This window comes from Symphalangus syndactylus, chromosome 19, assembly GCF_028878055.3.
Source record: "Symphalangus syndactylus isolate Jambi chromosome 19, NHGRI_mSymSyn1-v2.1_pri, whole genome shotgun sequence".
Lineage (NCBI taxonomy): Eukaryota > Metazoa > Chordata > Mammalia > Primates > Hylobatidae > Symphalangus > Symphalangus syndactylus.
In genome coordinates, this window is record NC_072434.2 from 54,519,727 (window position 1) to 54,591,815 (window position 72,089).

At 41.0% G+C, this 72,089-nt stretch overlaps 1 long non-coding RNA gene across 1 annotated transcript; it reads right to left on the reverse strand.

Annotated features, from left to right (window-relative positions):
* Positions 1-5,636: 5,636 nt before the first annotated feature.
* LOC134731992 (uncharacterized) lies at positions 5,637-49,211 on the reverse strand. The gene is made up of 3 exons (XR_010114773.1): positions 49,044-49,211; positions 33,246-33,350; positions 5,637-6,826 (listed from the first exon to the last, which is right to left on the reverse strand). It is a non-coding gene; the product is annotated as an uncharacterized lncRNA (long non-coding RNA).
* Positions 49,212-72,089: the final 22,878 nt, after the last annotated feature.

The window sequence follows — 72,089 nt, forward strand, 5'->3', positions numbered from 1 at the left end:
AGATTAATAAACAATTGTTGTTTACTATAAAAGGTGGCTTTGAGTTCCTCAAGGGATATGCTGCTATGATGCTGGGACAGCTCGCTGTACTCTGACTTTCTCTCCCCTGGATGCAGCTGTCATGACTTCTTGATGAACTCGATCAGCAATAATAAGGGATTCAGTGAAATGGTGGCATTTCTGCTTAGTCCTGTCTACCATGATATGATGCTGACAGATCCTTCTTTGAAGAGTCACTTCATGGCTGGTACTATTGGAACTGTCAACTACTGTACTTGGGAATCTCAATCAAACTTGTGATGATGGGAATAGATTTACATTTACAGCTTTCAAGTACAAAGCAATATTAATGCATTCATGTTGAACTAACATTATGCCTGGGGCTCAATTTCCAAGTGAGATTTTGCTTGACAATTATTTTCTCAGAAGCTGGTGAGTAGAAATTAAGGAATAGGTACAGCTGAAATGTAGTTTTGAATTTTGCTAGGGTCTTGATCATGCTTTTCTTGTATGTTCTATCTCTGTCCTCAAAAAAAAAAAAAAAAAAAAAGTATAACTCTCGCTGGGCATGGTGGCCCATGCCTGTAATCCCAGAAGTTTGGGAGGCTGAGGTGGGCAGATCATGAGGTCAAGAGATCGAGACCATCCTGGCCAACATGGTGAAACCTCATCTCTATTAAAAAGTACAAAAAAATTAGCTGGGTGTGGTGGCGCGCACCTGTAGCCCCAGCCACTCGGGAGGCTGAGGCAGGAGAATCGCTTGAGGTGGAGGTTGCAGTGAGCCGAGATGGCGCCACTGGACTCCAGTCTGGTGACAGAGCAAGACTCTGTCTTAAAAAAAAAAAAAAAGTGTAACTCTCCTACTAAATGTTTGTTTCTTCTAATACCATAAAGAGAAAATGGATATCTCAGATCCAGTCTATGACCAGGTCTTGTCTATTTTACCTTCTGCATATCTGCTATATCCATCTTCTATTCTATTTAATTCTCACTGTTCTGGTCCAGGCTTTCAATAGATCTTGTCAGGGTTTATTGTGGTTTAATATAATAAAACCTCACTTTTCGTTCATGTTGTAGGCCACTGAAGCTTTCAGGGGGTTTCTGCTCCACATTATAATTCAGGGACCCAGGTTCCTCCTATTGTATGACTCCACCATCTAGCAGCATCTCCTCTGCATATAGCTAGAAGATAAGAAATGGAGACTGTAAGAATCTCAAGGGAGGTTATCAGAATATGAACCTGGAAGTAATTTGCATGATTCCCATCCTCATTTTATTAAGACTAAGTCACATGGGCGTCACCTAAAGGGAAGCTGAAACATGTAGTTTAGCTGTGTGCACAGGAGGAAAAGGAATCTTCTTTGCCATATCTGATGATATGGTTTGGCTCCTTGTCCCCACCCAAATCTCATCTCAAATTGTAATCCCCATGTGTCAGGGAGGAATCTGGTGGGAGATGATTGGATCATGGGGGTGGTTTCCCCCATGCTGTTCTCATGGTAGTAAAGGAGTTCTCATGAGATCTGATGGTTTATAAGTGGCAGTTTTCCCTGTGCTCTCTCCTCTCTCCTGCTGCCTAATGAATAAAGCACTTGCTTCTCCTTCACCTTCTGCTATGATTGTAAGTTTCCTGAGGCCTCCTATCCAGCCATGTGGGACTGTGAGTCAATTAAATCTCTTTCCTTTGTAAATTACCTGGTCTCTGGAAGTTCTTTATAGCAGTGTGAAAATGGATTAATATACCTGGAATACTGTAGTAGTCTCCAAGGTAACTGGTCCCCTAGCTTACAGTCTTGCCATACTGTCACCAGAAGTATAGGAAGTGTATTTGTCATCTTGCTGTTTTCCAAGTATTTCAGCAGCTGCTTAACTTATAAGAAAAAACTCAAGTTATATAGTATGACATGCAGAAGCCTTCTTGATCTTGCCCTGCTTCTCCAGCCTGTTTCCTCCTGGGACCCTTCCTCATACTTGGTGCTCCAACTTTTCTAAATTTCTTATGGCTCCAGAACACACAAGGCTGCTTTTTCACCTCCTGCATTTGCACATGCTACTTCCTATGCTTGTAATACCTTTCTCAGCTTGCATTTCCATCTGCTGGTTGAATAGCTATCTATATCTTTTGAGATTCAACTCAGTTCCTCTGTGAAGACTTTTACAATACTCCCTGACCCTAGGTAGAAGTAACCACTCATGCCTTTGCTTTTTCTCTGAGCCCAGACCTCTGTGAAGAGCATACTACAGTTTAGGGGCTGGAGAGAATAATTCTTAAGGGTAAAGGAGTCAGATAGTTTCTGAGTTTGATTAAAATCTCAACTTCACTGCATGCTAGCTTTATGAGCTTGGAAAAGTCACTAAACACTTATAAGCTTTAGTGTGTTCATGTCAATAGATATAGCAGTACTATTTCCTGTTAGGGCTATTGTAAAATTTGAGTAAAATAGTATGGTTTAGAGCTTGGCACATAACATATATTCAATAAATATTAGCTCTTAATATCGCTGTTATTCCATATGTGTTGCACTTTATAGACTCTAAGTAACTTGAACACAGGCACTGTATCTTCTGACTCATATTTGCTATATTCCAGTTCTGAATCATATACTTAGAATATATTGTTGAATAGATGAGTAAGTTAATGAATGAGTTATGCTAGTGTCCCACAAATTATCTCTATATTAGGGAAGATAAATCTCTCCAGAGAACTCTCAATGAATAACAGGTGTGTCCTTTGTCCTGTGTGTCTGTTCTTACATCTTTCCTTTTTTCTCTATCCCTTCTTCTTCCCATTTTTTTGCCAGACTTCTATTCCTTCAAAACATTGTCCTCTCTGTTTGTCTTTGTGCGTCTGTGTCTTTGCACTCATTGTGCCCATCTCTGCAATTCTATCATCTACTTCTGGTATCAAATTCTTGCTCATCCTTAAGTCAGTTATCTTTCTTCTGCAGCTGTCTTGATTTCCACCCCTTTTCCTCAAAGTATCTCTTGTTGCATTCATTCTTGGGATCAACAAATACAACAGCCATCTTACTTGCAACACTTGCCATATGCTAGACGGTGAGATAAGCAGTGCGTGATCTCTCTCTGTCTCTCTCTCTACTGGTGGCCCTTCTAAGTTTCCTCTTTATATTTTTGCCCTTTTCTTATCTCTCCCACTAGATAGTAGGATCCTTGAAAGAAGATTCAAGTGTGAATCAAAATTGTGTTCTTCCTGATGTCTTAGAGTTAGGCTATTCAATAGTTGAAGGAAAGACAAAGACATAGAAAGTACATCATTTCCTCTTGATCCTAGAAAAGGATCAAGAGACTAGTATGGCCACAGGTTGAACAGTATTCTAGGCTGTGCCTGGACAATAATCAGGATGTATTCCAATTTAATATTATCTTCTGATACTATTCAGTCCCAATCAGATTCTTGGGGCTCTGTCTGCAACAACACCATGACTAGCTAGAATGACACCATGGAAGGTTGAGAAAGATGAATGGAGTTGGAATTATCCAATTTGAAGAATGGAAGGTTGCAGGAAGCTGATACACAGAACCTATAAAAGGGCCATTTAGCACAGAAAAGGTTAGTCAGCAGTCAGCAGTAGAGTGGATTTAGGTTATAAATAAGAGAGTTTCTTTCATATGACTACCTTTCAACTTATTGAGAAATATTTTACCATGTATATCTTGAAAAGCAGTACAAATATTAATCTTTCCAGAAGTGTTAAAACATCCTCATACCCACAGGCTGACGAATGTGCTAGATGTTTTAAAAATTGAGGACAAGATATTTTTATGCCTTAACTTGTTTTTATGAGAATGAGAACTAACATTTATTGAGCCAGGTATGAAACTATTGATTTTACAGATTATCACATTTAATGTTCATAATAATTATGTTCATCATAATGTAAATATTTCTATTTTATAGACTCAGAGAGGCCAGCTGAAATATCAGATATCACATAGGTAAACAGTGCTGGAGTCAGAATTTGAACTCAGGTCCTATATGAATATGAAGCTACTGTTCTCTGAGTATATGTCTTCCCTTAACTGGAATGCTGTCTTTTAGTCTGAGAAGTAAATTAAAATAAAAACATTTCTTCAGATGCCCCAGTTGAATGACTGTGAGGCATTTAATACAGATACAGAATTGGACAGAGATATGTGCATATGACTAATCTCTAACTTCTGCTCCAGCAGCAAATTCTTTATCCAACGTCTTCTTCTTCCCTTTGTTCATTTATCGTAGTGGCTGGAGCAGACCCTTTGAATTTGGTTCTTGTGTTACTAGCTATGTAACTTTGGCTAAGTTACTTAGTTACTTTACCTTTTTGTAGCTCTGTTTTTTTTTTTTTCTTTTTTCTTTTTTTTTTAAACAGAGTTTCGCTCTTGTTGCCCAGGCTGGAGTGCAGTGGTGTGATCTTGGCTCACTGCAACCTCCGCCTCCCTGGTTCAAGCGATTTTCCTGCCTCAGCCTCCCCAGCAGCTGGCATTAAAGGCGTGCGCCATCACGCCTGGCTAATTTTTGTGTTATTAGTTGAGACGGGGTTTCACCATGTTGCCCAGAATGGTCTTGAACTCCTTACCTCAGGTGATCCACCCGCCTTGGCCTCCCAAAGTGCTGGGATTATAGGCGTGAGCTACTGCGCCTGGCTGTAACTTAGTTTTATCATTTGTAAATAGAGATAATAATAGTACTTATTTCATAGAATTGTTGTGAGGATAAAAAAAGATAAAGTGTAGTGCTGCATATAGTAGATGAATAATGTCTTAGTCTGTTTTGTGTTGCTACAAAGGACTACCAGAGGCTAGGTAATTTATAAAGAAAAGAGGTTTATTTGGCTCAGGGTGCTGCGGGCTGTACAATAAGCATGACACTGGCATCTGCTTCAGGTGAGGGCCACAGGCTGCTTCTTCATGGCAGAAGGCAAAGGGGAGCCAGAACGTGCTGAGATCACATGGTGAGAACAGAAGCAAAAGACAGTGAGAAAGGACCAGGTTCTTTTAAACAATCAGCTCTCAATGAAACAGTGATACTTACTCACTTCCCTCTTCCCAGGGAAGGCACTAATCTACTCATGAGGGATCTTCCCGCATGACCCAAACACTCTCCCATTAAACCCCACCTCCAATATTAGTGACTAAATTTCAACATGAGATTTGGTGGGGAAAACAAGCCATATTCAAACCGTAGCAAATAATAAATATTAAGATATTAATTTTTAAAAGAAATTTAATTGTGGTAGAATACAAATAACACAAAATTTACCATCCTAATGATTTCTAAGTGTACATTCACATTGTTTTGTTCATTACCACCCTCCATCCACAGAAGTCTTTTCATCTTGCAAAACAGAAACTCTGTACTTATTTAAAAATACCACTTAATCTAGCAATCCCACTACTGGGTATATACCCAAAGGGAAGGAAATCATTATATCAAAGAGATACCTACACTCATATATTTATTGCAGCACTATTCACAATAGCAAAAATATGGAATCAAACCAAATGTCCATCAATGAAGTATTGTATAAAGAAAATGTGAGACATACATATACACACACATATATACATATATAGACACACACATATATATATACATATATACACATACACGCACGCACACATGGAATACTATTCAGCCACAAAACAAATGAAATCACGTATTTTGCAGCAACATGGATAGAACTGGAGACCGTTATCCTAAGTGAAATAACTCAGGAACAGAAAATCAAATACTACATGTCTCACTTATAACTTGGAGGTAACAATGATACACATGGACACATAGAGTAGAATAATAGACATTGAAGACTATGAAAGATGGAAGGGTGGGGGAGAGGTGAGGGTTGAAAAATTAACTATTGTTTGCAGTGTTCACTATTCAAGTGATGGGTACATTAAAAGCCCAGACTTCACCACTAGGCAGTATATGCATATAAGGAATCTGCATTTGTACCCCCTAAATATATAAAATTAAAAATAATTTAAATCCATCTCCCCATTCCTAGCCCTGCCAGCCCCTGGCAACCACCATTCTATCTTCTTTCTGTTTCTATCTCTATGAGTTTGACTATTCTAGGTGCCTTCTATAACTGGAATCATGCAGTATTTTTCCTTAGCTATTGATTCTTACGAGTCAGAACATCTAAGTGCAGTCTTAGCTCCTTGGCTTCCTAGCTGTGTGCCTTTGAGAAAGAATCTTCGTTTTAAGTGCCTGAGGTCCTTCAGCTGTAAAATGGGAATAATAATACTCCCTTTCAGCTGGTTTTGCAAAGCAAAGGTGGTGTTAGACATGAAAATACTTTGTGTTCTCCACAGTGTTATTTTTATTGCAGGTGGTCACATATTTTTATGCATTAATTAATTTGTTCCTCCACCCATCACAACATTCATTCCTTTAATAAACTTTAATGAGGTCCTTCTGTGTACCAGCCTCTGTGCTAGGCACCTGGGAAGACACAAAGATACAGACTGTACTCTCAACACTTCACAGACAAGTTAGGAGGCAAAGGGGATACAGATCCACAGCAGCCAGTGGGTGTCGTAGGTGTTATATGCACAGAACTAAGGTCTCAGTTCAGTGGTGGTTCAAAGGGGAAACTTTTAAATGGAGTGGCCCCTTAATTGCACTCATCATTTTGGAAAGAGCCCTGGATGGGCTCCAGAAGACCTGTGTCCTCCAGCTTCACGGTTAGCCAGTCCAGTGACCTGAGACAGTCCTGTTCCCCTCTCTGGGCCTCAGCTTGCACTCAGGGAATGGTTTTCCAGTTGAGTTCTCTGGTGTGCTGGAATTCAGTGGTCCGGGATTCTTTCCTTCACTACTCTGTTTCTATTATTGGGATTCCAATTGAAAAAAAGGAAAAATGTTCCACTGCTTTAAAAAGTTTGCAACTAGAGATGTACCTTTGGGCAAGGTGCCTAATTTTTCTAAACCTCCATTTCCTCATCTATAAAATGGGGGTAATAACAGTACTTACCTTAAGAAAGTTATTGTAAGAACTAAATGTGTTTATAGTCATAGTAAGTGCTCAGTAAATATTAGTTAATATTATTGTCATTATTATTTGGAAAACTCTGGCTAAGAGGATCTCTCAGTCCCTTCCTGTGATGACCTGAGTCTTACACCATCCTCCATGTATCTTATATTTCTGTTTGCTTTCCAACCTCAAGCTCCTTGATTTCCCTCTCACATTTCACGTATACTCAGGCCTTGGACCCTTGGCTTCCCACGTTCTTCTGTGGGCTATTGTTGATAACCTGGGCTGGGGACTGTGAGAGCCCAGTGGGGCCTGGGTGTCACAGCATGCGTCCCCTTTCCTCCGCCCATGCAGGAAGTCGAGTTTTCCTCCCTCCCCAGTCCCACAGTCTCATCAGCTAGAACATGGTCCTCCGCCTTGGAATAGTCAACTTGCTCAGTAAGTGAACTAATTACACTGGCTGCGCTTGTCTTTTGTTCCCCAATCTTGCTGATTTGCTATTTATAGCAATTCCAAAGATGTTTCCTGGCAGTGTCCCTTTTCATTCTGCCTCAAAGACATGACATGGAGTGTAAAAGCAGCTATAACAAAGCCCCAGAGGCCCTGCCCCCTGAGAACTTTTGGGTACAGAGTGCTAGATCTTATTTATTTATTTTTTTAACCTGATATTTTCCCAGCAAAGAGACAATGGATAGTAATTAGGCTCTTTGGAGTTGGAGTGGTTTTTGTTTTTTTTTAATTTAAGTTTTAGGGTATATGTGCACAACGTGCAGGTTTGTTACATATGTATACATGTGCCATGTTGGTGTGCTGCACCCATTAACTCATCATTTAACATTAGGTATATCTCCTAATGCTATCCCTCCCCTCTCCCCCCCATCTCACAACAGGCCCCGGTGTGTGATGTTCCCCTTCCTGTGTCCATGTGTTCTCATTGTTCAATTCCCACCTATGAGTGAGAACATGCGGTGTTTGTTTTTTTGTCCTTGCGATAGTTTGCTGGGAATGATGGTTTCCAGCTTCATCCATGTCCCTACAAAGGACATGAACTCATCATTTTTTATGGCTGCATAAAAGATGGAGTGGTTTGTTTAAAAAAAAGAATTCAGAAAAGGAGACAGAAAGAGAGAACCCGTGGCCAACATCCACACAGTGTGCCTGACTGACTGCGAGCATGAAATTAATCAGAGTGTAACCTATTTGACATCAAAAATTAAAGAAGTAGAGATAGGCTAGACAGCTGCCTGGATGGGAAGGTGAGCTGGTTCACCACGTGGGACAGGTGTTGTCAGTGTCAAGAACCCCACAGTAGCCCCTTGAAGCACAGAGTGGTGTAGTACAGTCAGTCAGGGGCTTCTTTCTCCATCTTTGACCCAACGTGAGAACAGCAGGATTCTTTCTTATATCCGGCATATATTAGTCTGGAAAGAGTACTGAATTTAGAGTCCTTTGCACTGGGTTCAGATTCTAGATCCAGTGGTCATCAGACTGTAAGGTACCTGAAAATCACCAGGGAATCTTGTAAAAATGCCCCACTCCCCGATGTTCTAATGCAGTATTAGCTGACCTGGGTCTCAGCAGAAGCCAAGGCAAAAGCTTACAGATACTACTACCTTACTGTGGACTAAAGTCCCAAGAAGTACCAGGAGGGGAAGAGGGAGTGAGGAAAGGAAAAAGGAGGACAAAGACAAGGGTGTGCCATTGAGCTGGCTACAACTTCATGTCAGGTGAAGCCAATTTCTCACAAGACTGTCTTCGAATAGCCCATGGGACCACTGTGCCTCAGGATGGTCAGAGCAGGGGAGGAAGGGAGAAGAATTGATCCATCTCCCATTCCCGTGGGTTAAAGGCTTGCCCCATGGAGCATTTACTTGTTTGTACTTCCAGATTGAAAATGCATGTTGCCAAGTCTGTGACTTCTTGTGCCTCAGCCAGGGTAGTAAGGATAAAAGATAAGGGCACAGGCCATTGGTATGACCAAAGTGCTGTCAGGTTGCATGCATTGGAAGTCAGTGGGGACCTGCAACCAGTGGGCAGGGCTGGTTGTTAGTGGGATGCTGGGGTGGAACAGAGGGCCAGGAAAAGCTAAATGCATCCTGAGTGGCACATAGGAGGTGTCCCGTAAACCCTAAATGATAGCAATGAGGGTGGTCTGGGGAATGTACTTTGAGAAACTTGTCCTAGACAGAATGACCTTCCACAAACCACTTAACTTCTCTGCATGCCAGCTTCATCATTTGTAAAATTAATAGAATGACATTTAAACTCACTTTCCTGAATATAAAATTAAATAAACCTTACGGAAAATCTACTTAAATGACACCCAGACTGTACAAATCTGGACTGCTATTTTGCATTGGAACAGCCGAAGGATGGCTAGGAATGAAAACATCCTTTCCTGCTTTCAGTAACATTCACAGAGTTGAAGAAGCTTGTGGTTGGTAAGTTTGGACATTGTAATTAACCAAATATGACAAAGCTGAATTTTGTGGAAAGCAAGCAAGCAATCCATGCAATAGTTAACACATTTTAAAGGTTTATTTTCTGCTAAAATGCTGGGTGGGGGGTGCAAAGGCAAATGAAATAGTGCTCTATGGACATGTAAAAAAACAACGAGCAATTTGGGAATTGTACTTCTGTTTACCCTTCTAATTATAAGGCTAATTAAACCCTGATTAGTGGCTGTGGTGTATAAATACTTTTGCTGTGCTTGGTTCCCTTGTGGAACATTCAAGACCCATGAAATTCAGGTACACAACCAAACTTCCATTTACTGGAGGCTCAGCTACCTTCAGCTTTGGTCATACAAGTGTAAACAGAGAAGAACAAAGCATAATCAGTGAGTTACCTCCTTTCCTAGTCTTTGATGGTGACAGGTATATATAACCACCACCATCAATTTTTAGCAAGTTCTGGTATTATTGAATGAACTACAAGTTGTTAAAACATCATGGCTTCGTTGTTTTTGAACAATGAAATGCTCTTTAGCATTTCCACTAAAGAGGCTCTTTTATCTTTGGACAACTGAATCTTCCAGTGATGACCTGTAATGCATCAAATCCTAGCTCCATGATTATAAACATGGGATCTTAGTATTAGACAGGCCTTAGGGGTTATATGGTTTAACTTCCACTCAGAGTAGGAACATGCTATTTTAGATGAATGTTTACAGTGTTGGGAAACTCAGTACCTGAATACCCAGTCACTTCTCTTAGGGGAGAATGCTCATTAATAGAATATGCTGTGAATTCTAAACAATGGTACGAAGTGGAGATTTTAGGCCAAGTCATATATAATCCATTCTCTATCAAACATTTTCTGTAAAGAACCAAATAGCAAATATTTTAGGCTTTGAATACTAGCCGCATATGATCTCTGTCACATATTCTTTTTTTTTGTTTTATTTTACACACTATGAAAATATAAAAACTGGCTGGGTATGGTGGCTTATGCCTGTAATCCCAGCACTTTGGGAGGCCAAGGCAGGTGGATCACCTGAGGTCAGGAGTTTGAGACCAGTCTGGCCAACATGGTGAAACCCCGTCTCTACTAAAAATACAAAAATTAACTGGGCATGGTGGCAGGCTCCTGTAATCCCAGCTACTCAGGAGGCTGAGGCAGGAGAATCACTTGAATATGGGAGGCGGAGGTTGCAGTGAGCTGAGACCACGGGACTGCACTCCAGCCTGGGTGTAAGAGCGAGACTCTGTCTCAAGAAAAAAAAAAAAAAAAATTCTTATCTCACAGGTCAAAGAAAAAGAACAAAAACAGGCCAGGTGGGCCGGGCGCGGTGGCTCACGCTTGTAATCCCAGCACTTTGGGAGGCCGAGGCGGGCGGATCACAAGGTCAGGAGATCGAGACCACGGTGAAACCCCGTCTCTACTAAAAAAATACAAAAAAAATTAGCCGGGCGTGGTGGCGGGCGCCTGTAGTCCCAGCTACTCGGAGAGGCTGAGGCAGGAGAATGGCGTGAACCCGGGAGGCGGAGCTTGCAGTGAGCCGAGATCGTGCCACTGCACTCCAGCCTGGGTGACAGAGCGAGACTCCGTCTCAAAAAAAAAAAAAAAAAAAAAAAAAAAAAAAAAAAACAGGCCAGGTGGCTCACGCCTGTAATCCCAGCACTTTGGGAGGCCAAGGCAGGTGGATTACTTGAGGTCAGAAGTTCAAGACCAACCTAGCCAACATGGTGAAACCCTATTTCTACTAAAAACACAAAAATTAGCTGGTATGGTGGTGCACACCTGTAATCACAGCTACTCTGGAGGCTAAGGCATGAGAATTGCTTGAATCTGGGAGGCAGAGGTTGCAGTGAGCTAAGATCATGCCATCGCACTCCAGCCTGGGTGACAGAGTGTGACTCTTTCTCAAAATAATAATAATAATAATAATAATAATAATAAATATATAAAATATACATAAATCTTAAATATACCCACACACATGTATTTAGCAGAATTTTCCTGGGTGCTTTGTAGTCAGGCTTCTTTTTTTTTTTCTTTTAGACAGGGTCTTACTCTGTGGTCCCGGGCTGGAGTGCAGTAGCATGATCTAGCTCACTACAACCTAAACTCTGAGGCTCAAGTAATCCTCCCACTTCAACTTCCTGAGTAACTGGGACTACAAGGGTACACCTATGAGCCTGGCTAGTTTATTTTTTACTTTTAATTTTTTTTTTTTTTTTGGTAGAGTTAAGGTCTTCCTTTGGTGTCCAGGCTGGTCTTGAATTCCTGGCTTCGAGCGATCCTCCTGCCTCAGTCTCCCAAAGTGCTGGGATTACAGGCATGAGCCACTGTGCCTGACTGGAGTCAGATTAAAGTGGATTAATCTTTCATCAACATCACTGACTATGTTTGGGAGGCAGGACAGCTTATTTAATCTCTTTGAGCTTCTCTAATAATCCATGAAGTTGGGTTATATGTGCAGTGGCAGATTGCAGTAATAGTCCTAATGCTTCTCCCTTCCTTTCTGTGTTCACACTTTTTGCCATGTAATTTAGTAGTGCTATCTCGCTCTGACACTATATGACATGCTCTAGCCAACAGGATATTAGCAAATGTGATACAAGCAGAGGCTTAAGTAATGCTAGTGTGTTTCCAGTTGTACTCTTGGTCCTCTGCCGTGATCATGAAAGCAAACTTGGTCCAGCATGTTGGAAGGTGAGAAAGACACAGAGAGGAGGAAACTTGACCCAACTGCCTCAATCAAAGCCAGCCTAGATTATCCAATATCCGGTTAATGCTCAGACATATGAGGAAGTCCAGGATAAGCCAGAAGAACCACGTAGATGACTCTCACACTAAATAATTTACTGAGTTTTAGGGTTGTTTGTTATTTAGCATTATTGCAGAAAAATAAAACCAATACAGATGCCTGCCCGCAGAGTTGTTTTGAGAATTAAATAACAACTCCCTTTCCTAGAGTTTCTGCAATGTATTCATCTTTAAAAAGAAAAAAAGTTATTGAACATAATTTTTTACCATTTGTCTAACATTTAGAGTTTATTAGTTACCTTCACTTTTATTTACTTCCTTTAATAAAATAACTGCTATTCCCAGGCTTCTTGGTTACAGATGACAATGCAATAATTTAAGCAAAAAGTAATCAATTAAAGAGTATGAATTGGCTCACAAAATCTCAGAAAGAGGCAGAGAACCAGGCTTGGATGCTATACCATTAACAACACTATGGGCAAGGAAAGCTTCCATTCATTCTGTAGCCCCATGCTAGTGAAAAATCTCTTGGCTTTGATGCTTGCTGTTTGATCTCTGCTGCACTCAGGCTTGAAGCCATGAACTCTACCCCCACTGCTCTAGAAGAACCAGAAGTCTTACTAGTGATCCTGCCAGAATATTTGCTCTCCCTGGGTGGCCGCTGCCTCATGATAGTTTCTGTTTAGAAGTCTTGTGTGGCTGTGTATAAATGGAGAGAATTATGTCACATGACTGTACTCTTTCTGGAAGAAAGTTCAGGAAATGTAGTTTTGCTGTTAGAACAGAAGGCAAGTTAGAAGGAGATTAAAATGGGTACTGGATGAGGCAAACCACAGTATCCACCACACAAACTCTAGGGCCAATGGCCCTGTCCACATGCCACAGATGAGCAATCAGAGGTTCAGAGAAACTCAATGACTTGCCCAAGGTCGTATAGATTGTAGAGGGCAGTACCACCTGAACACACGTTTTTAGATATTAAGAGCTTCATTACTTCTATAACAAAACAAATTCCCCCATCTCTTTGAGGGTGGCCTATCTAGGCATAGGTGACATTGCTGGCTGGGGAAGTGAGGGGAACAGCTGACTTGGTCTGAGTTTCCAGGAGACTACTGAAGTTCCAGCATGAAGCCACTTTGCCAGAAGTAGTGGCAGAGGGATATCATATATTAAAGATTCAAAGTCTTTAAAAACAAAAAACAAAACAAAACAAAACAAAACCTGTGGTAGGCTTCAGGAATCAGCATGAAACAAGACCTTATAGCCAGCCCAGACGTCCAATCAGGAAAGCCGTCCAGGTTCCTGAACTGTCAATAGGGCTTCAGGCTAGGATTCCATGTGGGTGACCACAACTTGATATGGCAGTATGATGCTTGCCCAGCATGTATTTGCTGCAGGCCCTAGAGATATGTCAGGAAAATACTGCTGGGGCTCCCATTTGTGTATGTTTCCTCAGCACACAGCTAAAAAGTTCAGATGCCTGCAGATAATGAGACCATAAACCCATGACATCTTATCCATCCTTCTGCTTCCCTCTCATTTTTTAGACCATAGGAAGGGTTACCTTTGAGACAGATTGATGAATAGGACCCAGACTGGAATATGCTGATTGAGTAGAAATCCTCATCAAACTAGTAGTCATTTCACTTATGTTATTCTAATGAGTAGAAAAGATAACTGAGTTTTTTGTTGTGTTTTGTTTTGCAGAATGTGGGATAAGGGTATTTATCCAGCTGAGAAAGCAATAAGGAGCCTTTCCCACTCTTTAGTGTAACAGGTTGATTTGAGTGCATTCTGCTCTTCCTCATGCTAGACATGGCTGCTTTCTTTGGCTGTTCCCTTAGACACATATTCAGCCATATCAATCTCTTGTTCCCATGCCTGAGCTTTTAAGAGCTCAACCAATGTATCCTTCAGAGTGGCAAAATGCATTCTGAATTAGAGTAAAAGGCTTTTCATTTATTCTTTGAGACCCATTATACATAACAAATAACAACTTTGACTTATTTCTAAATGTCATCTAGCAAAACATCTGCTACCCAAGGAAAATATGGACCTCCCCAGAACATGAGCTTACCTTTGCACCTGCTGTGAACATATAGTGATTTCTTAGAATTCATGTTCCAGCCAATTGACAGGAGAAGCATCAGATTGGATTAAAGAACAGAACACTGTTTTAGCTGATTCTACTGCATTTCAAGTGGTTTGTACTAAGTAGCTTTTCCATGTATTTGTATAGTGTACCTGAAGACCAGAGATGTTTACTTTTCTGTTTTATTGGTTATCATTATCATTCAAAACAAGAAAATTGAATAGGAGGCAGAATGGTCCAGCTGAAAGAGGTTTGATTTAAAATACAGGGAGTGGGAGTTGTGTCCTAGGTATTAGGACTGCTTATTTTCATAAAATCTAATCAAATCAATTAAGAGATTAGAGATAGGAAAGAGCATTATATATATATATATTATATAATATATTATTGTGTTATATATAATATGTATTATATATTTTTAAAATCTTTATTTTTATTAATAATAAAACTGATGTTGAAGAATGTGATTTATATCTGTAGGCAAGTGGGTGTTTTTAAATACTGAATTACAGAATAAGAAAGACTTTCCATCTAAATCCCAGGCAGTTCTGAACAAGTACAGGGCTTCTCTACTCCCTTAAAAGCAAATCCTGACCCTATAAAACATATAGGGTTCTTCCATAATGGCTGGGCAAGCTAAAAGTTAGAAACCCTATAGCTAGAGAAACAGGATTGATTTGGAGTGTGTGCATGTCCAGGGGCGTTGTTAAAAGCAATAGCAATCTTTAAGGCAAATAATTGAAAAGCCAACTTGAAATAATGGTTGCAAGTCACAAGTCAACAGACTAGCCAAAAATTTAATAGGGGTATCTAACAGGCTTAAAAATGAAAAGAGGAATAAAAGAAAAACTGATTTCAAGCATTAGTGGCTGTACAATCTGGGGGAGACAAATTCTACAGAGTTAGTCAAATAAAGTCACTAAACAAATAACAACAACAATAAAAACCCTAGAAATAACAACAACTTCTGGGAAGAATCAGAATCCAGAATTCCTATAATACATCATCTAAAATATCACTTGTAAAACAACAACAACAAACGAGACGTGCAAAGAAACAGAAACCCTATAGCTAGAGAAACAGGATTGATTTTTTTCTTTTTTTATTGTTATTATTATTATACTTTCAGTTTTAGGGTACATGTGCACAATGTGATTTTAAGTGTGTGCATGTCCAGGGGCATTGTTAAAAAACAGCAGCAATCTGTAAGGCAAATAACTGAAAATCCAACTTGCAATACTGGTTGCAAGTCACAAGTCAACAGACTAGCCAAAAATTTAACAGGGAGATCTAGAATGAGATAGCTATTGTGTACCTTGATAAGCTGCCACTATCCCTGTTGATCTTTGTTGTTCTGGAAGGCTACACACATAGGTGCAGCTGTGTGCATAATCTGGAGACACCAGAGAAGGCTTTAACTAACTATTCATCCATGGCTGAATATGAGACCTCATAAACTTAGAGAGGAGATGCAAGAAGGCACATCAGAAAGTATACTGTATCAGATTTGTAAACTGCCTGAAGGTTGAAAGTGTTCGCCAACCCACATACAGATCCATTGTCAAAGGGTAGAAATGTTACTGAATCAAGATGTTTAAGTACTGCCTCTGACCACTCAACATGATCACTACACTGCTTACCAGGGGTAATCTCTAGAACCCAGGCTTAAAATGAAAAGAGGAGTAAAAGGAAAACTGATTGGAAACATTAGTGGCTGTGCAATCTGGGGGAGACAAATTCTACAGAAATAGTCAAACAAAGTCACTGAACAAATAACAACAACAATAAAAATCCTAGAAATAATGACAACTTCTGAGAAGAATCAGAAATCAGAATTCCTATAATATGTTATCTAAAATATCACTTGTAAAACAACAACAACAGAAAAAACAAGATGTGCAAAGAAGCAGGAAAATATGACCCATACTTAGAAAAAAAGTAGTCAAAACATACTATATTTGATGGGTGCAGATTTGGACTTAGCAGAAAAAGACTTCAAAGCAGCTGTTATAAATCTGTTTAAAGGTGAAAGAAAACCATGTTTAAAAAGTCAACGGAAAGTATTAGTATAATAATTCACTAGAGAATATCAAGAAAGAGATATAAATTACCAAAAAAAGAACCAAATGGAAGTTCTGGAGTTGAAAAGTACAGTAATTGAAATAAAAAATTTACTCAAGGGGCTCAACAGCAGATTCAAGATGTCAGGAGAAAGATTTAATAAACTTGAAGATAGATAAATAGGACTTATCCAATTGGAAGAACAGGAAACAAATAGAGAAAGATGAACAGGGCCTCAGAGACCCATAGGACACCATTAAGCACAGCAACATATGTTTCATGGGAGTCTCATAAGGAATTGAAAGAAAGAACGGGGGAAAAAATATTTGAGGAAATAATGCCCAAAAACTCACCAAATTTAATTTAAAAAATAATCCTCATGTCCAAGAACCTCAGTGAACTCCAAATAGGATAAACACACACACACACAAATCACATTTAAATATATCATAGTCAAATGATTGAAAACCAAATATAAAGAAATAATTCTAAGATCAGCAAGAAGTAAAAAAACACTCACTGTATACAGAGGAATGAAAATAAGAGTGACAACTGACTTCCTACTAGAAATAGAGGCCAGAAGGCAGAATTATGACATATTCAAAGTGCTGAAAGACAAAAACCTATCAACCAAGAATTCTATATCCAGCAAAACTATTCTTCACAAAGATATTCTCAGGTAAACAGAGACTAAATGCATTTGTGGCTAGCAGACCAGACTTATGAGAAAGAGTAAAGAAAGTTTTCTGGACTGAAAGAAAATGACACTAGTTGATAACTTGAATTCATGGAGAAATAAAGAGCACTTGTAAGTTAATTATGTAGATAAATATAAAAGACAATAAATATATGTTTCTTTTCTCATAACTGACTTAAAAGACAATTGCATGAAATAATAACTTAAAAATCTATTGTTGGGCTTATAACATATAATGATATATATGACTATAAAAACACGAAGAAGGAGAAAGAAAATGGAGATATATTTTAACAAAATTTCCATATTTTATTAGAAGAAAGTTAGTATTAATCCAAAGTATATTATGAAAAGTTAAGGTGCATGTTGAAATATCTGAAAAATTTATTAAGAAAACAACTCAAATTGTATAAATAAATCCAACAAGGAGTTAAAATGGCACAGTAGAAAATATCTATCTTACACAGGAGAAGGCAATTAAGGAGGAGCACAATAATCATGAGACATACAAAAAAGTATCAAAATGCAGGTGTAAATCCATCCATATCAATAGTTACATTAGATGTAAATGAATTAAGTGCTTCTATCAAAAAGCAGATTGTCAGACTGGATAACAGTAGAAGATCCTACTATATGCTGTATCCAAGATACATATTTTAGGTTGAGTCAAATACATTGAAAAGTAAAATAATGGAAAAAGATATACCATGCAAACAACGAAAATAGAGCTGGAGTCATCATACTAATATCAAAGAAATAGACTTTAAGACAAAAAGTCTCATTAGAAACAAGATGTACAGGATATCAGGAAAATGGAACAATTAAAATATATATGCACCTAACAACAGAGTCCCAAAACACATGAACTAAAAACAGAAAGAACTGAAGGGAGAAATAGGCAATTCTGTAATAATAGTTGGAGATTTCAATATCATACTGTTAATAATTGATAGGCCAACTAGAAATAAAATCAGCAGTTATATGGAGAATTTGAACAACACTGTCAATTATTTTGACCTAACTAGTATCTTAGAGCACTCCATCCAACAGCAGCAGAACGCATATTCTTTTCAAGCACACATAAAACAATTATTTAGAATAGATATGTGGTAGAGCATAAAACAGGTCTCAATAAATTGAAAATAATTGAAGTTATGAAAAGTATGTTGTCCGACAAAACCAATATCACATTAAAAATCAACAACTGAAAGAAATTTGGGAAATCCATAAATATTTGGAAATTAGACAATATAATTCTAAATAAACTGTGAGTTAATAAATCACAGAGGAAATTAGGAAATATTTTGTACTGAACAAGAATGAAACCAAGCTTCAAAATTTGTGGGGTCCAGCTAAGGCAGTACATAGAGGAAAATTATAACTTTTAGCCTATATTAGAATAAAGGAGGCCAGGCACAGTGGCTCATCCCTGTAATCCCAGCACTCTGGGAAGCCAAGGTGGGAGGATTGCTTGAGCTCAGAAGTTTGAGACCAGCCTGGGCAACATAGTGAGAGCTTGCCTCCATGAAAAATTTTAAAAAATTATTCTGGGGTGGTGGTATGCACCTGTAGTCCCAGTTACTCTGGTGGCTAATATTAGAGGATCACTTAAGCCCAGGAGGTCGAGGCTGCAGTGAGCTGTTATTACACCACTGCACTCCAGTCTGGGCAACAAAGTGAGATCCTATCTGAAAAAAAAAAAAAAAAAAAAAAACCAGAAAAAAAGAAAAATGAAAAAGAAAACAGGAAAGATCTCAGACCATTGACCTATGTTTCCACCTAAAAAAAACTAGAAAAATAAGAGCAATTTAAACTCAAAGCAAGTAGAAGTAAGGAAATACAGTTGTTTTTTGTTATCTGTGGGGGATTGTTTCCGGGATCCCTTACAGATAGCAAAATCTGTGGATACCCAAGTCCCTTATATAAAATGGCATAGCATTTGCATATAACCTCCTATATACTTTAACCCATCTCTAGATTACTTATAGCACCTAATATAAATGCTGTGTAAATACTTGTTACACTGTAATTTTTAAAATTTGTATTATTTTTATAATTGTATTGTATTTTATTTTTTTTCAAATATTTTCAGTCCACAGTTGGCTGAATTCAATGATGCAGAACCTATGGATATGAAGGGCCAACTGTAATACAAATAAGAGTGGAAAACAGTGAAACAGGAAACAGAAAAACAACAAAAAAAGAGAAATTCAACAAAACTAAAAATTTAATGAAAATATCAATAAAATTTATGAAACTTTTACTATACTGATCCAGAATAGAAGAGACAAAAGGCAAGTGAAAAAAATTGGAATGAAAGAGATGACATTACTAACCACCTTACAGAATTAAATGGCTTAAGGGAATTCTATGAACAACTTTATGCCAAAAATTTAGACAACTTACATGAAATGAAGAAATTCCTAGAAAGATGCAAATTTAACACAATTGACTCAAAGATTAAAAATATGAATAGATTATAACAAGCAAAGAAAATGAATTAGTAATTAAAGATTTTCTAACAAAGAAAAGGTCCAGCCTAGATGGCTTTACTGGTGAATTCTAACAAATATTTAAAAAAGAATTAATGCCAATCCATTGCAAACTCTTCCAAAATATAAAGAGGAGGAAACACTTCACAACTCTTTTTATGAGCCAGTGTTAACTTGATACCAAAGTCAGAAAAAGATATTACAAGAAAGTTAAACAATAGATCCATATTCCTCATAAATACGGATGCAAAACTCCTCAAGATAGATTAGGAAACTGAATTCAGAAACATAGAAAAAAAGATTCTACTTCACCATCAAGTGAAATTTATCTCAGGAATACAAGATTGGTTTAACATCCATAAATCATTTACCATAATATACCATATTAATACATGAAAGGACAAAAACCTTATAATCATCTCAATACATGCCAAAAAAGTGACAAAATTCAACACCCATTTATTACAAAAACTTTCAGTAAATTAGGAGCAGAAGGAACTTCTTCTAGCTGATAAACCATGTCTAAGAAAACCTAGCCTTCTATCTTAAAAGCTATAGCTAGTGTCGTACTTAATGGTGAAAGACTGAATGCCTTTCATTTCAGATCAGGAACAAAATAGGAAGTCTTATCTCCCCATCTAACACTGTACTGGAGATTCTAGCCAGGAATTGGCAAGGGTTAAATTTGGCCTGCATTCAGTTTGTGTACAGCCCACAAACCAGAATGGATTTTACATTTTTGAATAGTTGTATACGAAAAAACAGACAAACAGAAAACAAAGGAGAAAATGTGACAGACTTTGTCTTGAAAAACCTAAGATATTTACTATCTGTCCCTTTTTAGAAAAGTTTGCTCATCTCTGACTATAAAACATCAGAAAGCTTCTACTACTACTAATAGCTACCATTTACCATGCTTACTATAAACCAGTCCCCATCCTTTGTTGAGCACTGGAGATACTTTATCTCAGTTCTTCTTTATAACAATTTTTCTATTTAAAAGGCCCTTCTGCATCCGCTGAAGCAAACTCAGTTTAACTTGATTATTTCCGGAAAGATCCTATTTCCAAACAAGGTCACGTTCAGAGGTATTAGAGATTAGGACTTCAGCATTTGAATTTTTGGAGGGCATAGTTCAGCCCATAACAGTGTATATGTGCATGTGTGCATACGTGTGTGTGTGCGCATGTGCGTATGTGTGTTTTCTGTGCTTCGGAGACAGATACACAGAGATGAGATGGAGAGGGTTGGTTTCAGAATGGAGGGGAGGAGCAGATACAGGCAAATATGTCCAAATGGTTTCAGGGTGAGTGTGATTGGAAAAGATAGAGAGAAGGTTACTACTTTAATTAGTAAGAGGTTACTGGTGATTTTGGAAATAACAGTTTTGAAAATACTGAGAGAACAGAATCCATACTGCAAGGGCTTAAGGTCCACTAACCTTATACTTTCTATTTCAAAGGCCCTTCCACATCCACTGAAGCAACTGAGCTTTACAACCCCACTGGGAGGAGGGCATTTTTATGACCCATTTCATGGATGAAAAAATAAGAGGCTCAGAGAATCACTCTTCTTTTATGTCAGAGCCCATCTGAAGTGAATTTTGGACTAGCTTATAACAGTTCCAATGTTGTTTTTCTCTGTTTTTATTTAATTCTTGGGTCACCAATGTAAATTTTCAAATCTTTTGTGATGTAGTGCAAACCAATGGGTTTGGAGTCAGACAGCTTCATCAAGTATGGGTAACCCTGAGCAGGCCATTTTTTTTTTCATTCTCAGGAATGAGATGAGAATGTTTATATATACTTTGCAGAGTTGTTGTGGGGCTTAAAGGAAACAGAGTAAGTAGGGTGGCTAGGTACTTAATATCAGTTTGCTTCCTCATTATCTCCCTAAATCTAAAGTACAACAGGCACTGTGTATTATAGTCCCTCAACTCTCTCCTAACAGCAAGCATAATTCCCTGTACATAAAACAATGCTGAGTTAATTATGATTCTTTTTCCCTCAATAACACTTGAATATTTAGCTACATTAAGACAGTTATATTGAACTTATTTTTTTCTCTTTCATCTGAGCCTTAATTCTGGCAACCAAATTAAAATGTAACATTTTTATCACAAATATTTAGGGAGCATTTTAATTCATTTAACAAATATATAGACAGTATCTTCTATATGTCAGGTATTGTGCCTGGCGCTGGACACACAAAAGTTATAAGGTGGCTTTTGTTCTAAGTGAGAAGAATAGCCCACAGTGGGCAGCTCTGGTGCAGGTAGAGTACTGACCTCGGTTCCCAAGGACTTTAGGTTGAGTTCTAGCTGTATCATTTTCCTGCCAGCTGTGTGATTCTGGGCTAGTTACTGAACTTATCTGAGCCCCAGTTTCTTCTTCTGTAAAATACAATTAATAATATGACTCTAACTTCTATAGTTTAAATGTATGTACCCCAAAAAACTCATAATTGAAATTTAGTTACCATTGTAACAGTGTTGAGAAGTGGGACTTTTTTTTTTTTTTTTTTTTTTTGAGACAGTCTCACTCTGTCGCCCAGGCTGGAGTGCAGTGGCACAATCTCCGCTCACTGCAAGCTCTGCCTCCCAGGTTCATGCCATTCTTCTGCCTCAGCCTCCCGAGTAGCTGGGACTACAGGCGCCCGCCACCACGCCTGGCTAATTTTTTGTATTTTTAGTAGAGACGGGGTTTCACCGTGTTAGTCAGGATGGTCTCGATCTCCTGACCTCATGATCTGCCCGCCTCGGCCTCCCAAAGTGCTGGGATTACAGGTGTGAGCCACTTCACCCGGCCCGAAGTGGGACTTTTAAGAAGTGATTAAGCCCATGAGAGTTCTGCCCTCATTGGTGGAATTAATGCCGTTATAAAAGGCTGAGTTTGGCCCCCACTTGCTCTCTTGCCCTCTTGCCCTCTTGCCTTCTGCCTTGTGATGGTAAAGCAAAAAGGCCCTCACTAGAGGCCAGCACCTTGATATTGGTTTTCCCAGCCTGCAGACTATGAGCCAATGAATTTCTGTTCATTACACATTACTCAGTCCCAGGTATTCTGTTATAGTCACACAAAATGGACTAAGAGACCAATTCCATCTTTTTTCAGTCAGAGAAACCCCAGTTTTTAATAATGTTTTCCATACTGGATTTGAAGAGAAAGGATTAAACCTATTCTTTTTTTTTACATGACTGCTCCCAGGGAAGCTTTATCTATAGTGAATACTGTCTTAAATTGTAGACTTTTTGCCACAGTCTGTACTGTATCTGTTTTTTTACATGCATATAGTCTAAGTGAGCTAGGTTTTCTTCACCTATGTAAAGAAGAGCTTTCTAAGATGGCACAGAGCATACCTGCCTTGTCGATATGGCTCCCTCAAATGCCTACAGGGTTAAGAACATCAGTGAATGACATTGGAGGTCAGATTATACGTGCCTCACTGTACAGGGTCTGTCTGCAGAGGGTGATGGCTACCCAGCTCTTATAGAATGCTTTTGAATTCTGTTAAGAATGTGGAATGTAAGCCCAGTGCTATTAGATCTTCCATCATTTCACAAGAAGCCAGAAACCTGGATTTCTATGTGAATGCTTCCTTTTTAAAGCCTTGGTTATATATTTTTTATGGTGTGACACATATAGACACACCTGTGGGCTGTGATCAGCCTCCGATCACCAGATTGCAACTTCAGTAGAGATAATAACCCGAGACTTTGGAGCCAGAAGAACTACTGCCATTATTAACTGGAAGGATGACCTTGAGAAAGTTATTTAACTTTCTGACTCAGTTTATCCATCTGCAAAATTGAACATTATATTGACTCCAATGCAGTAGCAAAAATTTTATGTGTAGAACCTAGCACAAGACAAACAATTTAAAAATGGGCAAAAGTTTTGAATAGATATTTTACTGAAGAAAATATGGTTAATAGGCATGCAAAAAGAGTATGAACATCACTAGTTATTAGGGAAATGCAAACCACTGAATGAAATACTGAACAGAATGGCTATTATCAAAAAGTCAAATAATAGCAAGTGTTAGTGTGTTTGGAATTGGTTCCTTCCAGTGGGTTCTTGGTCTTGCCGACTTCGAGAATGAAGCCGTGGACCCTCATGGTGAGTGTTACAGTTCTTAGAGGTGGTGTGTCCAGAGTTTGTTCCTTCAGATGTTCAGATGTGTCTGGAGTTTCTTCCTTCTGGTGGGTTCGTGGTCTTGCTGACTTCAGGAGTGAAGCCACTGACCTCCACAGTGAGTGTTACAGCTCTTAAAGGTGGTGCGTCTGGAGTTGTTTATTCCTCCTGGTGAGTTCGTGGTCTTGCTGACTTCAGTAATGAAGCTGCAGACCCTCGTGGTGAGTGTTACAGCTCATAAAGGTAATGCGGACCCAAAGAGTGAGCAGCAGCAAGATTTATTGTGAAGAGTGAAAGAACAAGGCTTCCACAGAATGGAAGGGGACCTGAGCGGGTTGCTGCTGCTGGCTCGGGTGGCCAGCTTTTATTCCCTTATTTGGCCCGGCCCACATCCTGCTGATTGGTCCATTTTACAGAGTGCTGATTGGTGCATTTACAGTCCTTTAGCTAGACACAGAGCGCTGATTGGTGCATTTGTACAGAGTGCTGATGGTGCATTTACAATCCTTTAGCTAGACACAGAGCACTGATTGGTGCATTTTTACAGAGTGTTGATTGGTGCATTTACAATCCTTTAGCTAGACACAGAGTGCTGATTGGTACATTTACAATCCTCTAGCTAGACACAGAGCACTGATTGGTGCATTTACAATCCTTTAGCTAGACATAAAAGTTCTCCAAGTCCCCACCCGACCCAGAAGCCCAGCTGGCTTCACCTCTCAATCCCCCCTCTAAACAGGACACCCCAACTGCTGTTGGGAATTGGGTGATGACCACTCTAGCTACTTCCTGCTGGATAGGGGTGAACAAGGTGCCCTGCAGTTGTAGTGTCCTCCAGAGGGGAACTCTTTAGGTCAGTCAGAAGGCCAGCAGGTCGGTCCAGGGGTCCTCAGTAGAAGTTGTTAGTTGAGCTCATTTGGGGTTCCTTTTGTAAGACCATCATAGCTTGATGGCCCTGATCCTAGAGGAAACAAACTTGACAAGGAGGTTAAAAATACAGGGCTCAAAGGTGAGTAATAGCAAGATGGCTGTCACAGGACCTAGAAAGGGGAGAAGCCATGTTGCCCAACTCCAGAGGTTGGTATAAGAGTCTGAAAGGCATTGTCTGATTTCAGAAGCCTTTTCCTGTAAACACTGGGTGACAATTCATACTATCCCTGACTGGTTAGTGTAAAAACAACACTCTTCCCCTAAGAAGGTGCAGAGTCCTCCTTTCTCAGCAGTGAGGAGGTCTAGGCCTTGGCAGTTTTGGAGAGTCACTGCTGCCAAAGAGTCTATTAGGGATTGTAGAGTAAGGATAGATTTCGTTATTTCTTGCAAACTGTCTGAGAAATCCTTTGAGTGTGTGTGGTAGTAGGATAATGAAGTAGATAAACTGGCTATTCTGGTTCCTGTAGCAGTAGCCATCCCTAACCCTATAAGTAGGGGTATTCGTTGTATGGCTCTGCACTGACAGACTTGAGCTTTGAGGGGTACTGATAGGGTCTGATTTCCTGGGGCAATGTTAATGTTGGGACTTAGAAAGACTAAAGTGCATGTGCCTTTCCAGTTAGTGGGGAGGAAGATACAGGTTGACGTTCCACATAAGAAGAATATACCTTGGCTGGGTAGACAGAACTGGTTGTGTATGTTAAAAAGCTGTGTGAGTTTGTTGTTTTCACTTTCCCATACTCCTAGAGTACTTGCCAAGGTAGCTCTGGTGAGCACCTGGAAAGGGGTTTTGGGAGCAAACTGAGTGGCTCCCTGTGTTCTGTTTTCCCATTGGAGAAAAAACCATTTTGTATCTACTAGGAACCATTCGAGAGAGTGATTAAAAGAGGGGATGAGAAGGCATTCACTAGTGGTGGGGGCGCTGCTGCAGGGGGTTCAGGGGTGAATAGTCATGCAGGGAGTGTGTTTGCCATAACAAAACCTGGACTGTTTGTTAAGCAGTGAGGAAGTGGTGATTTTTGGAGGCTCTGAGAAGCGGAAAAGCCGTCTGAATGGAGCTGTTTGGGTGACTCAGCAGTTACTATGATCAGTTGGGGTTTGAAGTGGTAGAGTGTAATTCCACTGGCTGGCTTCGGGTATAAGTACCTTTCCTTATTCTGTCATGAACCACCCTGAGGGGAGAAAACTATACCCCCGTGAAAGTCCCCATTCTGTTTCAGTTGGGGAATACTGGGGCTTAATCTCTTGGAGAGGGTTGTTCCATACCAAGCGTCCTAACGTAGGTATTTCTAATGGGAGGTTCTGCCTGGCAGCAATTTTGGCCTCAGCATCTGCCTGATGGTTTCCTTCTGCCTTTTCTCCTTCACCTTTCTGATGGCTTTGACAGTGTAAGACTGCCACCTCCTTGGGTTTTTGCACTGAGTGCAATAACTCTGTAATTTCCTTGTGATATTTAATGGGGGTTCCCCCAGAGGTTAGGAACTCCCTTTCTTTCCATATTGCAGCATGGGCATGTAGGATTAGATAAGCGTACTAGCTATCTGTGTATACATTTATTCTTTTTCATTTTCCCAGTTCTAAGGCTCGGGTAAGTGCCACTAGTGCTGCTAACTGGGCACTAGTTCCTGGTGGAAGAGGCTTACTTTCAAGTACGGTTACATCACTAACTATGGCATAACCTGCCCTTCATATCCGATTCTTCACAAATGAACTTCCATAGGTATATAGGTTAAGGTCAGGATTAGCTAAAGGGACTTCTAAGAGATCATCTTGGGCGGCATAAGTCTGGACTATAATTTGTTGGCTGTTATGCTCAATTGGTTCCCCATCCTCTGGGAGAAAAGTGGCAGAGTTGAGGGCTATGCACGTACGTATTTGAAGCACTGGTCCCTCAAGGAGTAGTGCCTGGTAGCTAAGGCAGTTGTCTGATAGCCATAAACTTCCTTTGGCACCTAGTAAGCCATTTACATCATGAGTAGTCCAGTGAGTTCCTTTCTTTGTATTATTTTGATAGCCTCTGCCGCTAAGATGGCCACTGCCACAACTACCCATAAACAGTAAGGCCAGCCTTTTGCTACTACATCAATTTCCTTACTTAGGTATGCCACTGGTTGTGGGGTTGTCCTGCGAGTCTGAGTAAGGACTCCAAGAGCTATCCCTGCTCTCTCTATGACATATAAAGAGAAGTTTTGTCCTGTGGGAAGGCTTAAAGCTGGAGCTTGTAGTAGGGCCTGCTTTAAGGTTTTGAAGGCTGTTTCTGCCTCTGGTTCCCATTCTACTGGATGAGTATTTGCCCTCTGGTTCTCCTTGATTAGAGTATAGAGGGGTCTGGCTATCTCGCTGTATCTGGGGATCCATAGTTGGCAAAAGCCAGTGATTCCAAGGAACCCCTGCAGCTGTTTTAATGTCTTAGGGTGAGGATAAGCCAGTACAGGCTGTATTCGTTCCTTGCTGAGGGCCCTGGTCCCTCTGGCTAAGATTAGGCCTAGATATTTGACCTGCTGTAGGCAAAGCTGGGCCTTTGACCTAGATGACTTGTACCCTTGATTAGCTAGAAAGTTCAAGAGATCTAGAGTAGCATGCTGGCATGAGGCTTCTGAATTGGTAGCCAAAAGTAAATCATCCACATACTGAAGGATCAGAGTGTCTGGACTTGAGAAGTGGCCTAGATCTTTGGCCAGTGCCTGACCAAACAGATGAGGGCTATCCCTAAACCTTTGGTTCAAGACTGTCCACGTAAGTTGGGATGTGTGGTCTGTGGGATCTTCAAAGGCAAAGAGAAACTGGGAGTCAGAGTGCAGGGGAATACAGAAGAAGGCATCCTTGAGGTCCAGAACAGTGAACCATTCTGCTTCCTCTGGTATTTGAGAGAGCAGGGGATAGGAGTTGAGTACAACTGGATTTGGAGGAATTACTGCCTCATTGATGAGTCTAAGATCTTGCACTAGCCTCCACTGACCATTCGGTTTTTGTACTCCTAGAATTGGGATGCTGCAGGGACTGCTGCATTTCCTTACTAAGCCTTGAGCTTTTAAATGTTTAAAAATATCCTGTAATCCTTTATGAGCTTCAGGCCTTAAGGGATATTGCCTTTGATAAGGAAAAGTGGTGAGGTCTTTTAGCCTGATTTGGACTGGGTGGGCATTTTTTGCCCTTCCAAATCGTCCTTCCAGTGCCCAGACTTCAGGGTCGATTCCCTCCTCAAGTAGGGGACAACAAATGGGTAACTGGTTCCCCATATTCATGCAGATAATAGCTCCAGCTTTGGCTAATATATCCCTCCTTAATAAGGGTGTGGGACTTTCAGGCATAACAAGAAAGGCATGTGAAAAGAGCAAAGTCTCCCAATTACAACCAAGGAGGTGGGAAAAATACCTGGTTAGAGGCTGTCCCAGGATCCCTTGGATGGTAATGGGCCTTGAGGACAGTTGTCCGGGGCAGGAGATTAACACTGAGAAGGCTGCACCAGTGTCCAGGAGGAAGTCAATTTCCTGGCCCTCAATGGTTAAACATACCCGGGGCTCAGTGAGGGTGATGACATGAGCTGGCGCTTTCCCTGGGCATCCTCAATCCTGTTGTTGGATCATCTGGTTGGGGCTTCTGGCCCAGAGAACCTTTGCCCTCTGGGGCAGTGTGCCTTCCAGTGATTGCCTTGGCATAGCGGACATGGACGAGGGGGCGGCTTGTTTCTCATTGGACAATCTTTTTTAAGATGTCCTTGCAAACCACACTGGTAACAAGCCCCACCTTGTGATTGGCCTGCTTCATTTTCTGTCCTCTCTGAACCACCAAGGTTTGTTTGTCTGAGGGCCATGACTAAGGCTGGGGTCTTTCTCTGATCTCACTTTTCCTTTTGGGCTTGTTCCTCTTGGTCCCTATTATAGAACCTCAAGGTTGCCAGGTTTAATAATGCCTCCAGATTTTGTTCAGGGCCCAGGGCTCACTTTTGGAGCTTTCTTCTAATATATGTGGCTGATTGGGTAATAAACTTATCTTTTAGGATCAGTTGACCCTCTAGTGAGTCAGGAGACAGGGGAGTCTATTTTCTTAAGGCCTCCCATAGCTGCTCGAGGAAGGCAGAAGGATTTTCTTCCTTTCCCTGAGTTATGGTGGACATCATTGAATAATTCATGGGCTTTTTCCTAATTCTCCTTAGTCCTTCTAGAACACAGGTCAACAGATGTTTATGACTCCAGTCCCCATGATCTGAGTCGAGGTCCCAGTGGTGATCCATACTGGGGATGGCTTGCTGACTGGTAGGCAATTTGTCCCTTTCTTTGGCTGTCATTCTGTCATTTATTCGACTAAGATACCAGTTATCTCCAAACTCTCAGGCTGCAGCTAAAGCTGCATTCTTTTCATTAAATGCCAGGGTTTGATCTAATAATAGCATGACATCCCTCCAAGTGAGATGGAAGATTTGCCTTAGACCTGTAGGACATCTGTGTACCTATCAGGATCATCTGAAAACTTCCCCAGGTCTGCCTTGATTTGCTTCAAATCAGAGAGGGAGAAGGGGACATGTACCTGGGTCAGGCCAAATTCCCTTCCCCCTACAGCTTGAAGGGGACATAACCGATAGCCCGGGGGTTGTTGTGGTCCTTTGGAGATTTCTTTGCTTGTTTCCTTCTGGGTGGGGGAGATTAGAAGAGGCTTATCATTAATAGAGACGGGAGCTATAGGGAGGCTAGGATATGGGGGTAAGCTGAGAGGTCCTCCTGTGGGATGTAAATTGCAAGCTTTGCATAGTTGTGGATTCTCCTTCAATGAAAAAGAAAGCTTGGACATAAGGTATTTCAATCCATTTGCCTTCCCTCTTACAGAAAAGATCAAGCTGCAGGATAGTATTGTAATTTATACTTCCCTCAGGTGGCTATTTTTCCCCATCAGAGAGAGAATAATGAGGCTCCCCTTTTTCAGGTTTGCAGGTCAAATTGTTCCCAATGGCTTAGGATGCATTTTAAGGGTGAGCCTGTTGATGCCTGAATGTTTCCCATCTGAAAGACAAAACCGCACATGGTTTTGGTTTGTTTGTTTCTCCCCCTGCCCAAGAACCCACAATGGTCCCTGGACCCTGCTGATCAGAATAGTTGTGCCCACTGACACAGCAGCAGAAACACCTCTTGCCCAAGAACCTGCAGTGGTCCCTGGACCCTGCTGATGAGAATAGTTGCACTCATCAACATAGAAGCAGAAACACTAGTTTTCCTCCTAGACCACAAGGAGGACTGAGGAATGTCAGATTTAGTGGACCTTACGAATGCATTCTCGAAAACCTGCAACCTTGCCTGTCCTCCTAGACCACAAAGAGGACCGAGAAAAATCAGATTTAGTGGCCCTTATTGATGCATTCTTGAAAGCCTGTTAGAGTCCTAAGCATTCTCATGTTAGTATTGGGACTTTACCCATGTGCTATAAAGATGTTCTGCCCCAAATATGAAGTGGAGGTCCATACCCTGAGGGAGGGAAGGGATCTCCAGGGTTGGAAGAGTGACACCTTTTGTCCTCACTTGAATAGGAAGGATATCACTTCTGAAGCTCCCCATATCCTAGCTTCAGGAATAGCTTTTGTTAGGCCTACTTCTCTGAGGAGGGATCCTAAAATTCCAAGTAGTTTCCCCTACGATGGGGCTTTGGGCAAAAATTATGTCTTTCTGATTGGTGAGCCTGGGTACCCAAAGAAGGGAATAGAGTCCTGGAGTTTATACTAGAAATCACAGGAGAAACTAGAAAAGCACCAGAGACAGGGAGTGGTTTTCAGAAGCGGGACTAGCCTCAGAGAAGAGAGGCAAGAGGAAGTTTGTCTGACAGGCATTAGGACCCAGGAGGCAAGGGTCAGGATAGATAGGATAGATAGGCAAGTTTCACTTGGGTGACATGACTTTGAGAATTCCGCTCATGGCCACAGGGTCAACCAGCTTGTTGTTGTGACCCTGGAGCTGAATGGCTTTCCTCTCTGTCGACCCTTGGCTCAGCCCAGAAGTACAAGCAAAGCAGAAGCTGGCTCCAGGCAAACCAATGCTCCCAACTCTGAAGAGTTGGGGATTGTTAGAGAGCCCTTTCCCAGAAAGTCTGATACCCATGTCTTTAGTCCAGCGGCTGCGCTAGTCTCTTTTAACTGGCTGACAGGTTCCTGGTATTTAGCCCCCGAATTCTAAGGAAAAATAGGACAGAATAGCAAGTGAAAGGGGTCCAATGGTTCTCACCACTTGGTGATAGTTGATAGTCCCATCTGTGTCGCCAAAATGTGTCCGGAATTGGTTCCTTCCAATGGGTTGTTTGTCTCGCTGACTTCAAGAATGAAGCCGCAGACCCTCGCAGTGAGTGTTACAGTTCTTAAAGATGGTGTGTCCAGAGTTTGTTCCTTCAGATGTTCAGATGTGTCTGGAGTTTCTTCCTTCTGGTGGGTTCGTGGTCTCACTGACTTCAGGAGTGAAGCTGCACACCTTCGTAGTGGGTGTTACAGCTCTTAAAGGTGGTGCGTCTGGAGTTGTTTATTCCTCCTGGTGGGTTCATGGTCTCACTGACTTCAGGAATGAAGCTGCAGACCCTCGTGGTGAGTGTTACAGCTCATAAAGGTAATGCGGACCCAAAGAGTGAGCAGCAGCAAGATTTATTGTGAAGAGCGAAAGAACAAAGCTTCCACAGCGTGGAAGGGGACCCAAGCCGGTTGCCGCTGCTGGCTTGGGTGACCAGCTTTTATTCCCTTATTTGGCCCGGCCCACATCCTGCTGATTGGTCCATTTTACAGAGTGCTGATTGGTGCATTTACAATCCTTTAGCTAGACACAGAGCACTGATTGGTGTATTTTTACAGAGTGCTGATTGGTGCATTTATAATCCTTTAGCTAGACAAAGAGCACTGATTGGTGCATTTTTACAGAGTGCTGATTAGTGCATTTACAATCCTTTAGCTAGACACAGAGTACTGATTGGTGCGTTTTTACGGAGTGCTGATTGGTGCATTTACAATCCTTTAGCTAGACACAAAAGTTCTCCAAGTCCCCACCCGACCCAGAAGCCCAGCTGGCTTCACCTCTCATTAGGATATACAGAAACTGAAATACACATTGTTTTATATAATGCTAGTGAAAATGTAAAATGATACAGCCATTATGGATGCAATTTGGCAGTTTTTTTTTTAATAGTTGGCTGGGCACAATGGCTCATACCTATATTCCTAGCACTTTTAGGAGGCCAAGGCACGTGGATTTCTTGAGGCCGGAAGTTCGAGACCAGCCTGGTCAACATGGTGAAACCCCATCTCTACTAAAAGCACAAAAATTAGCCAGCCCATGGTGGTGCACAACTGTAATTCCAGCTACTCTCGAGGCTGAGGTATGAGAATCACTTGAACCTAGGGGGTGGAGGTTGCAGTGATCACGTCACTACACTCCAGCCTGGGTGACAGAGTAAGACTGTGTCTCAAATAAAAAAAAAATGAACAAACAAAAACAACACCAAAAATGTTAAACATGAGTTTACCATATAACCCAGGAACTCTACTCACAGGTATCATGAAAACATGATTTGCCTATATGAAAACATATAGGAAAACATGTGTCCCCGAAAGACTTGTTTGGGAGTGCACGTAGCAGCATTATTGATAGAATCCAATGAAGTAGAAACACTTCAAATGTTCACATACTGGTGAAAGGATATACAAATATAGTATACCCATGCAGTGGAATAAAGTGTAATGAAATACTAATAATACTGAAACATGGATGAACCTCAAAAATATTATGCTAAATAAGTAAGCCAGGTGCAAAACATCACATATAATTCTATTTGTAAGAAATATCCGGGAAAACAAGTCTATAGAGACAGAAGATAGATTAGTGGTTGCCTGGAGCTCAGCGTGGGAACAGGGATTGACTACAAACAGACACAGGGATCTTTTTGGGGTGACGATAGTGTTCTAAAACTAGATTGCAGTGACAGTTGCACGGTTATGTAAATTTACTAAAAATCTTGGAATTGTACACTGAAAACCAGTAAATTTTATAGTGTGTAGATTATATCTCAATAGAGCTTTAAAAATACAAAACCGTATCTAGCCTGATATATAGTCATTGATTAATAAATGTGACTCCTTCTCTTCCTCTTTAAGTACAGAGAGGCAAAATTGCATAGCAATTAAGAATCCAGGCCCTGAAGCTGAACCCTGGTCTTTCCACTTACTTACTAACCATGTATCCTTAAAAACATTACTTAGTCCCTCTAAGGCTCAGGCTCTTCATGGTGAACTGAAAACAACCACAGCTATCTCATGGAGTTTTACAAAGAATTAAATGAGGCCACACACGTAAGATGTGTAGCATACAATAAGCCCACAATCAATGACAGCAACATGGTCTTCCAGATCCAGGACCTCCTGTCTGCCCGTTTCTTATCTTTACAACAGTGGTTAAAACAGAGTTGTCTTTCCTCTTATTCTTCACTGATCCCCAAAACCTCTGCCCCTGACTCTGGGATTTTCTCTACAAAATTTTAGTTGGTTTATAGTTCTATCATATGGTCTAGGCTTGGAATACTGCTTAGCATTATCTGAACATGAGTTGCTAGCCACTTATATGAGAGTGTCACTTGGAGGTAGATAAGCAACTTTAATAACACTCAACATGGTAACATGCATGCTCTGTTGTATCTACTTACATATGGGAAGCTCGCTGCCCTTTTGCAGATGTTATCAAGTGGCTTCTAAGGCATTCCTGTCAGGTGGAAGGAGCAAGGACCGAGAAGAGAGCCTCCTTTTGCAGACTGATAAAAGGACGTACAGAGAATCAGGGAGGTTTGCAGGAATTATATGGCAAACAGATGGAGAGAGGTGACTAATGGGAAGGAGGTCCTTGAGGGTTCCTCACACAGTGGGGTCATACTCTCACATCCCTCTGGGCCAGGCACTTGGCGAGTAATCTTGATGTAGAAAACCAGAGTGGGTTCAGTCTGCCTTTCGCTTCCCCTCAGTGGAGAGAGTTCTAGGACACATCTGTCTGTCTTTAAGAAAAAACAACAGTGTGAATGTGGTGATTAATGTGGTCCTGTGGGCATTAGGCAGTGGTCAGGACCTTGGTGAGCTAGGGGATCCAGGCCCCTTTCAAAAGGAGCGTTTGTTCATCAGCCTCATTCTGTTGTTTCCACGTGGAAATGGGGCGTAGAGTGGCCAGAACTATACTTCCTTTAAAAGTTAGAAAATCAAGTTTTTGTGTGACATTTCCTAACTTTAAAATATTGCTAACTTTTTTTAAATGTTAGCCAAGCGAAATACATCGACCAAATAGATATAACCCCAGATCTAGCCCCTATTCTAAAGTAATCTTCTGTATTCATTATGTATGTTAAGCAGATGCTGAAAGGAGCTCATGAGGATGTAGTGGGTGGAGGGGATTCTTGCATTTAATAAAAGGTGGGATAGCTTATTATTGAGGACTCTTCCTTTTTGCTTTATTCTATTGTATTAGAGAACTGGAGGTAGTGTCCAAGCCTGAGGCTGCAGCCACATCCTGGTTGTCCCAACACTCATGTCACTGGTAGCATTTCGTAATGTGTTAAAATGTGTGCATGAGAATCACATCAGTTTTCCCTTCACTGGCATGCTACATTTTAATAATTGTTCAGATTTCATTTTTTTTAAAAAAGGAGGCTATTATAAGCTGTAAAACTCAGAAGGGCTTTGAAAAATCAGAGCCAATTGGAAAAGCTTTTGCATTAAATGCCTGTTCTGCATGGATGTGCTCAACTATGCTTCAGATGAGAGAGATGTTTTTGAAGAAATACCATCAGCTATTTTGATATGTTCTTTGCTGACACATATTCACTGCTGATTTCTTTCTTTCTTTTCTTTTTTTTGTGAGCAACAAGGCTGTTTATTTCACCTGGGTGCAGGGCTGAGTCGGAAAAGAGAGTCAGCGAAGGGAGATAAGGGTGGGGCCGTTTTATAGGTTTTGGGTAGGTAAAGGAAAAAGGGGGGTTGTTCTCTGGCAGGCAGGAGTGGGGGTCACAAGGTGCTCAGTAGGGGAGCTTTTGAGCCAGGATGAGCCAGGAGAAGGAATTTCACAAGATAATGTCATCAAGTCACCGCTGATTTCAATATCTCCCAAGCCAACTTTGCAAAATAGAGAACTTAAGTGGAAATAAAGTTATCTCTACCCACTATTGCTTGGAGATGTGTTGTAAAGCCTTAAAAGTGAATATGAGATTTGGAATTTAGAAAAGGAGCTCTTCTCACCTTTGGTCACTCATCTTTTTTTTTTTTTATTTTTTATTTTTTTATTTTATTTTATTTTTTTTTTAGCTGAGCTCTCTTGAGTTGTTTAGTAGCTTTCATGGGCTAAATCTGTGAAATTCATTACCCTCCCCACACAGTGCATGGCTGATGATGTCTCTGCTTAGTTTTGCTTTTTTCACTCATGTTTTTATTTTTAAGCCTAAGGGTTGCCCCGTGTTTGCATAGCTCAGCAGTTAGAGTGGACAGAGGTTGTGTTCAAATACTTCAAGCTAGTAAGACTTTCTCGGAACTGTGCGCGGGTAGAAAAGCATATTAAAAGTCTGGGTATTTTTCAAAGCTGTTCTGGCTTTGAATTTACACTGTGCTTTTTCTTGTGAGCTATGTGCACGTTCTTAGCCTCAAGATCAGCCAGGAGTGTGTGAACAGCTTATGCCAGATGAGCAGCTTCAGGCAGGAATACGTCTCTGTCAGACCAGTGGAGTTATTGACCCTCACTGCTGGTTGCCTTGAGTCATCACTTCTGCTGAAAATACCCTTGAGCATGGGCGTCTCCCACCTTTTTGAGCCCGGTGAGTCTACATTTACCTGGCAGAAAAGTTATGGTCTTTAGGCTCATCCTGCCCTCTTCAAGCTTCCATGTGAATTGAGCCTGAGTAGTGTTGGGAAGGAGTGCAGTCCCAGGCAAGCAGGCACCAGATTCCCCCTGTTCTGACCCAAAGTTGAGCAGATTTTCAAACATAAATGTTTCTCAGGTCGTTATATGCTGTTGTTCAACTTCCAACTCTGGGATGGTTGCTTTTGCTAATTTTGTCCAGCTTTATAGATGTTGTGGAGAGAGAGGATTTGTCCATCTCTTTACTTGGCTATTCCTGGAACTTGTGATAGATTTTGCTTTGCTTCACGCACTCCTGGCTACTGAGTCTTTCTCTCAAATGTCATTCCTATATCTACGGTCATGTCATTGCTTGCTTGCTTTGAGAACCGGACCTGCAATGTTTGTGCCAGTTACTAAGTTATTGGCACTTAGTTACAACCCTATCCCTTTGTTCTTAACTTTATGATGAAATTTTTGTTTCTGCTTTGTCCACTGGCTCCCTCTTAGGCCCTGCCAGTAGGGGGTGCTAGAGAGAGACGCCATGGCTGGATGGGGCCAGGCAGGACTTGCTCCTGGTTTGCTTCCCGTTTTTCGCAATGTTAACTTAGAATAGGTTGCTCAACTTTGGCATTTTGGACTGAGTCATTCTTTCTTGGGGGATGGTGTCTTGTGTGTTGTAGGATGTTTAGCAGCACCCTGTCCTCTACCTACTAAATTGTAGTACCAATCCCTCAGTTGTGACAATTAAGACTGTCTTCAGACATTGCCAAATGTTCCCTAGAGGGCAAAATCACCCCGGGTTTAGAACCACTGATCTAGAGTCTAGGTATAGACATACTTCTTCACTTTGGCAGCTGCAATTCCTTCCCTTGGCAGCAGCTGAATCCATTTTTGTAATACACTATAATGTATACAGGCAATGTATACATATTCCTTACTATAATGTATACATACAATGTATACCACCTAGCCACTAAATAAGATGACTTAGATCCATATTCATTTGACTTTAAAAGATTTCTGTAATAGAATAATTGAACAATAAAACAGGTTTCCAAAACAAAAAAGTAGAATTTCAGTGTGAGTGTTTGTGAATATGTGTGTATGCTGTGCAATTATGAATGCCTGGAAAGACCTTAACTAAGGTGTTCACGGAGGTGGGATTTTAGAAAACTTCTATTCTCTTTGTGTTTTTCTGAATTGCTTGAATTTTCTATATGTGCACAGGTTATTTTACAATGAAAAGTGATGTAATTAACATTGTTACCTCTTCCCCCTAAATAACCTGCCTCAGCCCCTCTGCACCTATTGTTACCTCCTTCCTTCTCTTCCCTGGACCATTGCAAAGCCTCCTAATTGGTTATCATGTTGTTGGTTTTGTACCCCTTAAATCCCATTCTTTATATTGCAGCCAGCCTAATCTTTCTAAAATGTAAATCTGACTGTCATTCCCTGGCTTAAAAGCCTTACATGGATCTCCATTGACAAGTAATAAAGTCAGTAGTCTTGAACTAGGCTCTTGGTGACAATGCAGTAGTTAAGGAATGAATTCTGGAGTTCATAGCCAAGTTTTACTACTTATTAACTGAATGACCTTGAACAAGTTAGTGAACCTCCGTTTTCTTTTCTGTGAAATGGGGATGATGACAGTATTTACTTGTATGATTACTGAGAAATTATATATATACATATATGTCTTTAAAACATGTATCTATAATATATCTTTTAACTGTATACATATGCATATATGTTTAATCACAGAACAGTATTTGGCACTCAGTAAGTACTGAATAAATGTTACCTTCTATTATTGCCTGTCTTCCACTACTCTCAATTACTTACGCAGTGCTTCAGCTGCAATACAGTTTTGTAAAACACCTTGTTCTTCCAAACATTTGTGATTCCAAATAATCCTGTTCCTGTTGCCTAAAATGCAAAGCCCAAGATCTTTTCTTCTTCATCCTAAGGCATTCCCAAGTGCTAGAAATAAAAATTGTTTTATTCCACTTCCCAGGCTACTCTATGCATGTGTTCATGAATATGCATTGGGAATGTCTGTTTATAAGGCTTTCCTCTCAATTGAACTTGAGCTCTCTAGGGCAAGGATCTTGGCTTGTTTATCACAGTGCCCATTAAATACATGGCATTCAGTAAATGTTATTAAATAAGTGAACAAAGGAGAAGACTCCATTCTTTGAGACTCCTTTTGTGTTGTGGTTCTACCTTCACTGGTGAGAGTGGTTTCTACTTGTGTGCCATCTTCCTGCCTAGGTTGTAACATCTTTTGTAGATGCACAATGGGCCCTTATGTATTCCTTACATTGCATCAGCTCAGAACTGTAATACAGTACAACTACAGCACTTCCTACCTTCTACTGTGGTTAGTTGTGCATGTGACTAGCCCACCTACTAGACTGCATTTTTTTCAAGGCAGGAGCTGCCTTGTTAATTTGCCTCCCAGTCTCCCAACATATATTAGTGACATAGCAGAAGAAGCACTGGATTGGTATTGGTAGGAGTCTTGGGGCCCAGTATTCCAAACACATGCTTTATTGTAAAGAGGCATTTTCCTTGAATCTGGTAACTGTACCCAAAATTATTTAAAGCCTGTAGGACCCATGTTATAACAAAGTGATACAACTTTTTTTTATAGCCTATTGGTTTGAATTTAGAAGCAAATGCTGTGCTTGGATTGTAAGAGCATGACTGATTTTCAGTGATCTAGTTTGAGGTCGTTGGAGGGAAACTTGTTCTGGTGAGGCACAGCCCATGTATTTCTGGCTTTTCCCCATAAGAATTGCAACTCAGCCCAAGTTCGTGCTATGAAAGGTTGCCTTTTGAATATCAGTTTCATGAAGAGGCTTTCCCTAATTGCCCTCTGTACAGGATTGGCTTTTTTTGAGGGACATTACTCTATCCTCAGCTCCTCTAACTATGCCAGGTACATGGTAGGAGGCCCCAAAATGTTTGTTTCCTTATCCAGAGCAGCCTGCAGTAACAGGGAACTACTCTGCTCTGCTCTTAAACCTGCTGAAACTCTCTGATAGAACTGAGTCCGTTCCCTGCCAGGAGAAGCTCCCAGAGCCATTCAGAGATAGACAGACTGGGTGACAGCTCTTACCACCCCTCCTTATCCCCTGGCCTACCTGCAACTGCACCTGCCTAGGGTAGTGGGAACAGTGACCCTGATTCTACCTCAAACCACAGACCCTCTTGTTTCTACCTGCCATTAGGTCTCACAGAGGCTGCAGGTGGCAATATAGCTTACTTTTGTTCATTTGTATTTGAAATGCCTTTTTCTCTGTGGAAGAACTCTTTAAGAAAAAAAAGGTATCTTCTTTTATTTCCTCCTTCAGGACTAGGGAATTTGTCTCTAGTAGATGGAAGGGAATTCTCTAAACAGATTGAAATATAGTGGAGCATGGAGACTTGCCTTCTCTCCTTAACTCTAACTTCACCAGCTGTGTTCATGGACAACTGACCTTGGTACCCTGAAGCTTAATGTCCTCAGCTGAGCAACAGGGATATGCATGCCTTTTCTGCTAAACTCACAGTGAGTTAGCCTGTGTCTTACTGGAAAGAATCAGGGTTCTAATAATCAACCTTTACATGTAATGTCTTGCAGAAAGCATCAGCCGCCACGTACCCCAGGTGCAACCCAATTCTCACTTCCTGCAGCTGCTGTCACAGATGGTGATCAGACCAATGAGAAGACTGATGATCCATAGGCTCTGTTACATTGCAGTAATGTTGAGTGTACAGCATGGAGAGATATTACATATGCATGCACGCATGTAACCACCATATCAACATATAGAGTAGCTCCAGCACCCAAGCAATTTCACTCATGCCCCTCTCAGTTTGTACTTCCAGAGACATCCACAATTCTAACCATCAATTTGTTTTGCCTGTTCTTGGGCCTCATATATAGGAATAACATAGTATGTTCTTTTAGCCTCTGGCTTCTTTCAGTCTGTGGAAATGGATAAACTTGATGGGATTCATTATATGTTGAACCTGGATTGCAGTTCCTTCTTATCTGTTGACTTGAATGAGTCTTTAGAGGGAGCCAGACACTGTCCTGCATGCTGTACATGTATTATCTCACTTCATTCTTAACACTAAGGTAGGGACTTTTCCTTTCATAAATAAGGCTCAGAGAAGTTAAGTAATTTGCCTCAAGTCACAGAGCTATTAAATGTTGAAGACAGAATTCTTGTTCAGTTTGGGTTCCAGAGCTTGAGCTCACTAGCAAGGGCAAGAGCTTGACAGGCTTTCAGAATTAGATGAAATCAGATTTGTCTCCAGTTCTATTTTGAAGGTTGTGTGATGATTGTGTGGTTATTCACAAAGGGGTCTCTATGGGAACTTGCCTTTCATTTGAATATTCTATCAGAATATTTCCTCTCCCCTGCTTAATCATTAGGATTTCTCACCCGTGCGTGCTTGTGTGCACTTGTATGTGTGTAGATTCGACCCTCCTTGCCTTGCCTGTGCCTGCATTTGCTTTGGGATCCAGACCTGCTTCTTTCTGGCCTCTGCAGGAGACTGCTTTCTCCAGGCCTTGCCTGAAAGATTAAGCTGCTTAACGATGTCTTCCTCCTCCTTCCGGGGTGTGATCTTTGATGAAGGAATCAGACAGACCTCTGTCTGACTGTGTGGCTACTTTCCCATTCTCAGTTTGTGGGGGTTTCTAAGGAAACACAAGCTGCAGTAGATTTTTCTCTCCAGTGTGTGTAGTCTGACTTGCTGTCCTCCCACCTTCGAGTCTCACCTTCTTCCCCTGGTGATGGATGACTCCTTGTCTGGGGTGTGAGATTGGAGATAGAGCAGCCTTTGGTAGAGCGTGGGGGACCATCCTGGATGTGGACTGAGAGTTTTAGCTTTGAACGAGCCAGGACTGATACCTAGGCTCACAGGGGTTTTCCCAAAAACTCACCCTGACTTTTCTCTTTTGTAAAATCATCCTTTGAATTTATCTGTGCTCTGTATAGCTTTCCTTCTAAACATAGTATTCATGCCTTTCCCCCCTGGGCTCTGAACTAATCCATTACGTTTGGATAAGACATAGACAATGGGTAAATGCCCCCTTGCAGGCTGGAGAATTAAATAGATAATCTGAGCTCTGTTTGGGTCTGTGGCTCAGTGCATAAGGTAATTTGTAAAAGGCTTTGGTCTTCCTTTCTCCATGCAAATGAAGAGAATAAGTAAAGGAAAAAAGGGAAGGTGGGTGAACCTTTTTGAATACTGGCATTAGAGTCACTAGGACAGGCAGAATATAGCTTTTCATTTAACCCCTTGTGGGCTGTTTTCCCTAAGTAACTTTCCTTAATCAGGAAAGATCAGCATTTGCAGTAATTGCGCAATTGATTCCTACCCAGTGCATTAAGTCCCATGTACTATAAATTTGTTCCTTGTTCATCACTGTATTCCCAGTGCCCATAAGTGTTAGCTCATAATAGTCATTTAATAAATATTCTCAAATGTTTGTAGAGTTGTTCATTAACAGTATAAAAGTTATTTGGGTAGAGAATTGTTGCAATGAAGTAGAAAGATCATGGACTAAAAAGATGGTACAGACCATCTCCCCTGGTGATTTCTAAGGCCCTGTCAGATTTGGTTCTGGATTCCAGCAACTCAGTGTTTACCTAGTCCAGGTAATTAAGCTCTGAGTCGATCACTGCCCTCCGCCACAAGTCATTCTCTATGCCTAGAACACCCTCATTTTCAAGCTGTCTCCTTTTCTACAAAGCACTTAAACAAGGCATCATGGTGCCTGTTCCCATGCCTCTTGGGGCCAGCCACCCAAATCCAGTGACTGGAACTCACTAAACTCACAGACGAGGAAGTCACAGATCTTCACAAAGAAACCTGGGCCTGCTGTCAATTACCATTTCCTCACGCCGGCCTCAGCATGGCCTCTGAGAGCACAATGTACACAAAATTATAGTGTTATCACACAGGCTGGTGCCCGCAGTGAGGGCAGCCGCTTAGGAAGGCGCACACCAGGGGCAGGAAGGCACAAAGGCCATTCTGAGGCTACAGTCACATGCATTCATATTTTCAGCAGAGGGGAGCTGAAATACAATTTCAGTGAAGATTGCATTATGGATTATTGCTTGAAAAAGCTTTGGCAAAGGACTAAGGAGAGTCTTTCTTTTCCAGAGGGGGCTTTTTCCTCCATAGGGGTTGAGGGAAATGGGAGGAAAGGGAAGGCTTTTGCTTCTATTTTCTGCAGGTGACGTGGGATGCTTTAGTGATAATGTGTGACAGCTTCCTAAGCAAACCACCATGTGACTCTGTGTATGTGTATTTTATTTGAATAACTCAGACCCTGTTCGGTAGGCAGAGCAGATGCTGTTACTACCATTTTACACATGTAGAGACTGAAACTCAAAGAAGATAAATGGCTGTGCTCTTGTAATTAGCTAGTACCATTATAAAGTTGAAATTCCCTCACTTAGCTTGCAACCCCTTGTTATTCTGATTCCTACTTATCACTTCGGTCTCCTCTTGCGGCGTGATTTTCCTCTCAGTCTAATCTCCTTCCACAATCAACCTGTGGACCTTTGATGCATCGTGTTCTTCCTTTCCTCCGCACTTTGCACATGCTGTTCCCTTCTGCGCAGCCTGCCTTCTCCTTCACCTACTTCTTCCCTGTCTTTCAGATCTTGCCTTACACAAAAAGCTTCCCTGACCTCTCAGGACTGGGTACCCTGCCCTGTCTGTATGATACCATGCACCCAGAGTCCACTCTGTTCTTAGCACTTTGTACTGAAATTGTGCATTAACACTTCTGTCTTTCTCACTGGACTATGGTTCCTTGTGGAACAAAAAACACCCTGAATTGCTCCATTGATTCTACAAGTGAGTGGGAATAGAGGGTGTAGGAGGAAAAAGTTAAGGGCTTAGCACGCCGTAAGAAACTAGCTACACTTGAAATATGCCCAGGTTGGGAAGGGCTAAGATACACAGCAATGTCAGCCACTTCAAGGCAAATGAGAAGCTACTTTTTTTGCTACCCCTGAGGCATCTAGTTTCACTTCTCCATCTAAGGCGCTGCTTAGGACCCAATCACTTCATCTCATGTGAGCCTCAATTTTCTCATTCAAAAATGGAGAAGCAAGTGCTAGATAAAGTGAGATAAGAATGGGAAAGTATGTTGTAAGGCTTTATTTATAAAGATTTATTTACCAAGATTTATAAATAAATCTTTGTTAGTATTATGCAAAAATCTCCAAAACACCATTGATGAGTGAAATAGTGTTGTGATCTCATTTGTGTAAAAAATAATTATGAAACAAAAAGACTTACCCTTTTGACAAAGTCGGAAAACTGGACTTCAGAAAGTACTCTCTTCCTCGTAAGACAACAGACAGGCAGAAAGCAAAATGCCACATTCATGAACAGAAGAGATTTCACTATTGGGAGGCATTGTATTCATTCTCAAATGGAAGAATTTTAAATACCACCAGGAGTGTTAGTTTGGAAGCAGCGTTGCTTGGAAATCTTTCATCATGAAGTCATTTATTGAATATGTTCCTGCCAAATTTCACTCTCTGCTGATCACCTGCAACGTGCCAGGCATTGCTTCACGCACTCCTGGCTACTGAGTCTTTCTCTCAAATGTCATTCCTATATCTATGGTCATGTCATTGCTTGCTCTGATAACTGGACCTGCAATGTTTGTGCCAGTTACTGTTTGTCACTTAGCTACAACCCTACCCTTTTGTTCTTAACTTTGTGATGAAATTTTTATTTCTGCTTTGTCCACTGGCTCCCTCTTAGGCTCTGCCAATAGGGGGTGCTACAGGGAGACTCCATGGCTGGATGGGGCCAGGCAGGACTTGCTGCTGGTTTGCTTTCCGTTTTTTGCAGTGTTAACTTAGAATAGGTTTTCAACTTTGGCATTTTGGACTGAGTCATTCTTTCTTGGGGGATGGTGTCTCGTGTTATAGGATGTTCAGCAGCACCCTGTCCTCTACTTACTAAATTGTAGTACCCATCCCCTAGTTGTGACAATTAAGACTGTCTTCAGACATTGCCAAATGTTCCCTAGAGGGCAAAATCACCCCGGGTTTAGAACCACTGACCTAGAGTCTAGGTGTAGACATACTTCTTCACTTTGGCAGCTGCAATTCCTTCCCTTGGCAGCAGCAGAATCCAGGCTGCATTTTTCCAACACCTGCAGACAGCTTTGTCACACCTCAGTTAGGTAACGTTAGTACCAGCTGACATCCTCAGAGGTCTGGGCCGGCCCTGAGGCCCTCTTCTGAGCTGAGACACCAGCCCTGGCTGACTAGTGCCCTTTTTTGGAGATCTGATTTTAACACCACCACCTGCCAATGGGTTTTCTCCTCTAAGTCTCTAGGTTTTTTCCTTTGTCCTTTCCCTATAGGGGCAGTAGCTACTTCTTGCAATTGCTACTTTCATGATGCCTTAGCATTCCTTTTAATCTCTCAGTTACTTAGCTAATAATTTTATACCTTCTTAACACTTTTGTCCATTAAAGTCTCTATTCCAAAATAACTGGGATAATTTCTCTGGCATCTGACTGATACAGTGTTCTTTCTCCCCACCAACTCTTTCCTTCTCTCTCTTCTCCTTCCATTCCCTTTTCTTCTTCTCTACGTGGTAAACTCCTACTCTCTTTTAGAGCTCTGACAATTACTCCGCTTTTCTGGAGCATTCTGGACTCTAATAGGCAGAGCCAGTCACCCTCCTTTAGTCTCCTGGTACTTGGTACAGGTGCTTCTTACCTGTGGCAGAGCCCTGTCTATATATATCTCTGTTTTTCCTGCCAGGTTGTAAAGTCTTGAGAGCAGAAACCACATCACATTCCTTTCTGTATTCCTAGCACATTGCTAATGAATGAATGAATGAATGAAGAACTGCATGACACAGGACTCCTGTCTGTTTCAAGCCCGGTGATCTTGTGGTGCATTTTTCTGCTCCTCACATTCTGCCTAGATTGTAGTCTCAGTGAGGGTTGGGATGGACTCTGCTGTACTCCCTTCAGTGGCTGACCCAACACCTTGACAGCCATTGTGTTGAGTTTTTCTAACTGAGTTTTTTTTGCTCAATAGATATTAAGCTCCTCCGGATAGGGGTTTTTCAGTAAAAAGGAGTTTCTTACTGAATATTTGTTGAATGACTTGCTGAAGGTAACCAAAGGAGGTTTCAAAGGAAAGCCCTTGAAGGGTGGGGAGGGTTTTTTAAAATGAAGGCTTCATCCTTGGTGATGGATCAGGGATAACATGAGGAAACACAAATAAGTTGTTTAGGGAATCACTGACTATTTGAGTCTGGTAGAAGGCAGGGAACATAGGAAATTTAAAAGATGAGGCTGCAAAGGTAGATAGGATATAGATTTTGGACACCCTGAAGAAGGATAAACACAAGGTGCAGTAGTTTTGGGGGGAGTCCTGGTGTAAGGGAGTGTTATTACCAGGCTTCACTTCTTGGGATAGGCCCTCAGCACACTAGTCGAGAAACTGGGTGGAGGCCATTCAGGAGAAGCTGTGTGCTGTCAAACACGACAGGATGGGTTAACACAGAGAACAAGGCTCCTGCAATCCTGGCAGCTCTATTCTGTAAGAAGCAGATTCTTTTTGTGGAGGAAGATGAATACTCCATCCTATAGACAATGGAGACCAAAAGGAGGTGAGAAAAGGAAATAATAGGAATGTAACAATCACCCCACATTACAGTTCCAGGTTGAATGGTTCAGTTTCAGCTTTTTTTGGTCTAATTATCACAGAGGTTTTCAGATTTTGATGTATTTCATAAGATATGAAAGACAATAATAAAACAGTGTCTATATTGGCTTTCAAGCAGACTTGTGTGGCAGGGCCAACAGCAGTGTGTAGAATTCAGCTGGGATCTATTTCAGGAGGGAGTAGGAATCCATTATAATTCTTAAAAGAGAGAAAACAACAGCAGCCTGGGTATGACCTGCTCATCATGATCTCTGCAATGTGGATAATGATATCAGCTTTCCTTTGTGTTCCAGGGCTTTTTGGAAAATCAAATAAGATGAAAGATGTGGAAGTACTTTGTAAATCAGTAAGTGCCTATAAAATCCATCCACTCATTCAGCAAACATGCTAAAGTTGTCCTGTATGACAGAAATATTATCAGGCACTCAGGGGTAAAGGCATGAATGAGACATGGTCTCTGTCTTTTGAATCTCTAGATGGACAGGTAGGCTTTGACAAAGATACTTGCCATGCCATAAAAGAAGGTTCACACATTTTATAAGAAATTGTCACTAATATTGCACTTAGTAAGATGAGCCTGGTTGCTAGTGGCTGCCAATTTTTTGTTTTCTTTCTAGAAGAGTACTCAGAAGGAATGTCATGTGGTCCAGATTTGGAGCTTTGAAGACAAAGGATAAAGTTTCAAGTTCATTCTCTGTCATTTAATGACTGTGTGAATTTTGACAGGCCACTTGCTTCCTCACCTGTACATAACTCTTTCTATCTAACTCAGAAGGTTACTGAGATAACTATATTGGCTAATAGATGTTGAAGTGCTTTTAAAACTGAAACTTACTACTCGTATGCTGTGAATGGTTTGTTGAGAATAATAGAAAAAACTGGTAATATTGTCTTTCATAGTCATTGCCATGAATGGCTCTTTAATTAAGGATAAGAAAACTGGCACTAAATGTGTAGTAAGGAAATAGTATATGTCTGATGTTGCAATAGGGATTAACATGATAGAGCTCATGTAATCCTAATGATAACCTTGTGTGACAGGCATCATTCTCCCCATTTTGCAGAGAAGACTGAGAGGCAGAGATTTGCATGCATGTTCCTAAGGTGCACAGGTAGTACTTTGAAGGGAGAGGAGCTGCCCAGGAGGAAGGCTTGTGCCTGATGTGCCAATGATCAATGTCATTCTTCAAACTTCCCTTTACCCCTTCCTTTACTGCTTCCAATGGCTTTGTTTTGGGATGCAGATTCACTGTGGTATTTCTCTTTACCTTCTCTCTGATGAGACAGTGGTAGAGTGGAGTAGGGATCTTGTTAGGCAAATACTTGCCCAAGAATCAACCCTTCATATACATGGACAAGCATCCAGGGATAATGAAATTCCACCTTGTAGAATGGTGGGTATACTATGTTCCTGCGTGAGCTTATGAGAATTTCCCTTTCCATGTGTATCCTCTTCAGGACATCACTGAGTAACATGGAAATGAGTCAAAAAAAATGCTGATTTTACCATATATTTGCCTGATGTATCTGATCTTCTTTCTCCACCCCACCTCAAAACCCTTTAATATTTTTACTCATTTTCACCCTGGAATCAACCTGTTCCTGATTTCTGTGCTTTTTCATATCTTGTTCTCTCTGCCTGGGATATTCTTCTGTTCCTTAAATCTCTGATAAAGACCTACTTGTTCTTCAGAACCTGGGTCAAGAAGTTCCTTCCCCACAGAGTTGGTTGTTTCCTAATCTTTGCTTCAACTGTTCTTCCAATGGATAGACTTTTACCATTTATCCAGCTATATTGAAATGTGTATTTACTTGTCTTTCTTCCTTACTGGAATTAACTCTCCAGGGAAAGGGGCTGCAAATTATTTCCTTCTTTATCTTCAGTATCTAGCAGGTACTTTGCACATAGTATGCATTCAGGAACCATTTGCTGAATGAATGCACAAAAGAATGAATGAGTCTGTAAGGCAGCGTTCTGGCCAGGGTATGCAGACACAGGGCAGACACTGTTAAGATAGCCTTCTATGCAATTTCATTTTCTTGTTTACAAATTTTCAAGATATTTGGTACTTTTTGGTTGACTTAGAGAAGAATACTTAACAAAAACTATGGTCTTATTCACTTCTCAAAAGAAGACATTTATGCAGCCAACAGACACGTGAAAAAATGCTCATCATCACTGGCCACAGAGAAATGCAAATCAAAACCACAATGAGATACCATCTCACACCAGTTAGAATGGTGATCATTAAAAAGTCAGGAAACAACAGGTGCTGGAGAGGATGTGGAGAAATAGGAACACTTTTACACTGTTGGTGGAACTGTAACCTAGTTCAACCATTGTGGAAGACAGTGTGGCGATTCCTCAGGGATCTAGACCTAGAAATACCATTTGACCCAGCCATCCCATTACGGGGCATATACCCAAAGGATTATAAATCATGCTGCTATAAAGACACATGCACATATATGTGTATTGTGGCACTATTCACAATAACAAAGACTTGGAACCAACCCAAATGTCCAACAATGATGGACTGGATTAAGAAAATGTGGTACATATATACCATGGAATACTATGCAGCCATAAAAAATGATGAGTTCATGTCCTTTGTAGGGACATGGATGAAGCTGGAAACCATCATTCTCAGCAAACTATCGCAAGGACAAAAAACCAAACACCACATGTTCTCACTCACAGGTGGGACTTGAACAATGAGAACACTTGGACACAGGAAGGGGAACATCACACACCAGGGCCCGTCGTGGGGTGGGAGGACGGTGGGGGAGGGAAAGCATTAGGAAATATACCTAATGTAAATGATGAGTTAATGGGTGCAGCACACCAACATGGCACATGTATACATATGTAACAAACCTGCACATTGTGCACATGTACCCTAGAACTTAAAGTATTAAAAAAAAAAAAAAAACTATGGTCTTACTAAAACTTAGTGGAACTTACCTTGAGTTTGTTTGGTACAGCAAAGTGAGCCTCTCAACCTGCTCCCACTTTTTTTTTTTTAAACTTCCCAGTCTTCGTATTTTATCTAAACCCAAATTCACTGCCTTGGAGAGTGTGAATCCAAGAAGAAATCTTTTGGGGCAAGTTGCCACATTTTATCTATGCTCCTTTTTTCATTTTATCCTGTCTTCCAGTTATTTTTAGTAAAGTACTTATCAGGTGGGGAGAAGCTTGACTGTGAATAGCGGATGGAAAAGAGCTATGAAATGCCTTGCTCAGACAAAGGAGATGCTTATTTAAACTGCTGCATTATTTAATTTGTCTGCTGCTTCTGGGGTTTGTAGGCACATAGAACCTGTGAGTCTAAGACCTTGACCCTTAGAGATTTTGGAGTAGAGACATGGTAGAGAATATGTGGGTGCCTTGGGGCCAGGCATAACTGGTTCAAATCTTGGCTCTACAACTTCCTGGCTATTAAGTATGAGTAAGTTTATTAGCCTCTCTGAAGTTTTCTTCCTTTATCTGTACAATGAGAAAACTAACACTTATTTTGCAGTGATTTGTAAGTCTTAGAGATGATACATTTAAAACACTTGGTACATAGAAGGCTTTCAATGAATGGAAGCTAATGTAATCACTGGCTCTCTCCCTCTTACTTTTTGAGTAACAATAGAAATTTACCCTGAAGAGTATTTAAACCTTTCTTTGTGGCTGAAAGCATCACCAGTAAGCAACTGACTTAGCATCATTATAGAAGAAGTTTTTTTCTATTTCTGTTATTCTTTATGTTAGCTACCTTGATTTCAAGATGAAAATGTGGTGTTTTAAGGTTGAACTCATATTTATCAGTAAAAGGCTGCAAAAATAATAGTGTGAGTGTGGTGGGTAGGGGAGCAGAGAAGAAGGCTTTGTGAAAACTCCCCCTTCGGTAAAAATCACCTCCTACCTTGTAGCAAGGTGTGTGTGCATATGTGCAGCTCTTGGTTTCAACACTCAGTTGTCGATTTAAGGTTCCAAAGGTGCTATTTTGCCCTGGGGAACTGTTTGAGTTGTATCAGGTTGATGGTTCAGGGCCCGAGTATGACTCTTGTCAAATTTGGGATCCGAAGCCCTGTATGAACCTGGCTTAGTATTCAGGAAACGTATCCATAGCAGCCGCTGTCAGGGTAATTATCACTAAGGGCAGACAGTTGATGGCTTCCTTCCTGCTATATGCCTGCCCTAAAGTCTTAAAAATAGTGGCCTCCATCACCACCCACTTGCAAGGTAGAATAAAGCCTTTTCTTCTTTCCATAGATAGTAGCCCTCCTGCCTCCCTTAGTTATAATTATGTGATAATAATCAACACTTATGTTCTTCCTCCTTCTTGGAGGCTATCCCTATTAGAATCTCTTGTTCACTAGAACAAGAGAATCTTTTGTTCATGTCTATTCATAAAACTTGTACCTCTTTGTTCTTACTATCTGCTGATCAGAGAGAGACAGAAAATTAATAAGTAGACAAGAAACTTTTAGTAAGAAGTACTATGAAGAAAATAAAAGAGATAGTAGAATGGAGAGAAAGGGGTAGAAATTATTACCATTGTAGGGTGACCAGGGGAGAACTGTTTGTGGACGTGATATTTAAGCTGAGGCCTTAATAGCAAGAAGAATCATATGAATTCGCATGAAGAACTTGGAGTAAAGACCATTCCAGGCAGTGGAACACCTCACACCACAGCCCTGAGACAGGGGAGATCACAGTCTATTTGATGATTGATATGGTTTGGCTGTGTCCCCACCCAAATATCATCTTGAATTGTAGTTCCGATAATCCTCATGTGTCGTTGGAGGGACCTGGTGGGAAGTAATTGAATCATGAGGTTAGGGGAGGGGGGGACAGTTTCTGTGCTGCTCTCATGATAGCGAAAAAGTCTCGAGAGATCTGATGGTTTTATAAAGGGCAGTTCCCCTGCACAAGCTCTCTTTCTTGCCACCATGTAAAACACGCCTGTGCTCCTCCTTTGCCTTCTGCCATGATTGTGAGGCCTCCCAGCCATTTGGAACTGTGAGTCCATTAAACCTTTTTTTCTTTGTAAATTACTCAGTCTCAGGTATGTCTTTATTAGCAGCATGAGAATGGACTAATACAATGATCTAAAGGAAGCTTAGCGATCAAAATGTAGTTTGCAAGGGAGAAAGAGGTAGTTCACAAAGTCAAGAGGCAGACAGAGGCCAAGCCATGTAGCATCTTTCAGGTCACAGTAAAGAGTTCAGAATATATTCTAAGACAGTGGGTAGCTGTTGGCAGTTTCAAGCTGAGGAAATAGTATGATGTGTGTGTTTTGAAAATGTCGGTCTGGCTGCCATGTAGAAAATACCCTGTAGGGGTGAAAGAGTGGAAGACAGGCCGTTTAAGAGATAAAGCGCAATAGTCCTGGTGGTAGGGAGTTACCAGTTGGACTGAGGCATGCGTGGCTAGTGATGGTGAGGGGGTTGCATATGGTAGGTCAGGCTGCAGAGAAAGCTTGGCCTTAAAATCAGAAGTCTTACCATGTTGGCAAGAACATGATGACTCGTCAGTACTTTCCCTGGTTTCATGGATTTTGAATTCCATTTGTCACTGAGAACACAAGGGGCTTTCTTTGGCACTTTAGACTGCTTTTTTTTTTTTTTTTTTTTTTTGTCTCCAGCTGTAGTATGTCTTTGTAAAATATCCTGGACTTCAGAGTAATACAGATATGGATTGAAATCCCTGCTCCAATGCTAATTGGATGGTTGACAGGATAGCTTTTTAATTTAATATCTCCAATCTTCAGTTTCCTCTACTGCAAAATGGACTTAATAATAATGCCTGCTTCCTGTAGTTTTATACTGACAGGTCAGATGAGATTGCATTTGTGGGAATATCTAGCACATAGTAAGCTCTCAATGAAAGTTATTTGCTTTGGGTATGTACTCTGCAGAGGGATCACTGGGCCATATGGTAGTTTTATTTTTACTTTTTTGAGAAGCCTCTATATTATTTTACATCATGGCTATACTATTTTTTTTTTGTTTGTTTTTTTGAGACGGAGTCTCGCTCTGTTGCCCAGGCTGGAGTGCAGTGGTGCAGTCTCGGCTCACTGCAAGCTCCACCTCCCGGGTTCATGCCATTCTCCTGCCTCAGCCTCCCTAGTAGCTGGGACTACAGGTGCCTGCCACTACCCCTGGCTAATTTTTTGTATTTTTAGTAGAGACGGGGTTTCACCATGTTAGCCAGGATGCTCTCGATCTCCTGACCTCGTGATCTGCCTGCCTCGGCCTCCCAAAGTGCTGGGATTACAGGCATGAGCCACCGCGCCTGGCCTGGCTGTACTTTTTTTTTTTTTTTGAGATAGAGTCTTGCTCTGTTGCCCAGGCCGGAGTGCAGTGGCATGATCTCAGCTCACTGCAACCTCCGCCTCCCAGGCTCAAGTTATTCTCCTGCCTCAGCCTCCTGAGTAGCTGAGATTACAGGTGTCCGCTACCATGCCCAGCTAATTTTTGTATTTTTAGTGAGACGGGGTTTCACCATATTGGTCAGGTTGGTCTCAAACTCCTGATCTCCAGTGATCTGCCCGCCTCAGCCTCCCAAAGTGCTGGGATTACAGGCATGAGCCACTGCACCCAGCCAATGGCTATACTATTTACATTCCCACCAACAGCGTACAAGGGTTCCCTTCTCTCCACATCCTTGCCAACACTTACTATTTCTTGTCTTTTTGGTAATAGCTATCCTAACAGGTGTGAGGTAATGTCATGTTCATTGCAGCATTACACAATAGCCAAGATATGGAAACAACCTAAGTATCCATTGATGGATGGATGGATGGATAAAGGAATTATGGCATATGTTATATATTTCACATATATATGTAATATATAACATTTAATATATGTTATATATTATATTTATAATAGAATATTCTGGTATATATTATAAATGGAATACTATTCGGCCTTAAAAAAGGATATGCTGCCATTTGTGCCAACATAGATGAACTTGGAGGACATTATGCTAAGTGAAATAGAGCCAGGCAGAGACAGACAAATATCACATGATCTCAATTATATGTGGAATGTAGATAACATAGATTACATAGAAACAGAGAATAGAACCACGGTTACCAGGAGTGGGAAGGGGAGAAAATGGAGAGATGTAGATCAAAGGGTACAAACTTGCAGTAATGCAGGATGAATAACTCTAGAAATCTGATGTACAGCTTGAGGACTAGTTAATTATTTTGTATTATATATAAGAAATTTACTATGAGTAGATTTTGGGTGTTCCTCACACACATACATACACACACACGGTAACTATTTGAGGTGATGAATATATGGATATGTTAATTTGCCACTTCACTATGTATATGTACAGTCGACCCTTGAACAACAGGAGGGTTAGAAGAGCCAATCTCCCATGAAGTCAAAATCTGAGTTTAATTTTTACTTCCGAAAAACATGATGACTAATAACCTACTGTTGACCAGAAGCCTTACCAATAACCTAAACAATTAACACATATTTAGTATGTTATATGGATTATGTACTGTATTTTTACAATAAAGTAAGCTAGATAAAAGAAAATGTTATTAAGAAAATTACAAGGAAGAGAAAATATGTTTACTGTTCATTAGGTAGAAGTGGATCATCATAAAGGTCTTCATGCTGTTTTCATGTTAAGTAGGCTGAGGCTGAGAAGGAGGAGGAGGGGTTAGTCTTGCTATCTCATGGGTGGCAGAGGTAGAAGAAAATCTATGTGTAAGTGGACCCATGCAGTTCAAACCCACATTGCATGTCCTTTCTAGACTGGGAGCAGCAGTCAGATATTGCTGCTTAAATTCTTCCTTTTATGTCAGTGAAGCGCATGTCCGTGGAAACAATCACTGGACCAGCAGATGTAGTAGGTACAGTTGACTTTCTATTTTTCTCTTTGATAAAAGCTGAGTGACTGCTCTTTTAATCTCCCTGATAGAAGCTGAGTGACTGCTGAGATAAGCTCTTTCTCTCTATGGGCCTCAATTTCCCCATCTGTAAAATGAGGAATTAGGACTGGATTTCGGTAATTGTAGTATTTAGCAATATGCCTTCATGTGATGCCATATTAACAACCAACACTACCATCAGTTATCGAACACCCACTGTGGGCCAGACTATGTGCTCTATGCCTTATTTTCATCATTATATTTAATCTTTAGGACATCCATGTGAAGGGAGTACTAATATTGTTCCCGTTTTACAGAAAAGAAACCGAGCCAGAGATGCATCATGTGTTGCGGATAATGACCACCAGTTCAATTCAGCAAAACTCTCTGGGAGTTCCAAATGTGCCAGGCACGTTGCAGGGCACTGCACCTGCAGGTATAGGCATTGCCCCCAAAAAGTCTCATCAGGGATCTGTGCTACCATCACATCATTCCTGCATCCTCTGGCAGGATGGCACCTCACTGTGAAAGGAATGTCTGCAATGGATATTCCTTGGCATGTGAAGCTGGTTTGGGCTGGTTCTTTCATGCAGTACAGTGTAGCCTTTCTGAATAATTAGCAAGTACAAAAGGTTTCCATCTCTTGTTTGTATTCTCACACAGCCCCATCTGCAGCCCCATCCCCTGACTGCCTATGCTTTGCCTCTTCTGATGTTCTTTTTCAGTAGCACTTATTTGTTATTCTTCTTTCTCTTTTCTGTTTTACTGTGTTTGTTAGCTATAGAAGGAAGATTAAACTAGGTACAAGGAGTTCTGTCTGCCTAGGAGACAGACTGGAATAGCAGCAAGGGCCTTTGTCTCTTGTGGGCCTGTGTGTGGACATGGTATGCCCAAGCTGCATGGCACAACTCTGACCTGGGCAATCAGGACATTTGTGTTCTCATTCAGGCTCTGCTGCTTACTGCTGGGTGACCCCAGGTGTATCACCAAACTTGGCTGAGCCTGAAATTCTTTCCTATAAAATGCTTCTACTCATTCTGGTAGAGTCAGAGCTTGGGTTTACATCTTAGATTGATGGCTTACCAACTGCGTGACCTAGTGCAAGTCACTTAACTTTGGTTTTCATTTATGTAAAATGAGGACGTACCCCAGGGTTGTTATAAAGATTAAGTTACATAATCCATGTAAGGTGCTTGGCACAATGCCTGGTGAATTGTAAGCTCTATGTAAATCTTAGCTATTAGTAATGACCATACTGATTAATGGACTTGATGGATGTAAAAAGCATTTTCTAAACTGTAAAGCACTGTACAAATGTTAATCATTATTTTGGTGATAATTGTTATTTTGAAGTAAGAAAGAAAGGACTGTTGATAATCTTTACTTGCCAAGTCAGTTTTTAAAATAAAATTGGGTTTTATATTTATCTCCCTTAATAACATGCTTTTAATATTATATGAACTCCTCCTAGGGCATTATTGTTTCAGAATCTGGGCCATCAAAGGCCATCCCATGCCTTTATATACACAGAAATGGGAAATCAGCCAAAAAGCTGTGTAATTTCATTTTACCCTTTGCTTTTCTCATTGAACTTGGTAGTTCCCATCTAAATGAACTGAGTGTTGAGCTTTGAATTCTTCCATCAATAGTTCTAGCAAGCCAGTGTACATTGTGATTAAAATGTACTGACTCTCCTTAAAGAAATAAAATGCAACTAAACGGAAGGAAGGAATTAAATGGAGGAAAAAGGCAGTAAGGATAAAATAAATGCTCTGTCAAGACATCATCCTGTTTGTGCAGTTAAAATCTGGTTGTGTGAAAAAATACATATTCAGATATATGGTACTGTCAGGGCGAGAAAAACGTGGTAGAAAGGATCTGGGTGAGGGGACTGTAATCTTTTGTTTTGAAACTAGGAGTCTTTCTTGAGTAAGGTAAGTAAAGTGAAACCCTTTGCCATGCTGTTATTGGAGGAAAATAATAACAGCTTAGAAGGCAGCTGTGTTATTTCAGACTTTTATTCTAGGTAGTTTTTGTGTTCCAGGGAACAGGATTTTGACCTGCTTTATATTGAATCCATACAATAATAAGTGCTGTTATTGCCTGCCTCTGCTGCCAGGGCTCCCAAACGTGGTAGCCTCCATCCTCAAAGTCTGTGAAGCAGCTTTGGATGCAAACAGAGATCTCAGAACTATCCAACCACACCACTCTTAATAATGAAGAACTTCTGGTGGTAAATATTTCAGGAGTGTCTCAGAAACATAGCAGTTATCAGCTGATTTGAAATGAATACCTGCTGTTATGTAGCATAATCTTTTGCAACTTTTTATATTGGTTTAGGATGCACTAGTGGGGTGGCTAGCTGGCCGGTTGTGCATATATCCCTCATCTCCATTATTGAGTGGGTGCTTCTTTAGGCATCTTCTTTTCCACTATAGATTATTATTACCAGCATGTTAGGGGCTGTGTCATGTAAACACTTCCATTCAATAAAGCATTTATTGAGGACTTACTGTGTGTGTACATTTGGTGAGGGGTACTTTCTCAGACTAATAGTTCCCTGTTCCTATCCTTAAAATAATGGCCCTCAAACTTCAATGTGCTTTAGAATCTTCTGGAGGGCCTACTGAAACTCAGATTGCCAGGTTTCACCCCCGGAGTTTCTAATCAGTAGGTCTGGTTGAAGAGTGGCACTCCAGAAGGAACACTGAGAATTTCCATTTCCAATAAGTGCCCAGGTGAAGCTGATGCTACAGGTCTAGGGACAACTTTGAGAGTCATTGCCTTAGAGAACTTATGGCACAAATGGTGAGAAGTGAAGGCAACTGATTCTTATAAAAATCACACTGAGAGGCATTAAGATGGAGGCATAAAGAAAAGGCTCTGGCTTCAGAGAGAAGGGAGCAGTTAATGCACAGTGTGGTGACCAGGAAAGATGGAGAGAGGTAGGGGCATCTGAGCAAGGCCTTGAAGCATGAGAATGAATTAGGCAGGTGATAAAAGCTGCAAAAAGAAGTTTCTGTGAAATATAGAAGGTTAGGGGAACAGAAAAAGATATTCAAGGGTTACCTTCTCTTCCTTTTCTTCCCTGGCCCAGGGCAGTGAAAGGGAGCAAAGGCTTAGATCCAAGGAAATCTCCTTTCCCTTTGTATTTAAAAGCTCTGATTTAGGCTCTAATGGGGCCAGGAATGAGACTGCAATTTTAATAGCAGTGCCCATCTCCCCTAGATCAAGGATGAAGAGACTCCATTTCCTACAGAAACAAAAACGCCATCGCTCAGTGCCCCCAGGGAACCTAAAAGAAATTAAAAATGGAATTAACAGTTCATCTGGAAGCCCTCTTTTTAAAAATCATATGCTTAGCTCACTGTTCCATGAAAACCGTTTCTGAAACACCAGCTTAATGCTGCTAGCATCATATTCCTGTTCCATCCTTGTCTGACTGAGAGACCAAGGCAGCCGAGTAGCAGGGGATAAATGAGGTGTGGCAGGAACTTGGCAGGAGAGACTGAGACAGGGAGAGCATGCCCTGCCCTCTGTGGAGGAACCAGTAGTGTGAAGGAGTGTCCGTGCCTCTTATTCAGGGATGGAGCCCACAGAGAAGGCCCCTGAAGCAAGGGAAGCAGCATTGGCTCATGAAGGTTGGTTAAAATTTAGGCAGGCAGAGAGGGGCAGGAGAACCAACATGCACAAAGACATGGTGACTGACCAGGGCCTGCTGTGTTTTGAAAACTGAGTAAAGTTGTGTCTAACTGGAGTTGTGTGGAATCAAGCAAGAAAGTTGGTCAGGGAAAGGCGGTGGAAGGTACTTTGTCTAGGTCAAAAGAATTACTTGTAATTCTCTGAACGTGCCACATTGTATCACACCTCTTCCCTTTGTCCAAGCTGTTCCCTCTACCCAGAATGCCCTTCCATTACCAACTCCATAAAACCAACTCCTGTTTGTACTTCAAAACTCAAAGCAGCTGTCACTTCCTTTGGGAAGTGACATAGTTTGGATATTTGTCCCCATGCAAATCTCATGTTGAAATGTAATCCCCAATGTTGGAGGTGGGGCCTGGTGGGAGGTGATTGTATCATGAGTGCAGATCCCTCATGAATGGCTTGGGACATTCCCTTGGAGAGAGTGAGCTCTGGCTCTGAGTTCACATGAGATCTGGCCATTTAAAAGTATGTGGCTCCTCTGATTAAACTAGGTACAAGGAGTTCTGTCTGCCTAGGAGACAGTGTCTCCTGTCTGTGTGTCTCCTGTCTGTGGTTTGGCTATGTCCCTACCCAAATCTCATCTTAAATTGTAACCTCTATAATCTTCACATATCATGGGAGGGACCTGGTGGGAGGTAATTGAATCATGGGGGCAGGTTTTTCCCATGCTGTTCTCGTGATAGTGAATAAGTCTCACAAGATCTGATGGTTTTATAAAGGGCAGTTCCCCTACACACGCTCTCTTGCCTGCCACCATGTAAGAGGTGACTTCATGCCTCTTTGCTTTCCGCCATGATTGTGAGGCCTCCCCAGCCATGTGGAACTGTGAGTCAATAAAATCTCTTTCTTTTATAAATTACCCAGCCTCAGGTATGTCTTTATTAGCAGCGTGAGAGCAGACTAATACAACTACCTCCCCAAATATCTCTCTCTCGCTCTTGCTCTGGCCGTGTGATATGCCCGCTCCTGCTTCACCTTCCTCTATGAGCAAAAGCTCCCTGAGGCCTCCCTAGGAGCTGAACAGATGCTGGCACCATGCTTCCTCTATAACCTGCAGAACCATGCGCCAATTAAACCTCTTTTCTTTATAAAACACCCATTCAGATATTTCTTTATAGCAATGGACTAGTACAGGAAGCTTTCCTGGTTCTTTTAGATTGAGTTTCCTCATCCTCTGCTGATTCTTAATATGCCTCGTATTTCCTGCAAGCATTGTACTTAATACCTTGTATTGGAACTATCTATTTACTTATTTACTCCTTCACTAATCACTTTTTCATTTATTCCATCAGTGATTTATTCATTTATTTAACAAATACATCCTGAGGACTGTGTGCCAGAAATTCTGCTAGACCTTAGGGAAACAGAACAAAACAAAATGAACACAGTCTCTACTACCTTCATGGACTCATAGAGCAGTGGGGGAGCTAGGCATTAAACAGGGAAGGGCAAAATGGGTATATAATTAGAGATTTTTTTTTTAGTTCCCCTGTGAACTCCTAAAGGGTGTCAGTGGAAAATCTAGAGAAGTGGCATCTGGTCAGAGGGAAGATTATAAGCAAAGGGAAGCAATTTCACTTGGTCTATGATGCCTTTATATTTCCATGCTTTTAAGGATTTTTTATCCTTTTCAGTATCATAATGTTGTTCAACATGATGGAAGGAGACAAAGGCTGAAAATGCCAGCACTTGCCAAGCAGATGGATACCTGATTATAGCACTGCCTCTTGCAAGTTCTGCTAAATGTAGCACTTTCTCTTTGATGTCAGTGCCAAGGAGAGAGTTTTGATGCCTGAACCATATTCCATACCACATGGTAAAGCTAGAAAGTACCATTCTTCTATTGAGCCTCAAGTAGCATCTTAACCAAACAATGAGAATTACCTTGGTAGAGAAAGACCTGGAAGATAAGAGGGATGGAGCTAACCATTGGCAAATGTTGAAGAAAAAAGGACACTCAATTTGTGGATTTGTGATAAAGGGTAGTATGGTAGGGGTGGGAGGATGGTTAATCTTTCAGATGCCATTGCAGGAGTCTCTGTTTAAAGAAACCCAGATACCCAGTGATTCTTGAGAGAATGAAGATGTTAAAAAGAGCCCTTATACAAGGATTAGAAGATCTTACTTAATGATATAGTTTCCACTATTGAGCACCTCCTGTGACCTGGGCACTTTATGTATTAACTAATTTAATCCCCAAAGCATCCCTGAAAATGAAAGTGTTACACCATTTTATAGGTAAGTTTGAATGCAATTAAGTCATTTGCCCAAGGCCACACATCTAGGAAATGGTCTGACCAGGTTCAAATCAAATTACATCTTTTAGCAAGGCTTAAGCTTTTCACAGACTTTGTATCATACTTTTAGTACCATGCGCGGTAAATGATATGGTTTGTCTGTGTCCCCACCCAACCCAAATCTCATCTTAAATTGTAGTTCCCATAATCCTCTCTTGTCATGGGAGGAACATGGTGGGAGGTAATTGAATCAGAGGAGCAGTTACCCCTCATGCTGTTCTCATAATAGTGAGTTCTCACAAGATCTGATGGTTTTATAAGGGGCTTTTACCCCTTTTCTTGGCATTTCTCCTTGCTAATGCCATGTGAAGAAGGACGTGTTTGCTCCTCCTTTTGCCATGATTGTAATTTTCCTGAGGCCTCCCCTGCCCTGCAGAACTGCAAGTCAGTTAAACCTCTTTCCTTTATAAATTACTCAGTCTTGAGTATTTCTTCATAGTAGCATGAGAATGGACTAATACAGTAAACATCATGGGTGGCAGAACCAATAATGTATTTTGATCACATTGGCCATGGGGAGCCCCTGAAGTATCTTGGGGCAGGGGAAATGATGAAATTATAGTTTTGATGGAAGAATCTGAAGGTGATCTGCGGAGGGGAACAGTGAGAGGTTTTTGTGCTCTGGTCTCTCTACCAAGAGATGAAATGAAGTAGGAGCTGCCAGGTGTATAATACTGGCTGAGATCTCATGAAGGAAAAAGCCCCAAATTACACACCCTGATAGTGGAGTTTAAGCTAAGGGAAATATATTTCTCTGGAGAAGGACCAGCCCAAGCACAAGTAACCATCTCTTCATCTATCAACCCACCCACCTATTCACTCATTCATTCATTTGTCCATCCATTGACCAATTCACCCACTCATCATTTTTTTTAGTTCTTATTCATCCATTGATCCAAACTCTTCAGCATCAGTCACTTTCTTCTCTTCCTTTTTCTTTCTCCCCTTTACCACCCTGCCTAACTTCTTATTCCCTCTTTTCTACCCCATAAACATTACCCTCTTAAATGGTCTTCCTCCTTCAAGCTTCCATATTTTTCACCACCAGATTGCATATTTTGAAAGTACAGACTTTATTGCATTGTTTTTCTACTCAGAAACCTATAGTGGCTCCTCATTGCTCATAAGACTGAAGTCAGGTGCCATGACAATCCCCCAACCCACTTCTTTGAAGCCCAGTACACCATCATCAGAGCCCAGTGCACAAACATCAAACTCATTGTTTCCTGAGCCTGGCCCATGCTTCCCTGTTTGTGGCTTTTTCTCAAGCTGTTTGTACTTCTGAGGATGCCCTTCTTGGCCCTCTCTACCTGTAGAACCCTACCTTCTCTGGTTGAAATTTTATTTTGTAAGACTTCCTTTAAGCCCCATAACAAGGAGCTATTTCTTCCACTTTTGGAGTGCAAACTGTTTGGGGAGTCAGCTTATTCTAGTGTTAGTTTGAAGTCCAAGAGTCCTGGGTTAAAATCTTGGCTCTGCTGCTTACTATCTACATGACTAAGGGCAAGTTTTATACTTCTCTGAGCTTAGTTTCTGTGCCCATGAAGTGAAGGTATAGAAGATATTGATGTCTACCTTACAAACTTACTGTGAGCATTAAATGAAAAACATGAAAATGCGTAGGTGGTGCTCAACAAATACTTGTGAGTGGATAAATATAATCAGGTAAAATTTTTGCCAACATTCATCATTATATTTTTAAATAATATCATAATATTATGTTTATGAGAAAAATAATTTTTTTCCGGCCCAAATCTAAGCTGTAAGTACAGGTCTTGACCAACCCTCAAATGTCAGACCTTCCCATAATCCCTGGCTCAAATGCATGCATGTGTCAGACCTTCCCATAATCCCTGGCTCAAATGCATGCATGTGGCCGGGCGCGGTGGCTCACGCTTGTAATCCCAGCACTTTGGGAGGCCGAGGCGGGCGGATCACGAGGTCAGGAGATCGAGACCACGGTGAAACCCCGTCTCTACTAAAAAATACAAAAAATTAGCCGGGCGCGGTGGCGGGCGCCTGTAGTCCCAGCTACTCGGAGGCTGAGGCAGGAGAATGGCGTGAACCTGGGAGGCGGAGCTTGCAGTGAGCCGAGATTGCGCCACTGCACTCCAGCCCGGGCGACAGAGCGAGACTCTGTCTCAAAAAAAAAAAAAAAAAAAAAAAAAATGCATGCATGTGCCATAAACTCAGCACCAGAATGCCTTTAGAAGCACTTCCAGCTGAAACCTATGACAACCTCAAGCCCTGGGGAACCTTCCTCTCACCTGTGTGTTCTCTATTTGTGAGACTTGAATATGTAGTCTGATACCATGGAGCAGAAGTCTGGCCCAGATTCACTATTACATTGTGTCTAGAGGTGAAAATATGCTGCTGTAACAGGCAGAAAGCTTAGAGTCTTCAGGATCTGGCTTGGGATTTGGCTTGGAGTAGGCACTTGGCTGGAGTTGGCTATAAGGAAAGATGAATCAATGGTTGAATAAATGGGGGATGGATGGATGATTGGATAGATAGTTGGATGCATAGAGGGTGATAGAGGTTGATGGATGGATACACTGATGGATGGATGGGGGTGGTTGGATGGAAGATGGATAGATGGAGGGTAGATAGATGGAGGGTAGATAGATGGAGGGTGAATGGATAAATGGATGGATAGATGGATAGATGAATGGATGGATGGTGATGAATGGATATGAATGGGATACTCATTCTCTTTGACTCAGTTAAAAGGCTGAGAAGTGGTATAATGGGATGTGCAATAGACTAAGAAGCAGGGACACAGGTTCCAGGCCAACTTTTGTGGTTACTTTACTGTGTGCCCTGAGGCAAGTTATTTAAGTTGTCTGATGATCCCTTTTCTTAGTGTAAAACAACGGACTTAGATAAGATGATTTATATGACATCCCATAAGATATTAGTCATGTAGTTCTATGACCCCATGGAGTAGAAAGTAGAGCAATATATTTATTTTTAACTTATCTTTAAAAATAGATATAGGTATATGTACATTTAGTTTTTTTTTTTCTTTCTAGAGACCAAAACAGAGAAACACACACACTTCCTGACACACTTCCTGACTCAGTTCTGTGCCCTTCCTGCCATTCAGCCCCATCTGCCGTATGTCACTTCTCCATACCCACATCAGTTCCTGGGAGCAACAATGATTCTTTATTTGTCTCTACACCTGGTAAGACAACTTGAAGTCTTAGTGGAAAACTCAGACGTTAAAATTAGACAGCTCTAGTATAAAATTTTGGATTCTCCCACCTACTCATGGTATTCAGTAAGTTACTTTTTAGGCCCCTTTACCTGTCACATGGTGTCACCGAATACCTCACAATGAGGATTAAAGAGAATATCTATGTCAGGAAGGAAATGATAGGTCTTATGACCTAGATAAATGAACATCCCCCACAAACCTTACCTTGGGCTCTGTGCAGAGATGCTATCAGTTCAGGAAACACCTGTTGAATCAATTAGGTTTGAATGCCATCCAGCCTCTGGGTTTTACTTGCTTTGCAGCTAATGCTTTCAATCTCACCAACAAAGTAGGAAATGCAAATGTGAAGCTTTGGAAATGGCTTTTGCATGTTATAAATCTGGCATTTCAAGAGGCTGGCTGTGACTAGTGAGCTCAGCTTTCTCACTGTGTGGTCCAAAATTAATGCAGTCTTGGGTATTGTGAGACCACTGGACACTGACCCCCTGGGTTCTGATAGGCTGTGGACATGGGACTGGTGGACAAAGGGGCTGGGGGACATCGGCAGCATAGGAAGAGACCTCAGTCCCAGAGTAAGTGGTGGCTAAATTGCACGTCTCACTTGAAGCATTAGAAAATATGGGAGGTGGGTGGAGAGGGCCCCTCCACTACCAGCAGTATTCTTGCATACAGCTAGCTGCTTATTTACCTCAATTTCTACTTCTGGAGCACTATTAACAGGGGACCTTTAGTTTCAGATGACCTGCTCCTGAATTGATTGTTGGAGACCTGGGCACTGCTATGTTTTACTGCAACATTAAATATGCATGCTGCCTTGTTCTTCCTTTTCTTTCCCCTCAGCAAACACTTTGTTGCAGTGATCCGAGTGAATGTGACTGGTCTCTGGTGGTCTTGATGTTCCTGCATCTAGTCCTGCATTTTACACATGAGTACACTGCACCTCGGAGAGGGTAACTGAATGGCCCAAGGCTACAGAGGGAGTTGGTGGCAGACCTAGGATTGCAACCCAGGATTCCTGACTACAAGTCACAATCCCCTCAACATTCCACTGCTTATGACTGTATTCCCAAAGGGTCAGTAGAAACTGAAGCATGCTGAAAGCACCTCTTAACTCCCCCAAGATATCTTCCCAAAGTCCTTTAAAGGTGTCCAAAATTTCTAGATTACGTCTTTCCTTTGGTTGAAAGCAGCATTTCCTGAAGTATGCTTATTTGATGCTCTATAAAGCAAAAGGCACCTACAGCAAAAGGGATTGAGAAACCTTAACTGTACCCCAAACCTCAGTACCACACAATATACCCAGGTAACAAACTTACAAGTGCACCCCTAAATCTAAAATAAAAGTTAAAATTATCTTTAAAAATAAAGGTAAAATAAAATGAGTCAGCATTGAAACGTAATTATAAATTTCACCAAAAAAAAAAAAAATTCCTGTTTGTAGACTCTCAGTACGTGATAGCTAGTCAAGGCCTTCCTCAGTAAAGAAACCTCCCCATTTACCTTTGTTATTCCATCTTTCTCAAATTGATTGTCTGTAATAACCTCATTCTTCCTTCTCCTTCATCCATTAATCTCTGTAGACACCTTTCAGAAGGAGGCTCCTGGAATGCACCTTGATAAACGGTAGTTTAGGACATGGACAGCCCTTGTTGGTATGTCTGGATTGCTTTAGAGAGATCATAATGACTGACAAGCTTCTAAGTTTTCAGAGCTGTCTCACATCCATGATCCCTTTTGATTTACAACAGCCACTTCAGGAAGATAATGTATTTTCCTCAACAAAAAATGAGACTTAGAGGCCAATAGGATTGAAGACAGAGATTGGGATAGGGTTTCTGACAGCATGGCCCACAACCACTTTTCCAGACCTCATCTCCGCATGAAGCCAGCTTCTTAATCTACCTCTACGGACCGGTGCTGTCTCCTGGGCTTTGATTCAATGATAGACTGTCATTTTTCATCCTATCTGCTGTGGTTTGAATGTATGTGTCCCTCCTACATTCATGATATGGTTTGGCTCTGTGTCCCCACCCAAAGCTCATGTTGAATTGTAATCCCCAGTGTTGGAGGTGGGGCCTGGTGGGAGGTGATTGGATCATGGGGGTGGTTTCTAATGGTTTAGCACCATCCCGCTAGTGCTTTCTCGTGATAGAGTTCTAACAATATCTGGTTGTTTAAAAAGTGTGTATCACCTTCCCCTTCACTGTCTCTCTCCTGCTGGCCATGTGAATATGTGCCTGCTTCTCCTTCACCTTCTGTCATGATTGTAAGTTTCCTGAGGCCCCCCCAGAAGAAGACGCCTGTACAGCCTGTAGAACCATGAGCTGATTAAACCTCTTTTTTTTTAAATAAATTACCCAGTCTCAGGTATGTCTTTATGGCAGTGTGAGAATGGACTAATACAATTTGTATGTTGGAACTTAAACCCCAAGGTGATGGTATTAAGAGGTGGGGCCTTTGAACTGTGATTAGGTGACAAAGGATCTTTCCTCATATATAGGATTGGTGGCTTATAAAAGAAACTTCAAATAGCTGCCTGGCCCTTTCATCTCTCCCAGCATGTGAGGATACAAGGCTTTTTTACCTCCATGTGAGGATGCAGCAAGAAGGCACCATCTTGGAAGCAGACAGCAAACCTTCACCAGTTGCCACATCTGCTGGTGCTTTGATCTTAGACTTCCCAACATTCAGAACTGTGAGAAATACATGTCTATTATTTATAAATTACCCACCTAAAATATTTTATTATAACAGTACAAATGGACTAAGAAAATACTTTATTTGATAACTAAGGAAAATGAGGCTCAAACAGGGAAAATGGGGTGTCCAGGGTCACACAGCTAATTAGTTAGTCATGGAGCTATAATCAGACCTCCAAGGTTCTGAGAAGACCGTTGAGGATTCAGGTCCTGTGTGCCTTGGGGGTGGGAAAGTAAGCCTGCAAAGAAGAGCAGAGCATGAAGAAAGGAGGAATTGACAGGCCGCAAAGATTAAATTGGCAATGTTGCTCATTACAAGCTCTGTGAAGAAAAATTGCATTCACTGATGCCACCAAGCTGGCTGTCCTTCTGCAATACCTGGCTGCCAAGTGTAAATGATCAAAGAACACTTGGAAACTTCACAGCGTGACCTATACTTACTTGGAGGTTTCTCATTTGTCTGGTGACTTCATCTATTCAAAAAACAAATGAGAGCCTTAAATTAGGATAAAAGGTCTCTGAGCAACTAAAAGAGATCAATCAACTTACTGATCAATTGCTAAATAAATGAATCAGTGAAAGAAACATTTAGTATACTCCGGCCCTGGAAATCTGTTGGCAGGTAGAGACAAGACAGGGTCCCCATCTTCAAGGAGCTTAGAGATGAAGATGGGACTCAGACAGTTAAGCAAATGACTATAAGACCCTATGACAGAGATTATGAAAGATAACCCAGAGAGCAGGATCTCCAAGGAGGGGCATCGAAACCAGACAGATCAGATCAGGCATTAGCTAGGGAGTCCCAGAGAGTGCAATTCCTGAGTGACGTTTTGAGGAATGAACAGGAGTTAGCCAGGTGAAGAAGAGGGTAAGTAAAGGAAATGGAGCCTCTGTAGAAAAGCACAGAGACCATAAAATAGCACAGTGTGAACTAGGCAGGGGTATAAGATGCATGGTGGGGAAAAGGCAAGTGTTGAGATTTAAAAAGTCATTGTGCAACCAGAACAGAACCCCCTTGTGTGCCAAACTAGGCCACTTCCAAAACCATAGCAGCTTTGATGCCAAGAATCAGAAATGGAAGAAGGGGACAGAGAAACATTCAGTTTTTAAGAAGTAACTGATAATGATCTGTCAGCTTTTTGTATGTAAATACAGATATGCCCAAGAGAGTATAAGCTCATGGGAATGTACAAAAGAAATCTCAGAATTTTGAATTGAGGGTCACACAATTGAGCTAACACTATTGAAGGGTTAGCTAACAGAACTGATATCTGGGTTACGTAAATTCACTTTAATTGTGCTGTTATCCAGGGTGCGACCTACTACTTCAGTCTCCTATTAGGCTACAGACCAGCCAGGACAGTTTACCCAGGAGTCTACATGGGAGCCTCATCCAGACAGCATACTGGCGAGGCTGGATCTCTCACATGTAGAAGGGGGATTCTTAGAGGAGCACAGAATCCTGTATGTGTTACCCTGTCAAATAGGCCCTGCTAGAGAGAAAACAAGAAGCAAGATGCTCCTTCAGGGGTGGCAGTTGATAGATCGAGATGTTTCATCTCACCCAGACTACAGGCGGGTCCTCAGAGATCCCTGGCTGAATGAGCAAGACAATCTACTTTTAAGACCAATGTTTTGAAAAAGATTGGCCCCTTCTGAATGAGGAGTCATGGAACCGCTATGTGTTCCTTTCTCAGTGCTCTGGAAGGCTCATGGGTTCAAGCTGAGCCTCAAAGGGTTTCCCCCTACCCCGGGCTGCGGAGAGCCCTGGGGGAATTTGCTTCCTCCGGAGGCCGAGAAGTATTGAGGGGCTGGTGTGTTCCCTTCTTCATTTTCTGTTAACCCCGACAGGAATCTTGGCTCTGGTTAAGCAAAGGGGTACAGCAGGGCAGCCATGCCAAGTGGGTTCTTTAAGCCCTTTTCTTTTTGGATAGCACATTCTGTGGGAAAAGGTCAGACTGATTTTATTCTAGGACCAAATAAGTTTGATGCTTGAAAGCTCTTTTTCATAGAGACAGAATGTTAGAGGATGGAAGGGGTCTTATATAATGGAGTCCAGTGTTTAGTGAGCTCCCCTGCCTGCTCCCTTCCTCTGGCTCCTCCGTGGTAACAGCCTGTCCCCTTCTCCTTCCTCCTGGGCCCTGTCATAGAGCTTTTAGGTTGTTTACTGACCCCCTCCACCCCAAAGCATGAGTGGAGTGATACTGTCATAAACTAGTCACGCCTCTCTGTATTTCTTTACCTTTCTGGTATTCCTATCCATAACATGAGCTGATTGTACCTCATAGTGATCAGCAGAAGAGAATGCATTTAAATGTCCCATAAAAAGTGTAAGGTGAGACTGGGCATGGTGGCTTATGCCTGTAATCCCAACACATTCGAAGGCTGAGACAGGAGGATTGTTTGAGCCTAGGAGTTCAAGACCAGCCTGGGCAACAGAGTGGCACCTTATATCCGCAAAACATTTTTTTAAAAAGTATCCAAGCATGGTGGCATGCTCCTGTAGTCCCAGCTACTCAGGAGGCTGAGGTGAGAAGATCACTTGAGACTGGGAGGTTGAGGCTTCGATGAGCTGTGATTGCAACCCTGCACTCCAGCCTGGGTGACACAAGGAGATCCTGTCTCAAAAAAAAAAGTATAAAGTGATATATAAATATTATGGCTATTATTAGTAGTAGTATTAGCACTATTATTGTACTCTACTCAGAGATTTCTTAAATGAATAAAAGGAACTTATATTAACTAAACATTGGACTAAACTAAGAAAATTTGCTGAATTTTACTGAACCAAAATTTATGTTTTTTACATTGTACAAATAAACAAATTAGTAAAACCATCCCACACAGTGAACTCCTGCCTAATCCTACTGAACCTCTGTGCTGTTTCAAGACCATTGCATTTTCTTTTAAATGCTTCTTCAGCGAATTAATATTTCATGCAACACAAGCCCCTAGAAAAATGCTTCATTTTATATTAATTTATAATTTCTATCTGTTGTTATCACATACATATCCCAGAAAAGTTAGAAAATCAGACCTTGAATCCCCCTTGATCAAATATAATGATAACGACAACAACAATAATCATAATAGATAATGACAAGCAGAGTCTAGAACCAGATCTGTTAACGCCATGTTGTTTGCTTCATACTATAGCAGTTACCATGCTCTTTCTAACTACTTAGCATGTACTGGAGACATTGCTAATTGTTTTATGTATGTGGTCTCACTTAACCTTCAGAATGCTCTCCTATGAGGAATGTGACGTTATAATTCTTGTTTTATATATATAAGGAAAATAAGGCTCAGAAATGCAAAGACGCTTGCCTAAGCACACACAGCTAACAGGTGACAGCTCTCACTGACTCTGCAATCCACATTCTTAAACTGCTATGCTAGACTCTTTCCTTGTACAAAATATGAGGAGACTCGAAGAGAAATCATGTATCCTAGTATTTAATCATTTCTCTGACGGCCTTCATATCTAGCTCATTACCTATAATTCATCACAAATATGCAAATAAAAAAGCAGATATCAAAATATTATTTAGGTAGATCAGTGTCCTGGCAAAGCACAGTCATGCAGACACAGGCAGCTCATCTTTCCCCTGACACATACAGCCCCTAAATCATTACTGAAAACAGCCCAGGGTAGCCGCCAATATTGAAAATGATGACTTGACTTTGTACACCATATTTAAGGAAACAGTGATGAAAATAACATATTGTAAAAGAGCATTATTTTCTAATAATAACTATTTGGAGTGCTGGTGCTTAAATCTGTAATTGACCATCTTTGTTTGAGTTTATGAGTCTGGGTAAATAAGGTCTTGGGATATATATATATGTATATATTTTATATTAATATATATGCATTATATGTATATTATATGTATATATGTATATATATATATAATCTAAGAATATATATATAATCTGATAGCAACTATTTTATTCCACGTGCATCCCAAATCTACTGCTACAGGATGATACCAGATAAACATACACACACACATACTCAAAGATTTATATACATATGTATATTCACAGTAACTGAGATGCTGAGATGACAAGTTACTATGAAAACCTAGATGTTTACACTTCATGTTTTTAAAATAGTCTATGTCATTTCTACAATTCATATAATTCTTATGACACTGACTGTCTTGCATCAAAGTTGTATGTGTGTGTGTGTGCGTATTTGTATATGGCTTCAAACCTCTGTCTTCCTCTCGCATATATAACTGCAAAGCCTGGGTCTTATAAATGATTATTTCCCTTTGCCCAGTACTGGGCACAGAGTGTCAGACATGAATTGAATAAGACTTTATTTATGAACAGAGCCAGAAGAGACATAACAAATTGATCAGTCAAATTTCTTCATTTACCAGATGGGAAATTTGGGGATCAGAGATACTAAAGGCCTGGAGATTGGACAGCTAGTAAGGGTACACCCGGGCCCTAAGCAGGCCTTTTTACTTAGCACTCTGTGATTTCACAGAACAAAGGGGAACTATATCTTCTATAGAAGGTAAATTACGAGGTTGCCTAAAATTTGGGAGCTTCGTCAAGGTAAACTGTTTTCATTTTGATAAAAGAAGAAGAGAGCTCCCAAAATACTTTTCTTTTGACCTACTTAGCTACTATTCATCTCCCTCCAACCCCATCACCAATTGGAAAATCCTGCCATATAGTTTATCATTCCATCTGCAGCTCTGGATTTAAAGATGCTTTCAGATGGAGTAAGGACTTAGGAAAATGTGCCCCAGGAAGACTCTGACAGACAATGAGAGCATATGGCTTCTGTACCCTATCTCTCTCAATGTTTTGACACATCCTAATCCACTTTGGGAAACACAGCTGGGGCCAGTGGAAAGAATGATAGGAACAGTCCTATCCTATGGAGTCTTTTTTCTCCCCATGGGCCTAAATGCTGTCATGGCAATTACTTGCCCTTGTAGTCACCAATCAGGGGCCAGCTCTAGGGAGGGGTGAATTGTGTAACAAAGACTGAATCTCATTCACCTTCAGAATATCTCAGAAAAATAGAAGAAAGGCAGACATTTCTATTCCTATTTTATTTATAGGGAAGCAGAATGAAGATAAATTAGATTTCAGGACTTTGTCACTTCTGCCACTTACTGTTCTTTTTTTCCTGATATATTCTTCTCTTGCCTTCTCTTCCTCGAAGCTCATACTCATTCTCTAAACCCAGCTCATGGATGAAACTTATTTCTTCCGTAGTGCAATAACTGGTACAATATTTAAACTGTTGTGCTGTGATTTGTCATGTATATGTCTCTATCCTTCAGAAATGCGTTAATTTTTAATAATAATCACCAAAGCCCTGTCACCACCCTTTCCTATACAAAAACATGAAGCTCGGAGAGGTTATATGACTTTTTCAAGATCACCTAGTGAGGAAGTGATGGGGCCATTTCTTGGACACAAGGTGGTCAGCCTCCAAAACCTATTCTCTTTACTGTGGTGTGAAAATGCATTTTTTTTTTTTTTTACAACAAATAACCCAGTTGTGAGGATGCATTTTACCCTTGTCTAACTCCTAATACCAATAACTACTAACTCCCATTGCTATAAGGCTTTTGTGATTTACAAAGCCCTTTTCCATATACGTCATCTCATTTGATCCATGTAACAAAGCTGCAAGGTGGGAGTTGCTCTATGTTTTAAAGTTTATTGCTTTACAGTTGAGGAAATGGAGGCTCAAAGAAGGGACTTGCCCAAAGTCATCCTGCTATTTTGAGACAGCAAATTTACAGGAAATTAGGCCCACATCTATTAACGCCAAATCCCTTTGCCATGTTGCAACAATTAATTAGGGTCCACAGTCAGTCTAACATGCAATGTTAATGCAATGTTGGCACTATTTCCAAATAAACAAACTGTGCATAGTGCTTAAGATACTAAGACATTCTCTTTGGTTCCAGATGTTGCCAGACTTTTCCTCTTTTGTCCATGGTATGGTGCAATAAACAGTGCTGTACATCAAAGTCAAGTGAAAGGATCCCAGGCCTCAGAGCATGATCAAGAACAGTCCCATTTGTCTTCCATGTATTTATCATATTGTTACATGACTTGACTTGGTGCTACAGAGAGGAACTTCTCAACCTTTTAGTTTTTCTCACAATATACACAAGGCACAGAGCTATAGGGAGAACTCAGGGATATGCATAGTTCTGCATGTTCTAACTTTAACTTAACTCTTTTCTCTTCTACTTAAGAAGGCAAGGAAAGGAGTGAGAAGAGTATTATTAGAGGAAAATTCCAAATCATTTACTTATTTTGAAATATATATATATATGTATGCATGTACATTCCATGCTTGGTATCTTAGAGGTAACAAGTGCTTCTGACACATCTTGGAACTGATTGGGACACACCTGTGTAGTGTGTTTCACTAACAGAGAACAGAAAGTTAGCAATGGTAGGGCTCACAGTTGGGTCGGGCAGGCAGACATGAAGTGTTGGCTATCATTCATGACAGGATGTACTGGTGCAGATGATCCTCATGCTGGCAGAACTAAGAAAGAGTGAGGGGTGTATTCTAATTGGGAAGATCAAACAAATTTTGAGAGAGAACTGAATCTTTGACTTGAACCTACAGGGAGAAATGGTATTTACGTAGGTGGTAGGGGAAATGGAGAAATAAGATGGGAATATCGTGAACATCGTAAGATTTTCTCTTGGGCCTGGGGGAAGAATGTTAAGTAGCCCTTTTACAATCAGAATAGACATTTTGGAAGAAGGAAGTAGGAAATGAGGTCTGAAAAGTAGGTAGTACTTGCATACCCTGCTACTGTGTATGGACAGTGGGAAGCCATTAAAGATTTGGCATAGGGAGTGACATGATCCAGCTCATGTTTTGGAAGGTTACTCTGGCAGCTCTGATCCTCTGGTATCCTGATGATCATAACCTGAAAAAGAACCTTGTGGCATGAAGTGGAGAAATAGAAGTGCTAGGTGATGAGCTGGGAAAAAAAATCAAAGATCTCATTTTCCTACTTGTGTCAAGTCAAATAAATGGAGCCAGATAAACGTGGAAAAAAATCAAGATAGTAGCAAAATTGCCTGGAAGCAGAATGTTTTTCAAAGTCCCTAATGAGGTGTCAGTGAACCTAACGAG